We start from the raw sequence: 72,089 nt of genomic DNA, 5'->3' as shown, positions 1-72,089 counted from the left end.
TCCTTCTCTTGTTATTGTGCTACTTTTTTATTAATGGGGCATTACAAGGGTCTGGCATGGGTGTGTGTGACACGTCCCGTGGACCGACTGACCGATGTTTGTGGGCAGAGTATGTGTGTATGTGTGTGTGTGTGTGTGTGGATGTTTGTGGGCAGAGTGTGTGTTGTGTGTGTGTGTGTGTGTGTGTGTGTCCTCTGCATACAGACCCCATCTGTTTGGTGGCCGGACACAGTCTGGGAAAGTGTGTGCAGGCGAAGAATTCACACACAGCACAAAGGTCCAATTATGAGCCCCCACTCAGAGAAGGAGAAGGCGGGTGGACGGGGGGATAATAGGGGCTTGTCCATCTCGGAAGGGGGTATGATGGTTTCCTTGCCTCTCACCTCGCCCCGCTCTCTCCTCCCTGACCCACCACAAACAAAAATGTGTCAACAAGAACTGAGCACGGAGGAAATTCCTTTGCAGAAAAACAGGCCTGCTATTTGAGCATTTTATGCTGTGAATCAACAGTTGTAAAAACAAGGCTGTATAAGAAATTATAACATAAAGCTGATATTCAAAATACACAAAACACAAATACATATATACCTTCTACAAATAGTTTTAATCTCTCATGTACGTGCAGTGAAAGTACCACTTCCACTCTATAGTCCTTCTGTCTCCAGTCTCGTCTGATGTGAGTTTAATCTTTGTTGTGCTTCTGGCGTCTAAACTACTTCACCTTCAGTCCGACTTTAGTGTAATACAACTGATTAGATTAGCCAGTATAGGAAGAAAGTGATAGTAGCTCTGCTAGCGTCACCTTTCAAGCCCCAACGGTGGTTCAACTGGTGCCAGCTCAACTTTGAGTCCTTATCTTTAACTTCAGCCACACACTTTTTGGAAATTGCTGTTTGATTCAGGATCGTGACGTGCCTTTTTTTATCTCAACAAAATGTCAGGCGACTCCACGCTTTGCTTTGACATCACAGACGTGTGGTCGTTATGAGTCTAGACACTCTTTGATCTTACGCGTCCTGTTTGAAGCGGTCAGGACAATGTGTGAATTCCCTCAACGTGCTATCAGTGAAGAGCTGTGTGCATGGGTACAAACCTTAACACTTGTGGCTTGGTTCTTGGCTTGGACAAAGTAAACAGCCAGACGAACATGACCAAGTTAAGAATTACGATGGCTGAGCTGCATAATTCACAATGTCAAAGACACTGTTAAAGTGTGCCTACCTACAGTTTACTGAGTCAGAGAATTAAATAATTCATACTGGGCCTATCAACCGTTTGCCAAACACCCTAAATAACTTTTTGCAGTCAACAGGTACATTATCTGAGAGGGGATTAGTCCACAAAAGCACATTAAACACTAAATTAATAAATATTTTGAATATAGGATAGGGTAGATCATATTGTGATGCGCAAATTTGCGTTTCCTTGGATGGCAAAGACATGACCCGCCTTACTCTGTCTCTGATTGGCTAGTACTTGCTGCCTTCGTTGGTTGGATTGGTTAGGTTTAGGCATTAGGAGGGAGATGTTTAAGGGTTAGGGTAAGAATACCAGGGTAAGCCAATCAGAGCCAGAACACTGAACACTGGAACACGGTTTGTGTATGTTTGCATGGTCCAGGTTGGACCACTTTGTTTTTGTTTGCGTGTGTGGACCCTGTCTACAGAGGCCGCTTTTTTTTTACAGTGTGTTTAGGGGACTGGCAGCTTGCGGATAGTGAGGAGATGTTTGCTGCATGTGACAAAAAATGTTGTAGCCTAAAAAACGCGTGACATCGCTTAGAGTACCTTTAATCAAATAAGTGGGATTTCTCTAATAAACTTATCAGTGGTTAACTGGTGTGTGTGTGTAATTCTGCACTAGTTTAAATTCTATTTATTAAACTATGAAATTATTTATTTAACTGGTATATCTTATATTAATGAATAAATTTCAACAGGGTTACATATATTACAAACCGTTCTCACTCCGAACTCGTAAAATACGGACGTTTGGACAGTGGTGGTCAGCGTCTGAAGCGACGAAAAAGGCGTCCTTCAGTGTGTTTGTATAACATCCCGAAGAGAGCAGGCAGCTACACTGGATTTAGCGAGTATTATGTTAGGCCGAAATTCCGCATAGGGAGGTTGGTTTTTACCGTCCCTTTCTTCCCGCGTGTCACTGAAACGTAAGCCCACCCATGACCTTTTTCTTAAAGGTCCAATGTGTAGGAATTTCTCCCATCTAGCGTTGAGATCATATATCGCAATCAACTCTCTCTTGCCACGCAGTTCTAAGTACGTATTGCAGCTACGGTAGCCTTCACGCTTCAAAAAGCGAAGGTGTACAAAAGGCCGTCTATCAGCCGTGGTTGTTGGAGGGCATGTTGGAGAGGGGTGCGGACTTGCTTTCAAAGCAGCTCCAATGTTCACTCTTTTTTTCTTATGATGCCAGTCGCTTGCTCTTTTCAATATCCGTTTTCTTATTCAGGGCGAAGAAGAAGAAGATTCCTGTTCCTGAAATTTGGATTTTGAATACATGTGGTCCTCCATGTTGCCTTCTTCAAACTTCTTCTTCTTCCCAGAGCCGGGAAGCGACTACACCCATTAGCAGCAGCTGTGAGTCGAAAACACAAAAGGCGGAGCAGTATGTCCTGTATGTCCCTTACCGGCTAGCGTATTTCAAGATGGCGCATGAATATGGAGCGTCTACCCCAGTTCATGCGAATGCAAATGTAAAATTTCAAGCCAATAGGAATACTTGGAATTGATGGTGTTAGTAAATATTCATGAAAAAGGACAAGTTTGTGAACGGGCAACACAGATTTTGATAATGAACAACTACAAACGTTACACACTGGACCTTTAACATAACTGCGTCAAAAGGGACGCCAATAGTCCCGACCAAGTGCGTTTAGTTAAATTTATGACGCTAAAGGAGACTTTTAGCGTCAATAGCATCGACAAAGGCACCTGACCAAGCGTCCGTATTTTACGAGATGGGAGAGAGAACCTGTTGCATATTATCACTATAATACAATTGATACTACAAGAGAAGTCTCTTAGTAAATATTAAACTACAACCAGCAGCTGGTTAGCTTAGCATAGACTGTATACAAGGGGAAACAGCTAGCCTGTCAAGGTCCAAAGGTAAAAAAAGTGCGGAGACACGAGGGAGGTACTGCACCTGCCCAAGAATTAGTCCTGTGCATAAAAAAAGTGATATCACATTTTAATTACTGACCTTTAGAGCTGTTGGTACGTGGACTTTGTTGTCTTAGGACAGAGCCAGGCTAGCTGTTTCCATCTGTTTCCAGTCTTTATGCTAAGCTAAGCTAACTGGCTGCTGAATCCAGCTTTATTTTAACTGAATAGAGGTATAAATCTTCTCATCTAACTCTCAGCAAGAAAGTGAATAATAATAATAATAATAACATTTCAAACTATAAATTTAAAGGTGATTACTGTTTTCAGTATTTCAGTTTTATATTAAATTATGGGTACTGAGGCGAGTAACACATACACTATTTGTGTAGACTTACATTATAGCTAAGTACTGGATGTATTCACTGATTTTCTAATTTGTAATATTTAATATCTCCTTATAACAAATTCAATAAAGGCCTATATATTCAGTAGGCCTATATATCAATCTCCTGTGTTTAGAACGGTCAGCAGAACAGCGAGTGCATTCAGGTTCATTGTGTTCCTGGAGGAACTGCATTCAATATCTTATTGCAGTGCGTGCCATTCTTTGTTGAGACTGTGAACGTAGAAATATGCATTCATGCATTATATGCCATGCGTGACACAAAGGAGCATATGTCAATGCAAGGGTGTATGTATACATGCGCACGCACATTTGTGAGGAATGGAATGAACAAATATACCGTTGTGTGCATGCAGTATAAATGTGTGTGTGTGTGTGTGTGTGTGTTTGTGTGAGAGCATCTGACACTCAAGCATCAGCAGCTGGTGAACTGCTCTCACACACCAGGTGTGACTTGTAGCTCTAGGCGCTGTGTCAGCACATAGCGCTGCAATATGACACTCTATAGCACAAACACACACACACACACACACACATACAGATATTTACCGTACTGTATGTACACAGACAGTATATGTGCACACTGATATACACATTGATAAATACAGAAGACACAGATGTGCAATCAGAATGCAGCAGGTTTAAGTTTGAAAAGCATAAATCACAGCATTCATTTTGATCTGATAGGCTGACAGCCTGGGGAGCTTTGGAGAGAGAGAGAGAGAGAGAGAGAGAGAGAGAGAGAGAGAGAGAGAGAGAGCTAGCTTCATGTCATGTAGTCCCTGCAGTGTTCATGACTGATGTGATCGGGACACACAAGTGGTAAAGGCAGGCAATAAAAGGCATTTGGTTGCCATCTGTCTCTGTGGCCTCAGTGTCAAACAGTTGGCTGTCAGGCTTATGCCATAGACACACAACCAGGATAACCATTAGTCCATAAACAGGCGCCCTTCTATAGACAAATGGTTAGGGATTTCTATGGTCATGTCTGTGGTGAGATAATGGCCATAAAGCAATGACATACAGCCGTTCACATGAAATACAGGCTAAGTGGAACTGGAATCAAGAGAAAATGCCTTTAAGGAGGGTTTGTTTATGTGTCAAATAATAACTTGGTGACTTATTGAGGATCAGCTAGGATAATGTGATGTGGCTCGCTCTTTAAGCATGAGGGCAAGTCATGTGGAGACTTTTCCCTCATCAGAAATGACCCAAATATTCTGACTGTATTCCTTTTAGGGCTGTTTGTCAGGATGTTACTTGTTTATTATAATTTTTCCTAAAGGAACGTTCAATTTTGCCGTTATATTAGTAGGAGTGTTGGAATCTTTTTATTCTTCCTCTTTCTTTTCTTCTTCTCTCTAGAAGGAACTGGACAGCCAACAGCATTCACACTTAGATAGGTTTGAAATTCCACTAACTAAGCAGGCTATAATGAATTGGCCAGATAGTGGTGCAATGATTTTAGTTTTCTTATCTTCAATAAAAGTCAAAATTGGCAGACTTGGCAAAACTATATATTGGATGACCATACTGAAGAAATGTCTTACAGTGTCATGACCCTACATGGTGCCACACTCCAATAAATTAAATAAATCTGTAAAATAACAGAAAAGGTTCTGGCAGCTATTTTCCCGGACATTGTCCCGTAATTAAAACAGAAATGTTGTGTGTAGCTACAGTAAAAATACAGAACATCTGTTATTTAAAACTCTCATACAAAGTCGCACCGTTGAAAACGAAATCTGTACTTTAAAGCATTTTTTAACACTTTTTTCTTTTTTGATGCATTTGTAGCGCTTTTCAACGTTTTTTTTTCAACTCTTTGAAAAGCTTTTTGTTGATGCTTTTGACTCTCACTAATCCAAGTGCTGGTTAATAATTTACAATAATGGTATTGTGAACAGCTACTTAAACTACGTTAATATCAACGTTAGTTGTCGGAGTACACGCAGATACATGTCCCATGATGCAATTCGAAATGTAAATAAACAGAAATACAACTGTGAATCACGTTCTAGGGACAATTTCTGTTAAAATATACAGATATACAGCTGTTATGTCTAATCTGTGTCCTTTACCTTTGTTTGACCGCCCATCATGTACGTCTGGACAAGGCATCAACTTCTCCCAACTACTGGTTAACAGTAAGTACTTTATTGAAGCTTGATAATCTGCAGAATTAATCTTTTTCTTATAAGGAAAACAGAGTGGGCGATAGGAGCAGCGCTGACAGACACGCTGAGGACACAGACACCGCCGGCTCCCACATCTATCCCTCTCGACAGCAGACTTCCCAATCGTCTCCGGCTTCACATAAGCCAGTCGTTGGGATTTAGAGGTTATTACTTTGTGCTCCCTTCTTTGTCTGAGGGGTCATCTTTCTGAGTTGAGGTGAGATCGGGGTGAGCACAAGAGAAACGCAATGTAACTGGGTAATGCAGTAGTGATGTTGAACACACAATCCTGAACGCTCATCAACTGGGATGGAAATAATCTTTGATGACAAACGTGGGAGGGTGGAGGTACCTAATATTTGTCAGTGAGAGGGAAAAACGATGAGAGGAGAAATGGTAAAGTAGCTTGTGAGGAGATCAGCCCCCCCTTGAAGCGCCCCTTATTGTGAGGCCTGTAGTGTTTGAGAACTGAAGGTCATGGGTGACACCTGTTTCCCGTCTCATCTCCCAACATCAAGTTGAGTCGCTGGAAGGGCTGGGGGGTCTCAACCCCCACCAGAGCGTAGCACAAAACCTCCTGTGTTCGTTTCCTGCCTCGAGCAAGAAAAAAAAAATCACTGAAAAGGGGATGAAACAGCCAAGTTTGTATATCAGGGTGGGAAATTAATTTCCGAGGTGAAAGGAAAGGCATGCATGCCTTTGAAGAAGAAGAAAAAAGAGTCGCTCTGCTTTAAAGCCTTGTTTGAACAACAGACTCAAACTGCAGGCCAGGCTCAAACTTGAATACTTGGGCCAAACAATTATGCCACTTTTGTTATACTTACAAGACAGATCTGTTGTTTGAGTAACTGCAGCGTACTGTATTCATGACTTTGGTTACAGCAGGTCCGCATGGACCTACATGCAAATATTGGAGAGAGTTTGCCCCCTTGTGGAGGAAGATAGCACCTCTATGTCTGACAAGTGAACCAAGCCAGAATGTCTGCCAAATCCGACAGAATAATAATCACTTGTGCAACGTAAAATCTATTTAATGACATGAATTTCCTCAGATAATCTCAAAACAGTCACAACAAGCAATGTTTGCCAAAGGCTGTCTGGTTTTATTGGACCTCTCAGTTTGGAAGAGTTGTACCTGTTTGCGCTGTGCTGCTGGATGACAGTGAGCCATCTGTTTTCTGTTGTCATGGTCAGGGCCAGGCCCTTGTCTTTTAACATATGGTGTTGTAAAAAAAAAAAAAAAAAAAAAAAAAAATAGAACACGCTCAGACATATCCACAGATTCATACAGTACATACAGATAGAGTCCAACAGACTGGTAGTGGGGAAAAGCTCTGCAAAAGCGGAAAATAATCTGCTCCCAGTCTCTTTAATAGCCCCCTGTTTCCCAGTTGACTTCTCTGCAGCTGAGGCGTGAAACTGCTCCATGTTAGGCCCGGCCTGGCCTAAGCCTCCTTACATGCCACTGTGCTTGCAGCTGTATCCCGACTCAAGGTACAACCCCAGCTGGTTCTCCTCTCTTAACCCTCCTCCCCTTCTTCCTCTTCCACTTTTTCTATTCTCTCCATTTCTTCTATGCCCCACCCTCCATCCACATGCCAAACCACTTATAATTCAGTTTAATAGCCTCTCTCACACGCCCTCGCTATCACAAAACGATTATATGGTTTTCCGAATGCATCCATATGTATGCCACGCTTACTGAGAAAACCGTGTGACCACACTTCCAAAGTACTGCTTATTTCTAATGAAAGCAAGACTTACTTTAACACTTATTCTTTTTACTGAAATTCTGAATTATAAGTAACTAAAACTGAAGAAATTTTGAGACCTGAAAACATCTTACAGATATAATTGCAGATACAGTGTGTGGACAGGCACAGCTGTTAATCAATATGTGTAAGAATATCCAACAATGCTTTGAAACAAAAGAGTACTTTCTGCTCATATTTCATTAAATCCAGTTATTGGGGGGAACAGACAGCAGATGGCATCAGTGAGCCAGACCTCTCTGACCTGAGCTCTGGCCAGTTGATGCTTAGGTTGTTCAGTGGAAGGCATTAGGTGCTGAATGAATAATGAATACTAACCTCTGTCTCCCCTCTGGTGGATTTACACCTAATCACTAACCATAATAATATGATAATTAGCACAAGCCAAGTGAGTCAGAGCAGTGTCAGCAAAAAAATACTATTTTTGGGGCTGACACTGCACTCTTACCTCTAAGATGTACTGTATGGTATCCCATGGCGCACTTGACTCTACAGAGGCAAACTGTGTCATCAAGGGAATGGAGTCACACACAGTAAGTATTCTAACTCCCACATTAACAAAAATCAACTACCCAACCAGATTTTTCTAATCTTGTGACAATTAATGTCAGTTTCTTTACTTCTCCACCCACTGCATCCAGGTGTTGTCATGGGAACATGCCATAGATGGGAGCTGACAGCTGTTTGGGTCTAGTGAAATGATTCAGCCAATCTGGCAAACCCGACTCCTGGACAGATGGAGAGGTTGGCAAGGTAGTGAACACATTTAGCAACGCCACACATCACTCTGGATTTGCTAGCAGCCAAACTCATTCCATCATTTTTTTCCCTAACGAAAAAGCAGGACTGGCAGTATTTTTGTCTCTATATCTAGAGAATAGGAAAGTGGCGAAATGATGAATGAATGAATGAGGATGGGATTCAGCTGAAGGCCGATGAGGGAACACAGATGGGAAGACTTACTCTCTTTGCTTCCTTCTGGTTCAAAAACTAGCCATCATAGATGCCGTTTAATGTAGATACATGAAATCTATTTGTTTTTGGTATAATATTAGGCCTATCATGTTCACTCGCTTAGTTTTGCATGTTAGCATGCTAATATTTGCTCATTTGCGCTAAACACAAAGTACAGCTAAGGCGGATGGGAATGTCATTGGTTTTGTAGGTATTTGGTCATAAACCAAAGTACTCAACAAATTCAACTTTTGACCTGATGATGGCCCTGGATGGTCGGGGGCTCACCAAAGTTATTACAATTTATCCTGAGGAGGGAGATTATTGTCTGCGCCAAATTTCATGGCAAGCCATCCAATGGTACCAAAACAAAAAAAAAAAAAAAAAATTGATTGTAGCCAATAGCAGATATTGAGAATAACTTTACAGAAGGCACTGAATTAAGTGAACTTTCTCTCAATTTTCGAATGCATATGTTGTGTATCTTTCAGTAAGAAAAGGCTACGCAGGAAGTTCTTACACCGTGGTGTTGGTGGATTACTTCAAGGCACAGGCCGGACTCTCTAAATTTGGCTCATCAGAGGAACTTATCGATTTGGCTGCAAAAGACCTCGTTTGTTTCCTACTTGGTGAAGTCTCAGATGACAGAGTGCTTGCATTTTACCCCCTGCGAGTGGCAGCCAACCTCAGACAGAGAGACTGAGTATTAATCAGGCCTCGCTTTCCCCTCTGCCACCCCTCCTCTCACCCTCACATCTCAGGATGCTCCCACAGAATGGGCATCTGTGGCCAACGCTGGAAATGAGCCTTGAAAGTGTAATTAATGAGTGCAATGGTGAGATAATTAGAGAGAACAAAATTATTGATCAGGCCAGCAAACTCCTGAGTCTTAAAAACGTCTGACCTGAAAAGTCCTACCTTATACTGGTGTCAGGAAATATGGTGAGTGAGGTAATGCGATACAGTGGACCATATTTAGTCTTTTTAATCACTCCTGGGAGATTATTGGGAATCATAAAGAATGTCTCGAAGTGAGAAAGGTTCTTGAACTCTGACCTTTGATTCATCGGGAGTGGATATTTGTCTTTGGTGGAATGATTGATGATTTTGACTTGGGGGATTATGACAGCAAGACAATGCCAAAGCTTATCTAGGAAGTATTTGTCAGTGTATACTCAGTAATAAGTCAAAATACTTGCTGGGTGTAACTAATGACTAATGATACATTATCCTTACGTTATATGTTTTGACCTGTGAATATAAGAACATGATGTCTGCATAACTTCTTTAATAGTGTAACCTCTGAGGGCTTCAGTTTACAGTACCAGGTTAAGTATAGTTGGTATTTAACCAAGGAGTGTATGTGTATGTATGTATATACAATCTATCCTATTGACTTTGGCGATCCCCTGACATTTTTTCTTCATGATTGTGAGTGAAATGCCTCAACAACAACTGGATTGATTGCCATGAAATTTGGTCATTCATGCCCCGCCTCATGGGAATTGCTTTGTTGACCCTTTAACATTTTATCAAGTGCTGTGCAGACGTCAACATTTTAATTAAATATGTTAGTTTGTGACCAAATACCTGCAAAACTAATGATTTTCCAATCAGCAGATGGTGTTGAGTAATTAGTAAATGTTGCTAAACATGCTAAACTAAGAACATGTTGAACATTACCTGCTAAACATCAGCATGTTAGCTTTATCATTGTAACCATGTCAGCATGCTGCTGGTAGTATTTAGCTCAAAGAACTACTGTGCCTAAATACAGCCTCACAGAGCCGACGCTGTGTTTCGTATTCAACAGCTGTTACATCCCGTCACTAAAGGCCGACATGCTTGTTGACAAATTTGACAGCCGCCATTTTCTTTTACTCGCTTTGGGCATGAAATGGAAAGTTTGGTGAATATAATATATCCAACACTAGTTGTATTACATCTATTTTGTAATGAAATGTGCTAATGTTGGCTTATTGTTTCAAATGTTGGCAAAATAAGGAAAACTAATAGCATTACTACCAATATTACATTTTTGGACCATAACTTTTTTGAAGATAGTTTTAGGCAGTTTGGTTCTAGCACATTCCGTTTTAGTGCGTTTTTGTCAAATTATTTTATCGCACTCTATCTTTTCATTAACCTTAATCACTTAAAACTACTATATGTAGGGTAGCCTACTAGCTCACGTTTGTGTTGACGTAGTCTCGCTTTGCCAGACCCTCCTCCAAAGCGCGAAAGGAGAGTCTTATAATAATATCTTATAGAATAACAGGGACCCCCCCGTGATTACGTTGTTTTTCCGACTGGCAGCGTTCACATGGTCGGGATGTGTGTTCTTCTTCTTCTGTTATATTGCCGTTTGGCATAAGAACTTGTTGCATGACTGCCACCAACGGTTGGGCGTAGCCGAGAGCATCAGGTGTGTGAAAACATGGAGGCCACAATAACAATAGATTTGCTGCCGTTTGCTTATGCGAGCATCCAAACAGCACATGGACAGGTGTGTGTTTGGGTTATCTGCAGGACAACCAGTGGGAAAAGACACAGATAAGGTGTTGTTTTTTCTATACCTGGGCCTATTTATGAATCATTTTAAACATGTTATGTCTGTGCATGTTTCTTGGCAGAGGCGTTTGTCCACAATAAACAGTTTATTGTCTTTGAAATATGTTCAGTGAGCCAAAGTCGCCTACATCAAACATCAGTTGTCAACAACGCGTCACCAACTGGGAAACTCGGTTAGCAAAATCCAGCCCGAGTTTCCCACCTCTGATTCCCACAGGAAGTTACGTGAATGGTGACGTTTTCACTCGGAAATTTTTTTTCCGATGTCCATGAACGCACGGTTAACCTTAAAGCTATAGTGCATAGTTTCTGTCGCCCCCTTAAGGAATTCTAAGTAATGACAACAACACTGTCGGCGCGTCCACATGATAAAAGCCTTTGGTGATCGTGCACGTACCCCCACCCCCACACCTCCTCCACATAGTTGCTACTAGCCACAGAGGACCCCTAGGATTAAAAAAACATTATGCTCTTCAAAGCCAGACTGTCATGGTGGCTCGTTCAGAATACGATCTCATATTGTACTGAAATAGTTCACTGAAACATGTTTCTGAAAACATTTTAAGCGAGAAATGGCAAGGCCGTGCAGTTGCTGAATCTGTCTTCATTTCAGCTCAACAAAGATTTTGAGAGACTCTAGTCACGCTCATTCCACTCGCCATTGTGAGTCCCGACTGCCACACCGAACAGACTCGAGTCACTGACCTCGCCAGACTGTCCAACGGCCGATTATCGGCCCTGTGTGTCCCGGCCTTTAAATAGCTTTGTATCAACTTATTTGGCAATGGCTTGAATGTAACGGATGTTTGCTAATATCAAAAAGTTAGGCACTAAAGCTTTAAATTGCACCTCTACTTCTAAATTATTTAATTCATTTGATGTATCTCAGTATATCATTTAAAAAAAAAAGATAATCCAGGTGTAACGCTGGGCTGAACCTTAACCTGATAAGTTACCATACTGTCGACCATGCACTGAAAATATAAATGTTGTTAATTGGCAGACTATATTACTATATTCATGTATAAGTATGCATACTAAGGGGTTTGGCTCATAGCCTGTACTTTTAGAAACTTCAAGTGCAGGTTAAGCTGTTTCGATCTCATGGCAGGTTTACTTTAAAAGACCTTCTTGAGATTTTTATTTGATCATGCAAAGTGAGCTGTAATATCTTAGTGGTTTATGATCACACAAACATGAATAAATGACTACCAGCATTTTACAGGGATGTCTGGCAGAACCTGCACTAGAACAGTGATAATAATACACACTTCAAGAATGTACATCCAATTTGTCAACTACCATAAATTAACCAAACAAACCACTGTCTTATACAAAACACTTATGTGTAATGTATCATGATTGCACTTTGAAAGTGGAACCAAACATGTAAGTGAAATATTGATTACAGGACAGGATGATGATATTGCCTGAAATGAGATCAAATGATTGTCTGGCATAGTGCTACAGACCTGTTAAACTGTGTGTGTGTGTGTGTGTGTGTGTATATGTGTGTGTGTGTGTGCGTGCGTGTGTGTGTGTGTGTGTCGTTGTTGCGTGTGTGTGTAAGAGAGCAAGCGAGAGAAGTAGAAAGTATATGTGTAAACGTGTGTGTTCACCTCTCTCCTCTCCTCTCCCGTGACTTTTCCTCCCTCACTTGTCCTATGTAGGTAATGAGGTTGCAAGCGGATGGCCAGATGAAAGATGGACAGTAGGAGTGACAGGTTTATTTTTGGTCTTCTGAAACAGCACCAAGTATGAAAAATGACATGCCAGCTTGAATAATTAAGCAGCTTCAGAGCTCCACTGATCCACCTGTCCACAGATCAATAAACAACATTCAGATGGAGCATGCCATATGTTTGAAAGTGGCCCACACCACCACAAACCTGAGAGGATGTCTATTTTATTTCTGACAAGGAGCAGCTTAGCAGTTATGAAATGCGTTCTGGAAATTTGGGCATCAAATGAGCTGATTTTCCTTTCAGCAAGAGGCCTGGTATAGTATCATATTGTTTGACTAGCAGAGGTTATGGATGTCTTGCTCTAAACACAATATCATATCTAATAATAATTCCATAATACCCTTCCTTCCCTGTTCTCTCATGGGCTAATACCTAATGAATACTCTTACTATCATTGCTCTGTACTCAGGGCTTAATTTTCTATTCCATTTCTGTGTATTGAACATCAAATGCTGTGCAGGGCCCCTGTGTGGGATTAGAGGGCTTGTTCCTTCCTAATAGGCCCTTGACCTTCGCAGCTCCCTGACAGGGCTCTGGCATTAGCCCTTTGCGGTTGCGTCCGCTGCCTGGGCTCCTATGATGCAAATTTCATGTCACAACATCAAACGGCGTGCTGATCAAAGGTCAGCCCTCCTTTGTGTAGGTGTTTGATATCAAATTTTCTATTTCATCTCTAGCTGTCAAGGGCTGTTAGAGCTGAAGAGCAAAGGATGGAGGGAGGGAAAGGAAAGCAGGAGAGGCTCTCTGATTAAAATATCTACACTGCAGATTTAAAGCATTGCAGAAATGATAGTGAGTTGCACACAGCGGCGTGATCAAATGCTACATCTGAAATAGCCATAGTCATAGTGTTTCTGTTTCCTCATGCATTCCTCATAAGCACTTGAAAATTGCGGAGCCAACGGAAGAAGGAAGTTGGAATCTATGCCTCATTCCGATTAATTAGGGGCATGATTTGCTGAGGCGTCTCAGAAATAAACCAATCTGAATGCGGAATTAGGATTCAGGGGAGAACAGTCAGGCTGCACAGGAGCTGGATCTGCGACATTATGCATGAAATTATGTTTAAGAAAGAAGCCATCTCTCTCAATCACAATGACACACTCCTGTGGCATTCGCTGAGCGTGTCTCTGTGTGTGGATGGATACACTTTATGTGTTTGCATGTGTGCTAATAATAATAATAATAATAAAAATAAAGGTCATGCATCATACACTCTGATGTCACAGCTGCCATCCTAGCAACAGAGCAAAGCCACATCAACCACATGTTTAATCACCTGCACCACCTTCACTTGTAATCTCTCACACAGACAGACGGGCCACTCAATAAACTGCACTCTTCACTAAATTAGCCGGGAGAAATTAAATCACATCCACACGAGGCACCGGTGGGACTTTTGAGACCGGCAGCAAAGCAGGATTATCATTTGACAATGTGGCAGCATCACCCCATCCCATGCAAATACACTACCTGAGCGCAAGCCTGAGGAATAAATCTCAGGATGGCGGCAGAGAATTCCCATCCAGGGCCAAGCTGGCTGCATTATATGCATAAGGAATGCCACTAAGTAGACTATCAGCATGTCAGTCAGGGCAGAGGAGGGATCATGTTTGGCTTTGCTTAGGATCTACTTTTTATAACAAAACCCTAATTTTGTTGTATCAATCCGTTTAAACCTGCTTGGTATTCACTCCGATTTACTCATTTACTCCTGTTGACTATATTTGAGTTTTTTTGTTATTATAGCATACAGACCAACAAGACACCACAGGTATGGTTTGGTCAGATTGTTTTTGCATTTGATTTTTTGCCAAAATCTTGATGTGTTTCGTTACTATCTTTATGTGTAGACTTGTAAAATCTGATTTCAGGAACTCAATGTTAGTTTTATGTCGGGTATGTGCAATTCTGTTTCTCAGTGATAGATGGCAATGTTGCTCTTCCATAGAATACCAGCTACTCTTTGAGGTTTGGATATTTTTAAATAGCTGCTTCTTGCCAACATTACACTCCGTAATTGCTCAATTTAAGTCTGCCAGAACACACCTTTGGCAAATATACTGTTATAGAGAAACACCAATGAAGGAAACACTTGAAGTTATGAAGGTAGGGAACGTGTATTATGAAGGCTTCCAAAAGGGATCCAATAACCCTCAGTTGGTACTGTAACTCCAAATATATATGTACTGTATATATATATATATATATATATATATATATATATATATATATATACAAATATTAAACATATATATATATATATATATATATATATATATATATATATATATATATATATATAAGATTTGTTTTGGGCATTTCAGACTTTAAAGGAAAGGACAGCTAGATGTGAAAGGGGAGAGAGAGGGGAAGACATGCAGGAAATCGCCCAGGTTGGACCTGAACCCCGGACCTTCTGCGTCGAGGCACACACCTCCACATATGTGCGCCTGCTATACCAACCGAGCCAACCCGGCAACTGTAACTCCAAATATATTTTAATTTTATACTTGATCAGCCACATATAAAACATTATGATATTAAAAAAAAAAAAAAAAACTATTAATTTGCTATACGTGCATAATCCATCCAACGCTGCGATTCTCTTTAGGGCTCTTTCAACATGTTTTCCCCCTTGTATGTTTGGATTACAATTTGAAACTTTTTTGTCTTTACGAAGTTCATTTTTTGTGACTTTCCTCTCCCATATTTCTTCATACAACCACTTTTATCCACAATCTGTTATTGTCAAATTATGTTTAGTGAAATAGGAAATATGTATGCTACATTATATGCATCTATCACCGCACTTGCTGTTCACTAATACAATTTTATCTCTGTAATCCATAATGTTCCATGGAAATATGAATTAAAGACTGACAAAAATGGGGGATGCCTCCTTAAAAAGGTTGCCACATAGAAGAAGAATCAGTGGATGCAGAGATAGATTAGTTGCATGTGGGGTAATTACTCTCCCCCTGATACAAATGATGGCACGGGGGTTATCTCCCAGCTCATGAATAGGCTTTGTTTATAATGGAGAGGCTCTCCATAGCCGCAAGGAGCTACATTAATTGTCTGACAAGCCTAACCCTCACCATGTTCATGGAAAGGCATGAGGAGCAGAAAAGGGGGATTAATCCCTTTCTTTACTTTTTTCTTTCTTTCTGGCCTCCCCACCTGTGGAGAGACAGGGAGAGAGGGAGAGAGAAGGAGGTGGAACAGAATTTAAATGAAGTTGGAAACGTTGGGGAAGTGAGAAACGATAGGCAGAGAAAAATGGGAGATACGGACTGACAGAAACATAATAAGCGGCAAAATGATACAAAAAACGACCACAGAATAGGACAGGTGAAGGAAGAGACAAGCAAAGACGGAGAGAAGTGGAGAAAAAACAGAGACATTGCTTCCAGGGGCAGTTCAAATCCTCCCTGAGAAACTACAGTATGCCTCTCAAGGAGCTAAAAAAAACCCTGACATGTTTCCAGTAAGTGAGATATAATGGAAAACATCTCACTCTTGCTGCTGTGATTGTAGTGTAACAAAACCTTCATGCTTCCCTTCATCATCCCCAAAATTCTCCATAATAGGACAAATGAGGCAATTGTGTAGTTTGCTATCAGCACCAACCGACTGAGGGCAAGCCAGGCCAGAGGTAATAAACTCTGACATTTCCAGTCTTATTGTGGCAAACGGTTTCTGACTGCACTCAACCCCACCACCACTGTGCTCTATCCCGACACCTCAGGTCAGTAACTTTGACTCGCTAACCACCCTCATTAGTATTCTAGAAAGCTCCGTGGCAGACATCCAGTTTCTGCGTGGAGGGAAAACAAAGGATGGTGGTGTAGTTGTACTGTAGAATTCAGCTTCTTCCAAATTGCTGTGATATGACTGCGGCGGAGCTGAGGATGGAGGCAGAGGGCTGAGAAGAATTGGGAATTGTGTCTGTAATACAAGTTGTAGTCTCCAAAGGAAACTCCTGTAGAAAGATATATCAGAATCTAGCAACCTTGTGTGTTTAAATTGAAGGGCCATGGTTTGCCTCGGAGGGTGTTGACGCCACTGGTGGAATGCAACTAAGCATATTTACTCAAGGTCTGTACTGAAGTACAATTTTCAAGTGCTTGTACTTGACTTGAGTATTTTCATTTTATCAGATACCAACATTGTACTTTTAGTTTATTTAAAGGTCCAGTGTGTAACGTGTTGTTCATGATCAAAATCTGTGTTGCCCGTTCACAAACTTGTGAATATTTACCACCACCATCAATTCCAAGTATTCCTTTTGGCTTGAAATTTTACATTTGCATTCGCATGAACTGGGGTAGACGCTCCATAGTCATGCACCATCTTGAAATATGTAAACCGGTAAGGGACATACAGGACATACTGCTCCGCGTTTTCGCTGTCACATGATAAACTCACAGGCTCTTCTAATGCTGCTAATGGGTATCATAGCTTCCCGCTGATGGGTATGGTAGCTTCGCGGCCCCGGCAAGTTTGAAGAAGGAAACATGGAGGACCACACGTATTCAAAATCCAAATTTCAGGAACAGGAGTCTTCTTCTTCACCCAGAAAAAGAAAAAGGATATTGAAAAGAGCAAGAGACTGGCTTTTTGAAGCATGAAGGCTACCGTAGCTGTAATATGTACTTTGAACTGCGTGGTGCGAGAGAGTTGATTGCGATATACGATCTCAATGCTAGATGGGAGAAATTCCTACACATTGGACCTTTCAGAGCTTTATTTACAAGTTACCTTGAAGATGTTATATACACAATACTGATGTTCTTTGAATGCAGGATTTTTACATGTCATGCAGTACAGTTTACACTGTGGTATTGCTAATGTAACTTAAGGGGGAGGCTGGTGATATTCTATATTATCAACAAATCCCTTGAAAAGACCAAAACTAACAATGAACTAATCCTGCTAACAAGTACTGTCTGTGTAGCCAAATCCTGATAAATCTTATTCCCCCAAATGTTACTCCTGTTTGAGTAAAGTTTGCTCATAACTACAGTGCCCAACTGTTTTTAAAGATTCACATCTTCAATGTAATGACTAGATCAATTAAATCAAAGACAACAGACAGAAAAAGAAGTACTTTTTTTTAGGCACAAAAATCTGCTTCCAATTACTTGACAGTGTGGAGTTGAGCATTTATAGACATTTTATGTTCATATCCAACATAGCGGCGTAACATTTATTTTGGTGGCGCAGATTAAAAACACAGCTTTCCACAACTCTAATGCTTCGCTTTCATAATGTACATCACATGCAGCCGGGAGGAGAAATTAATGAATGTGCAGATGTAAAGAACTGTTTCCAGAAAATATACAGTGTATGGGATATGACTGTGATTCATCTTTAGCATAAATCCTACATGTGCTCCTTTTAAATATGTCCTAAAAACATCACCAAGCTTATTTATCACATAAATAGCTTTCGGATAAATCTTTTGGTTAAATAACCTTGCCCCTGCAGTTTAAGCAGCAATGTTATGCCTTGCCCACTAATTCAGTGACTTGGCCTGTGGTCATGGAGATTAAAAGAGATAAGCACTTGTGAATATTCCACTGCTTCTGAAATGGAGGTATGCCATTTATCACCCAGTGAGACCAGTGCATAATACATGGGCTTGTCCAGTCCACGCACAGTAAAGCAAGGGCACTTGTAGTAAAAAAGTATCGCCCTTGTCTAACCAGTTAGGCCACCCCCGAGGCTGATTCCGACAGGTCTATTTGGAACAGACTTGTTTGACCTCTCCCTATGTCTTCCCTTGGAGCTATACGTGCAACCGATCAATCACTTGATAATACACACACCTCCCTGTTCATTTCTATGCACACACACACACACACACACACACACACACACACACACACACACACACACACACACACACACACACACACACACACACACACTCCTACTTTTTTCTGTCTTTACTTGCATCACATTAGGTCTTTACTGTATCTGTTTCCCATCAAATGTGCACTCTGTGGCCTTGAAACATGAAACAGTTATGTCTGGTGTGCATGTAAGCCAATATCAATAAAGCCCCACATCACTCTGCTCCTGGCATGCATGGTCTTTCTCAGTGGCGCGGCATTGATCACACTAGAATGATTCTGATTGCCATGCACTCCTCAGTGAGGAGATGGGATTCATGAATCCAAATGTTTCAGCAGGTGTCGGCAGGTAACATCGCACCCAACTGAGGTCTTTTTCCGCATGAGCTGAATTGACATATAAGCACAGGTCTGAGGCAGAGAATTCGCTGATCTTCAAATGGGAAGGGGGGATATGGAGGACTGAAAGCCCCCAACCATGGGGGACACACAACAGCATGCCGACCATGAGGGATCTGGTTTCACATTGTGTGGAAAACCTTCCCATAGACTGGTGCGGCAGCTATGGGTGAGATGATTAAGTGCTAAAGTTGCATTTTCTCCTCCGAGCAGGCAGCCCTGAGGCCAGAGAGGCTGCATGATTGCCTCTGTGTGCTACATTACATTGACATGATGGAGAATACTCTCCTGGGGCCTGAAATAATGTAAAAGGAAAGTGGGAGAGAGGAGAAAAAAAAGCCCATTCCAGCCGTTTCTGCCGGGACCTCAGAATTCTCTGCGTGCAATCGGATTTGCTGATAGATCTCCCCGCGCCGCCGCCTCTATATTGATGACAGGCAGAGCATTCACACACGGGTGCATGACAGCACACACCAGGGGAGTCCTCTAATCCGATTCTGCTATTAGAGACCCAAACTTCCCTGCTGGGTGTCTTGAGCCCCCCGGCCACTCTGGCTTACCCTGACACAGAGAGAGCTCAGCCATGCTGTGGATGCACAGGTCTGTGGAGAAGACCACAGGAGAACGATTTAGAAGGAGAAAAAAGAGGCTTGTCAAATTGGACAAAATGTGTGGAGTGCATGTTTTTTTCTCCCTTAACTAATTAGCGGCAGGCTAAAAAAAGCCAAATTTTATAAAACCAAATCCATCAGCCGGACAAGTGGAACAAATGAGTCGACCTCACAGTGGGAGGCAGCACAGCTTTATTTGTTTGCTTTTACAACTTGAAGGGCAGACTATGCACGGTCACCCAGCAGCAGCTTACTGAAATTGTCCCCAAAGTTAGAGCCAATGTGAACCTTGGCTTTCTACTAGTCACTGTGGGGTTTTGGCAGACAGATCAAAACGCACAAGCTCTGATCCAGTGTTATCAGTGTGCTTACATTTTTGGCACAGTTTCAACACAAGAAAAGAGAACGTCTCTGCTAACCTGAGAGTTTGCCTTCCATCTGATAGCTGTGAAAGCATGAATAGTTATTATCACCACATAATAGGACCACCCACTTTGATTGCAAAAGACGGGATAATACTCAGGGAGCTCCCAACAGACTGATATTTGTACAATCTTATCTTTCCTCAAATAGACTCAATCTTGAGGAATCCTTGGCAGTGTCTAGGTTGGAGTATTGAATTGTCTCATACCTTTCAACTCCTTGATGCAAATTAAGTTTGATGAAAACTAGAAGGAATTAAGCCAAACCATTTAAGGGAATAGTTTGACATTTTGGGAAATAGCTTTATTTGCTTTCTTGCTCTTGTATCTGTCTGCAATATATGAAGCAACAGCCAGCAGTTAGTTAGCTTATACAAGGTAATGACTAAAACAGGGGGAAACAGCTAGCCTGGGATCTGTCCAAAGGTAAAAGTCCACTTACCAGCACCTCAAATTTAATATTTTGTTTGTTTATTCTGTACAGAAACCAAAGTGAAAAACCACATTTGCCGTTTCATAGGGCGTTATGTGCAGGAGTCCAGAAAGTTACTATTCACAGACACGTAAGAGTGCGGCAAGCCTATTGAGGTTTTTCGTACCTTTTGACAGAGCCAGCTGTTTCCCCCTGTTTCCAGTCTTTATGCTAAGCTACGATAACCGCCTGCTGGCTTTAGCGTCATATTTAGTATACAGACACGGGAGTGGTATCAATTTTCTCATCCAACTCTCTGCAAGAAAACAAATTTAAGTATATTTCCAAAAATGTCAAACTATTCCTTTAAAGCTAAGTATTTAATGATATCATAACTTCATGATTTATTTACAATCAACAATAACCTCAACCCCTCAACAGAAACAGAAAAAAACTTCCAAATGGGGAGTTATGATATGCAACTACAATTAGCAAACAACTTTGTCAGCAGTTTGAGTTGCTAGGGTGGGATTGTGTGGAAATTAGGGGCTTTTGGGGAGACTCAGACCATCTGCTCAGGTAGGCTTAGTGAGAAAGAAAGTCAGAGGAAAATAACAAGAACTTCTAAACATGGAGAAGGACCTCCAGGTCTGTATTTACAGCAGCGTCCCATTGTGCTCCTATTTGTCTCCTCCTGAGTGGCAGGGTGGGGGAGCCTGTGGCTCTTCACAACATCTGCAGGCATTCTTCTACAGGCCCCCAGAAGCATATAATAACCCATTACCTCCATCTCTGACAAAAACACACATTTAAACTACAATTACACCCCCTGCTTCCTCTTACTCATGCATCTCATCTTATCTCCTCTTCTTCTTCTGTTCTGCAATTTAAACGTTGCCAACCTGAGAATCCACCATTTAACCCCCCCGGACTGTCTTCCTCTCATCTTTCCAAGACATTAGAAGAGACGGGCTGAAAACAAAAGAGAGGCCTCATAGATAAGATGAGAACACTTAGCACAAATGTAAACCCTTTCTTTTTATACAGAACACAAACACTCTTAATCACTTTGACTTATTACAAAAATATCAACAGTGATGGATATAGACATTTATTTAACTTAAAACATGATAATGACAATTCTACTTGAAATAAAAACACCAAACAGCAGCTGTGTTTCCAGATCTGAGGTTAAGCAGCAAAAGATGATCCCATCTACTGTATTCCTACATATTCTCTGGAGACACCTTTTCTTATTCCATTGGTTACAGCCATTCTTGCATTTTTTCGGGCTGAACCAGTATCATATTGTGGATGCACACTATAATAATACATCTTTCGTTGAGATTGCTGTGACCAGAAAATGCTGTGCAAGATGGGGATGAAGTAGAAAGTGCAGCGATCAGGTGATCAGTTTCAATGTAACAAAAGGACATCTGTGGAGGGGTAAACAGAAACCAGAGCTAGCATCAAATAACAGCAAATCCAGGAAGCCTTTTTCTCTCATTCAACAGTAGGTAGGCCCAATTTCACAGCCAGCACTGTGGTTGAATGGGAAGAAATTGGAAAAAAAGTAAAATCGATTGCTCAGATTGCAGTTGTACTTTTCGTTGTCTCCCTTTCTGTCATTTTACAGTGTTAGAGTGCATTTCCAGCCTGCACAACATTGATAATGGCACTGCAGTAAAGGTGTTACCTTAAGGTTTTAAACAATCTACTTCTGCATGCAGCAAACACTGCTAGTGTTGGCTCTGACTACATGCTTATTGACCTTTTGTCGAATTTATGTACTAGTACAGTGCCTGTTCAAAATGTGTCTGTTTGGAACGGGCCGATTGCTTGGCTTGTGGTATTGCTGCTTGTAGCTTTTTCCTGAACTATTGTACCCCAAAATTACAGAAGGATCCTAAACTACTTATGCAACCCCACTGTATAGCCTACTGACTTACTGTGTAGTTCTACTTCAGACATTGTACTACTACATTTACCTGACAGTAATCACAAACATTTGCCTCATGGATTCATGGCGGCGCACTATGCGCCACCCAATCCAGCAGTTATGAGAGCCAATCAGCAAAAATCTGCGTTAATCAACCACCAGAACCGGACCAAGTAGGCTACAGATATGGACTCACATTGGACTCACAAAGACGGAGAGAGAGAGAGAGAGAGAGAGAGACACACACACACACACACACACACACACACACACACACACACACACACACACACACACACACACACACACACACACACATATATACAGATATATCCCAATTTATTAGAGAGATTGAAACATCTTCATAGAAAACATTAATAACACTTAATAACAACTTTAAAACATCAAAGTAAAGAATCCTGATAGACAGTGCTCATGATAAAGGTTACTTTGGGGCTGCTGGCAGTATTCTGCTGTGCCAGTACTAGTTAAGTCAGTAGTTAAACAGTGACACATTTTCTATTATTTGCTTTGTACTCGAGTGACTGTATTTGAAATGAATTTGAAAAAAACAAAGTCTGAACTGCTGACTTTTTGCCTTGAGGCTGTTTGAGAGTGTTCAAGTTCATATTGGGTAGCAGTGTGCAGTATGACATGTAAAGCTCCCTTTTTAGTCATAGTCCACTAAATTAAAATAGTACAACAAGACAGTATAGGACCACCTTTCCAAGAGTTTAGCCAACGTGGATATAAACACCCTCAAATCAAAACCAAGTCAGCATTTCAACCTCATTTCATGCAACTTGTTTCATTTCAAATCCAGTATGTGCTTAGAGCCAACACTGACGCTAAAATGATTTTAAATAATATATATTATAATATATTTATTGAATAAATGAAAAAGTCAGGAAAAACACTTTTCCATCCACTGTCCCTGCTGCTCAAAAATGCACATGCCTCTCCAAGGTAAAGGTAAGGATGCCAGGCTCAATAAACCCACCTAAAACAATTTATTGAACATTGAAAACATGAAATAGAGTAATGAGCCTCTCAAGTAAACATAATCCTGTGTGATCTAAAATGCATGGCCTGCAATATGATGAGACGTGCAATATGAGATGTTGTATAATTCTTGAACAAAAATATGAAAACCCGCTTGGGATATAACAAGTTTGCCAACACTTAAATTTCTGGTTTTATTGCCTTTGGGTATGCAACGAAAAGCTATATAATCAGACATTTACCATTGTTGCATTTCCTGTTTTTTATGATTAACATTTTTTATATTATTTTTAACACAAAACACACAACTCACGAAATGGACACATCACTTCCCCATCTGACACCCCACCCCCCAAGATAAAATAATAGCCATAAAATGCAATACAATGAAATAAAAACAAAATAAACAACAAACTCTAAGCCAAATACACATTTTATGTATATATGATAACACCGTAAGCACTTTGCATACGTCTATCCCCAGTACATTGCATCCAAGGAGCCCTCCAAAGAGCTCAGGTACTTTCCCCATTTTTTTGTGTGAACATTTAATCCTGACATTTTTTCAAATGCTTCTACTCTCGCCATCTCACAAGCCCATTCTTGAATTGAAGGTACCCCTTTGTTTCCCCATACTCTCAGAAAAATCTGTCTGGCCATCAATAAACTTTTTGGACCCAACTTCTATCCCGCTTAAAATTGACCTTTCTTGTTGATCAAATAGTCTTGGGCTGAATGATCTGGGTCCCTACAATCTGACATAGGTTATCATGTATCCCTGTCCAAAATTCCTGGACCTTGTTACAGGACCATAGGATATGAAGTAATTGGCCGTCCTCTGTCTTACATTTCCAACACTTTGGTGTGTCTCTTAATCTTAGTCTAAATGATTTGGAGGTAGTCCAATAGAAGCGATGCATAATCTTAAACTGAATGAGGCGGACCCTCATATTGCGTGGCATAGTCAGTGTTATATTCAGATCCCTTTCCACTGTCTTCTTGAGGGCTGACCAGGCTCCATCCACGAAGTTCTGAATAAGCATAGAATAATACCTTGAAGCCTCATGCCCTTTCCCAAAGTTCATCAACACATTATCTAAACATTCTGATGCCTTAGGGGCTGATGAACTGGATCCAAAAATCCCCAATAACAGATGGTGAAGTTGCAAATTTCTAAAACAAATTGGGACCTGGGGATTCCAAATTGTTGTACCACATCCTCAAAGGATTTCAATATCCAAACGAGATACAGATCCCCCAATGTAACAATTCCGTTTTCCAGCCAGTCCCACCATAAAATGGGAGATCTACCAATACATTTCCCATGTTACCATTTTACACCCCTGTCCCAATAACTGTGCAAGATGCAGTCTCGAAACTTTACAGGAGATTAAAATGAAAGCAGAGTTTAAAGATGGGTGAGTCTGAGCAATGGTGCCGGAAATAGGGGTGTAGGAAGTAGGGAAGGGGCCATGGCGCCCCGACTTAACGTCCCTGGCCCGATTTGGCATTGCAGCTGGTGTGATCTCATTGCAAGATGGTCTCTAGTTTAATCTACTTTTCAGCAGAAGATAATATATCTTAAGTGTGATTCTGGTTCCACATGCCAGCACAGCTGCTGCCATGTGAATATTAACACAAGATGGTGAGAAGTGGAAAACAGATTTATGTCCATCATGCCAGATTAATCAGGAGCCTCTCAACTCACAAGGGGTCCAGCTTGGACTCACAACATACAGGCCAAAACAGAAAGCATGGGGTTTATGATTACAACACATAAAAACAACAGTTTTAGAAATCAATTTGAAACATAGTAGCAGCTTATAACATTATGCACAAACGTGTGTGGTATATGATTAAATCTTTGGCCTTTATGGCCACAGCTGCACTGATACATTTACCGTACATAGAAGCAGCACATAACTATAACTCAACAGGTGAACTAGCTAGGCACAAGACGTTTACCATTGTGGATTTAAAATCTAATCAACATACCCCAAACTACCTTAATTGAGTAAAACAGATGTGTTCAATGCAAAAAGAGGCTGTACAATCCCATTTACATCTGAGCTTTAAAAACTCAAACAAAATCAGGAACATTCATAACTTGTGTCCTACAAAATGTGTTACTACAAAACAGCATTAGTGTCTTTTGGAGGAAATGTGTGATGCCTAGATCTGGGCATGTTAGTAGAGCCACAATTTACAATGTCTTGATTATGTTAGGTTAGAGTATAATTTAAAAAATATTTGAATCTTAAACCTACTTTTATAGGACAGGGGCGATTCTAGGATCAGAGCTCTAGGGGTGCCTGAAACCCTATCAATGTAATTTTTTTAAACATTATTCTACTGTGGTTGGGGGTGGCAGTAGCTCAGTCAGTAGGGAGTTGGGTTGGGAACTGGAGGGTTGCTGGTTCAAGTCCCTATATGGAGCAAAGTACGGTGGTGGACTGGTAGCTGGAGAGGTGCCAATTCACCTCCTGGGCACTGCCAAAGTGCACCAAACCCCCAACTGTTTGGGGTGCCTTTCCATAGGAAGCCCCCTCACTCTGAATATCTCTCAATTAGTGCATGTATAGGTACAGATGCATGTGTGTGTAATGTTTGTAATAACAACAGAGTGAAAACATTGTAATTTTAAATTAATAAAGTATAAATGATTATTATTATTATTAACTGTGCCTTTTAACATCTATTTGGACTATCATGATAGAGGAAACAATGAATTATGTAACTAGAACGACACCAAGAATTCTGAGAAAACTTACTTTAATGCTCAGCCAAAGGGCCTTTACTACAAAGGTGAGTTTGTATTACAAATTAAATCGGATATTTATCTATGGAGAAGCAGACATTTCCAAGTTTAAAAAGGGTTAAAATCGCCCCTGTCATAGGAATTGAGTCCTCTGTGTACTTTCTATTTTAATACACAAGAAACTGGTGTTTTAAGCTTGACTTAGGCCTACTATACTGCACTGGATATTGCTTATTGCAGTCCAAGGGCCAATTAAAAGACTGTACTGTACAACCATCGATTGTAACAGTCTATTGGCAAACCGGATGCTCTGTCCATTAATATTTAGTCTATGTGTACAACAAAGCACCCATTCATTACAATTAATATAGAAAGTTTGATGTGATTTTATTTAACCTTCGCGCCTATATGACTAAGTATATAAGGACAATACAGTCTATGCAAAGAAAATTGATTCTTCCTCAGTTAGTAACGTCTACCACCAGTTTGCTCCAACATATTTATAATACTAGACAGCTCAGGTCACTGCACTCAGAGTGCTTCCTCTCTGCTATGGACTACTCTGTATCCACCTGTTCCACTCCAGATGGGCTTCTTTGACTTGTTTGGATCAATTATATCGAGTGAAGCCTGTAATGTGAAGTCTGTAATTCTGTTGCTGTGAATAATTTGCCCATACGGCTACCAACTTTTTTTTCCCTATTTCAGATAAAAGTAATATGATTGGCTGAGAGATCCGCGATTCTCTTGTGATTGGTTGTTCCGTGTTTCCGGGGCCCCGCTGAACCCTCACTGACGTTTCTCGAGTCTGCCCCGAGATAGACTGGAGAGAATGGCTGCCAGTGGAGGTTAGCAAAATCTTCCTTGTTTTCTGTAGTAATCGGACTTAAATAACGCCTTTTAAAGTTATATTTTGTGTGTTTGTATGTTCGTGGAGTATAGTCTTTTAGACTAATAGAAATAGTCGTGACATGTTGCATCCTCGTTAAAAGAGGTCAGGCTCCTAACGACTCCTCAAAAGTGTTGGTTATCGTTAGCCTCGCTATGAGGCTAATGTTAGCTGTCTGGCTAACTTTCGGCCGGTTAGCCTGCTATCGACAGCTGATTGTGTAAACACTTGTTCATTACTAGAAACAACCAATGTGGTTGGTTATAATTGCGCTTACCAGTAGACACGCACTAGACATTTCGTTAAATACTATTATGTTTCTCTAAAATTGAAACTTTAGTGCTGAAAGCATTTAAGTTTGTATCGCCATTTATATCTCGCAATGTTGTGTCAAAGAAAGCTTGCTAACATTAGCTCGGTGCCTAGCTGTCTGCTAAAAGTTAAGCTTGCTTGTCAACTAACTTAGCTAACGTGATAATCAAACATTCCGACGAACTATTATAAACTATTAGATAACGTTAGTTTGTATTCTTCCAGTTCAATTAGCCACCCACACAGTTCCTACAGTCGCCGGGAAAGGGTTTGGGATGTTAGCAAGCTAGCTACCACCTTGCGAGATAGTAGTTTTCTATTCACTCATAGCGAGCCTTTGTCCTGTCAAGGAGTTAGCGTCATACAACACGAGGTATTTGTTTTTCTTTTAGTTTGTGTTCCTTAACAGCTGAAAACACAAGCCTGTAGTTAAACAGTACAGAAGGCATGACGTTGGGCTGCCACTTGTAACGTTATAACTTGCCATACCAAGCCTGACAAGGAACAAGTTTACTTTTTAAACTGAATCCACGAGTATATAGGCTCACATTTTTTTCGTATGTTCAGTCGGTCAGTGAGAACATGAACAACTTTAGCCCAAAGTAAGAAACAATCAGATGAATGAAAAAACGAGTAATGCAGATGAAACGTTGTTGTAGTTGCAACATTGATCAATAGAACTGTACCAAATATACTCTTTGCTCATATACGATCTATTTGAGTCCAGAATACATAATGTACCTTTCTCAGTAGAAAACTGTCTCACTGACCTTTGCCTTTTGAATTTACAGTAATCCTTTTTGACAAACATGTTGGTGTATCACTATTGTGTCAGTATTTTTAATAGTCACCTTTGCGACATATCGGACTCTGCCATTTGTTTCATCTTGTGTTCTGTTAAAATGCATGGCACAGTACAGGTTTATTTTTAAATTTTCATTAGGCTACACACCTATATAAAGTGAATTATATCAGTCTGTCAACAGGAATAAATGTTTATGACCCTCTATCAAATCACTTTTTTTTAAAGGAGTACAGTAACTAGCTCTGAGGTACTGTTGTTTAAAACTAAAAGAGCAGAGATCTTTTTTGTAGTTTTTATTAATTATTTGAAGGTAAACTGTGTACCAACCTAAAAGTGTAACACTTATGTTGTTGCATTTCTATGTTCTTGAAATTAATAATAAAATATTGGTCAGTATTTTGTCATATCATCAAGAATAGCATTATCACAGATTTAATATTGTGATATCATTATCATCAGGGGCCATATCGCCCACCCCTAATGTCTACACCGTTTCCAAAGGCGCTATCGTGACTTTTTTCTCTCTCTTTGTACTGTGTTGTTCAGAGGTAGGGAAACTGTTACAAGTACAAAATGGGACACCTCCAAGCACCAACTACAACGGGGTAGATGCTGTTCATGCCTGTAACATCCTTCAGCAGCTCAAAGCCTTGTATGATGAAGCACAGCTCACAGACATTGTCGTAGAAGTGGACCATGGCAAGAAGTTCGCATGTCACCGGAATGTCCTTGCAGCAATTAGCCCATATTTTAGGTGGGTAATGTTTGATGTTTACAAATATTTGTATTTTCACAATTAAGTAGCCAAAAACATAAAGTCAGCTTGGTAACGGGTTAATTGATAAATGTTACAATATTCAGATCAAACTTCCTTGTCAATTTTAGCATGTTTGAATCGTAATGCAGTTGTTGTGTGAGAATTGATTAATATAGTTATGGCATTTGTGTTTTCTCTGCCATCACCACCAGGTCCATGTTCACCAGTGGCCTTACAGAGAGCAGCCAGCGTGAGGTCAGAATTGTTGGGGTGGAATCTGAATCCATGCACCTCGTCCTAGACTATGCCTACACATCCAGGGTCATGCTTTCTGAGTCCAATGTCCAGGCCCTGTTCACTGCAGCCAGCATTTTCCAGATTCCTGCCTTGCAGGACCAGTGTGCCCAGTTCATGATCAGCAGACTGGACCCCCAGAACTGTATTGGGGTCTACATGTTTGCTGATGCCTATGGACATCAGGAGCTGAGGGAACGATCACAGGACTACATCCGCAAGAAGGTCAGTTTAACATGAGAACAGGATTGGTTTCTTAATGGACAAATTTGGCGCAAAATGAACCTAGGGGTTAATAACGTGTTTGAGTTCGGCCGTTTTCTGGGATATGTTTTCATGCTAATCGAATGTGACCAGTTTTATCGCAAACCGCTAACTAGCTTATAACGCTAGTCGTCGGGGCACGGCTTAAGTAAAAAGAAAACGTTATTTCTATACCACTAACAAGGCTCAAAATAGCACCACACTTCCACGGTAGCACAATGAGGGTCCCTACACGTAAACCGAGGCATTGAGAACTTTGTAATTGTACAGACAGTTTATTAAAAAGATAGATTATAAAGACAGAACCGTTCATGTATACAGGCCGGCGCCATCTTGGGAAAACCGTCACGACCAGTCAAACGACGAACGCCATGCAACGTGAGCTGAACTGTCACTTGAAATCTCCCATGGTCCGTGGTTTCCCAATGGGTCGATAGGACTTACGTTTGTGAAATGTAATTGAATGATGAATTATATCTGTTTATTAAATTATATGCACAACGTTCGACTGGTCTGACTGTTTTCCCAAGATGGCGCCCGCCTGTATACGTGATATAAACTTGTTAGTGGTATAGACCCTTTGCACGTGACGTCACACTCTACTCCCGCGAATTATGAACGCCATGACGGACGGCGGAAGAGCTATTCTGTAGACGGACGGCAAGTCAAACGAGTGTGTTCGCTGTTTTTGTTCTCACATACACAATCTGCAGAGTAATCCTCACCAACACAAGCATGTATATGTATTGCCTTTCTGTTTTAAATGACTGATAAATAATAATAAAACTTCCTCACCTAGCTAGCTGCCGTGCTAACCAGCTGTTCCTGCTAACAGGTCCCACATAACTATCGTCGGTTATTCAGTGACCTACATATCCCAAAAAGTAAGCCGTTCCCTTGATCATTTAACTTAACACACATACAAAAAAATATTGCTTAAATTAAAGATGACATGGCACGGAAACTAGCTTCAAAAAGGCCAAACAACTGAATTAAATGCGGGTCTGCGGAGCTCCTACCCCGGTTAGCCGACCAGCTAGCTGCAGCCAGAGCCATATCACTCTGCTAGCTTTGGACTGCTCGCTAGCTGCTGCCCATCGCGTCGAAATATCCACCGGTCAGCAGCGAATATAATCACAGATAAGACGATGGCTAGATGTTACATTATGTGTGGTTAATACTGACCATAGACACTCCGTGATTTACTGCATGGATTAACGTGTGATGAATTATTTCCCAGAGCTGGGATGCGTTCAGGCATCCATTAGAAAGATGCATTGGCTCAGCCAGTGAACAACGGTACGTGCCTGTAGCTAGCTTGCCCTGCTAGCTGATAGCCGTTAACTTCTAGCTGCCGTCCTGTGAGTGTATGTATGTAGACTTCTGTGATAATCATCCCAATAACAATCCACGGTGGTGTGGCTATGTCCTCCAGAGGACAGGTCATGTCACGTCTTGAAGAACGAGACAGACAGAGGGGCAACAGGCAGATGAACTTGCTGCTCCAAGCGCAAGCTAAAGCTAGCCTTCAGTAACTGGAAGACATAGCCACACCACCGCCACTGTTATTGGGATGATTATCACAGAAGCCTGGCTGAATACACATCCGGACGGCACGCTAACGGCGGGGGGCGGCTAGCTACCGGCAGGATCGAGACAGGGACCAGGGTAGGTGAATTTAAACAATGTCTGAAGAAGCCATGAACAAGAAGAAGATACGGTAGTAGTAGTATTATTATTATTACAGTTTATTTAGTGTTATTTATTTGAAACTAATGAAACTTTCCGCTCGTCTACTACACTGTTTAGCTTGTGATTCTGCCGTCCGTCATGGCGTCGTCACGTGGTCGTGGTCACGGGTTTGCAAAGGGTCTATAGAAATAGCAATTTCTTTTTATTTTATCCGTGCCCCGATGACTAGCGTTATAAGTTAATTAGCGGTTTGCGATAAAACTGGTCACATTCGATTAGCATGAAAACATATCCCAGAGAACGGTCGAACTTGGACACGTTATTAACCTCTAGGTTAATTTTGAGCCAGATTTGTCCTTTAACAGTTATTTGCATTGTGATTTAATGATTTTGCTTGCTGCTACCATATTCCACTTTTCATTAAAAAAAACAACCCTGTTTTATTCTGGCCTTGTAACAGTGCTTCCTTTGTGTTTGGTTGCTAAAATCTGAAACCTTTTATGTTTTTGTGGTAGTTCTTGTGTGTGTCATGGGAGCAAGAGTTCCTCCAGATGACCAAGGAGCAGTTGGTCAGCATTTTGAACAATGATGACCTCAACGTGGAGAAAGAAGAGCATGTATATGAGAGCATTGTCCGCTGGCTGGAGCATGATCTTTCTGGCCGTGAGGCCCACCTAGCTGAGGTTTTTTCCGAATGCATCCGTCTGCCCCTGCTGGATGAGGCCTTCCTCAGTCGGATACCCGCCCCTTTTGCTTGTGCCCTATCCCTGTCGAAGGACCCTGCTGAGGCCAAAGCTCGCCTCACTGGCACCAACGGTTGCCCACAGCGCCTGGGTATGACTGCTTCTGAGATGGTCATCTGCTTTGACGCCGCTCACAAACACTCAGGGAAGAAGCAGACGGTGCCTTGCCTCGACACTGCCACAGGAAGAGTGTTCAAGCTCTGTAAACCACCCAATGATCTCCGGGAGGTCGGTATCTTGGTGTCCTCAGAGAATGACATCTACATTACCGGAGGTTACAGACCGAGCAACAGTGAAGTTTCCATAGACCATCGGGCAGAGAGTGACTTCTGGCAGTACGAACACGCAGGCAACCGATGGCTTCCACGCGCACCTCTGCTGAGAGCGAGGATAGGCTGCAGGCTTGTGCACTGCTGTGGGAAGCTTTATGCACTGGGGGGCAGAGTATATGAAGGTGATGGGCGAAATGCATTAAAGTCAGTAGAGTGCTATGATGCCAGGGACAACTGTTGGACAGCAGTCAGTCCTATGCCAGCGGCCATGGAGTTTCACACTGCTGTGGAGTACAAAGATCGCATCTATGTCCTCCAAGGTGAGTTCAGGTTCGGGTTACTTTATTTGTACCCGTAGGTAGATTTGTTCTGCAGCAAGAGTATGACATCCATCATAACACACAACTACGAAAACACCAAAGACAAGTACTTAAAATGTAATGTAGTAATACTGCTTATATGAAACTATGCAATGTCTTCAGTGAGCTGAAGTTGATGTGATGTCATATTTCTCATTCATTCAAAATATTCTGAAAATATGTACAATATTTGACATTTATATGACAAAGTATGTTAAAGCAGTTGACCACAGCTCTAAATAACATTTATTTTTGTTTTCTGCAGGTGAATATTTCTTTTGCTTTGATCCCCGTAAGGACTATTGGAGTCATCTTGCACCGATGACTGTCCCTCGGAGTCAGGGTCTGGCGGCCTTGTATAAGAACTGCATCTACTACATTGCCGGCATCTGCAGGAACCACCAGCGCACCTTCACTGTGGAGGTCTACGACATTAAGAAGAGCACATGGAGCCGCAAGAGAGATCTGCCCTTTGACCAAGCCACAAGCCCGTATATAAAGGCCATGCTGCTGCAAGGCAAGCTACACCTGTTTGTACGAGCCACACAGGTGATGGTGGAGGAGCATGTGTTTCGCACCAGCCGCAAGAACTCCCTTTACCAGTACAACGATGAAGCAGACGTTTGGACCAAAGTTTATGAGACACCTGACCGCCTCTGGGATTTGGGTCGCCATTTTGAATGTGTCGTGGCCAAACTTTACCCACAATGTCTACAGAAAGTGCTTTGAGGTAGCTGGTTTTTTGTAAACCAATCTATAGGGCAGAGGGAGTAGTGTGTGTCCTGCCTGCCTTGTGCCTGGTGTTACCTTGGGTTTGCACCGCAAGGACCATTTTGGGTTAAGTCTTAAGGCGTTCAAACTTTGGTTCAACATGATCAAAATGGGGGTGCTTTTAAAGCTTGCAGTATTTTTTTTCCAGACAGCACCAACTACCCACACGGATGCTTGTTTAAAAAACAGTACAACGAATCATAAGTGCAATTATCCTATTTTTTGCTTGTTGTTGAGCCATGTTCTATTTTTGTTTTAGATACATATAAGTAAGGATTTTTACAAATCATAAGCATGCGAATGAGGGTATTGACAGGATAAAAGTGCCCTCTGGAGATATGGATGCTATGTGTCAGCATAAAGTGAAAATCTATATATATATGACTATATAAACTATGTATTCATACGGGTAAGATGAGTACTATAGCTCATTAGTAGGTTGCTGGCTCTGAGGCTTTTGTGTTTGTGTGTGTTTTTACTATTATTTTTTCTATTCTGTTTTCAAGTCTTTCATCTTATTTTATAGACAGGTTTTGAAGTGTGCTTATGATTTACATTACCTTTTAGTGTTTTTGAAGCTTGAAGCTCATATGATATATTAAGGCCCCCTCTTCCTTCACATGCGTCGGTGTGTCAAACAATACACAAGTGTGGCTTCCGAGCTATTTTTAAGTTTTGCTTGAGATTCCAGTTGCATGGGGGGCTTATACCTCCCACTCTTTGAGTTGGCATCCATTTTGTGTCACATGTGAAGACAACTTAAGTGAAATGTTAGAATACTCACTCTCCACATTGGAGAAACATGGACGGAGTCAAATTTGTGTCAACACTAAGTGGAACGTTCAGACCAACTAACAGGCTTACCTCAGAAACTTCAGATATGTTTGATTAGGAGAAAAGGGACATTTCAGGCCATAGTGTTGATTAAGCAACTGTGTGAAAAGCTCAGTTAAGCATCGAGCTCTGTTGAGGTTGTTTTTCGACATTGGATTAATAATCATTTGAAAAAAAGGTTGAAAGAACCTTCCTCTTAAATGCCAAAAAAGCATTTGAGGTCTTGTTATAGTTGATCTGGACATTGAAAAGAATTGTGTGGTAGCAATAAGTCATGGAACTGTGATTAGGCTATATTATGTTATATTACCTTAGTAAAAGTGCATTCATTGTTTTGCGTGCTTGTCTCTGCTTGTGAAAATCATGGTAGTTCCAATGATTGTGTGGCTGTTGCATGGGTGCAGGCTTGAAGTGATGCGTAATTTAGTGCAGATCATTCGGGATGCCAATGTGCCTGTGGCTTGAAAAGTGGCCTCAGAATCAAAAACTGTTCCTCCTGATGAAGATTATCTGAAAAGTCTTACTCAGCGTTGCACTGAATCACTCTCCACTTCAGCAGTCCTTAACTGCAAACTTTACGAAGCACCCTCGTGAACAAGTGAGGGTGCCTCGGGTTGTGTGCTAATTCATCTAACCATGAGCCATAATTTCGTCTCTACACGCCATCACACAGAGGACACAAGTTGTTGGTGCTGCTTTTTGTTTTGTTGACAATCTTGTATAGAAGAATTAATACAACCACTGAGTGGCGTTCCTTGTGAAACGCATTTTCAGTGCCGTCAATTTCCTCATGCAGGTTCCTGTGTCATCTTTGCACTACACATTTCTCTTGTATTTCATCTTAAAGAAGAGTACCCCTCTAATACAAAAAAAAGGTGTTTGTAACCACATAGCAATCATCTAAGAGATTTACATGGACATTAACACCAGAAGAGTCACATTCAGTAAGGACTTGAGGATATGATGTAACTTCTCCAAGAGAAGATCCACTGTTGACTGACTTGGAGCTCATTTTGAATTGACCCTGCTTGAACAATGCTCTCAAAACAGCCCTCACAGAGTGTGAGAGATGGTTTGAGCTTCATCCACATGCCTACAGATGGCCATTTGAGAACCAGGAACAGAGAACTCTCAGGATTTCTACTGATACACAGTACTGTATTTACATTATTTTTTTTGTTATGTGTAATATACTGTACTATAGGTTTGCTGTACTTGCACAGTTTTTTAAACTTCCTTTCAGTTTCTTTTATAACTTGAAAAAAAATAGATGTGATTTTTCTTTTTGTTGTCTCCAGTGGCTGTTTTTTTTTCTTTCTTTATGTACTTACCTATTTAGTTCTGGTAGAGTAATCCCGCTCTGTTGAGAGAAAAAAATGATTACCCGCACGAGTGATATTTTGTCTCCCAGTAGTACAGTAGTATTTCTTTGTAACATCTCACCGAAACTAAGCATTACAGATCAAGTAACTACATCTTTAAATCACGTTTTAAACACCAGTCATGTAATACAACAAGCTAAAAAAAACAACTGCTTTCTTTGTTAAAGAGTCAGTGGCCCTGGGCTGCAATACATTTACATGCATCACTTATGGGTGCTATTCTATTGTGTTCATGCTTTTCTTTCGCTGGTTTGTCTGTTTTGGGTTTCGGGTTATAGTGGTGGTTGAGCTCAACTGTGAAATTCACATTGCACATAATTTGAAAATAAAACTATTAAAAGTGAAATGTGTTAATGTATTCTCCACTGTTAACAGTATAACATAATTTTTGTCACACACCCCAGTCAGTTGTCGTAGTTACAGACATGTATTGGGTGAAAGAAACACTGTGAACTGACAACAATGTAGGATTTTGTAACCCAGTGTTCCAGACCTTTTTTCCTTCAGGGACTCCTGTCATTGTGACACATGTTATGGTTTTGTTTTTTTAACAGTACAGAACAAGTGATAAACTTTACAGTTAAACCAAATAGTGAATGCAGTCAGTGACTGCAAGGAAGCCAGAAGAAATGAGCGATTTGGATGAATTGAGCAGATTATTTCTGGTGAATGTTGCATCAGATGTTCTCCATAATGTGTAATTTAGCATTTAAGTTCTTGTCCCTGACGTTTAGTCATTGCTCTATTAGCTCTCTGGTTGTTTCAACTGCGTACTTTTCTAATGCAGGATGGGGCTGTTTAGCATAGACGGGAAGGCTTGTGTTCTTCAACGTTCCCTTATCCTGTGGGTTTCTTTAAAGTTTGTATCTTAATCCAAACTTCAAAAATAACAATTGCATTTATTTTTCTTCACAGAGAATGAATGACATGCTGAGATATAGGCCAACTGTTTAAAAAAAAAAGAAGAAGAAGAAAGTTGTCTCTCTCTCTCTCCCCCCTCCCCCCCCCAAGGCTCTTGGAGATCCTGAAACACGTCAAAAAGGCGAGGGGAAACCCCCCCCCCCCTTAGCCATCAGTGTGCACGTGACCTGATGTCAAATAAAGCAGCAGGCTGACAATTTGGTCAGTAATTTTACTGTGGAGACAAACGGGCTGCAAAGGCGCTCAGTGAAAGGTAACGTGTACCCGGGCTTTCTACAATATGTTTAGGAGCTTGTCTGTTTGTTTCTGTAATGCTTTGAAAGTTAACAGCTTTACGCAGCAGTGACGCTGTGTCACTGATTCCGATCGTTGTCCACGTGTGAAGTAAAGTTGCGTCTCCTTCCGTCCGACTCCGCGCGGAAAGGCAGCCACGAGCCTTTCTTTCACTGAAAACGTTTGCCGTTTGACCTGATCACGGTCTATAATGAAAGATGTAGACTTGTGCACTGGTTTGGAAAGAACTTTAAAGAACTTTTTAGTTAGTTTGATCCAGTCACAATTAAGTGGTAACGTTAAGCGCCTCTCGCTGGAATTATTTGTTGTAAGTTAAGTCTACAGATGCTATCTGCCTGGTTCATTACTTTTAACAAATACAACCGCAACTTCAGTTGTTTATACTGCATTTATAAGACATGTTACACTTTTCTCAATGTTGTAAGCCTCATGAATAAGACACACTGTCACATGCAGCTAAGGTCTGTATTCGCCGCTAGGCTGAGCTCCATACTAACGTTACTAAACTTATTTAAAGGCGCTGTGAGTCATTTTTATTTATTTTATTTTTTATTTTTTTTAGCATATAAATTACAGGTTTATTCACATTAAGTGGATAACTGAGGCGCTTGATGAAATGATGAAACCTCAGCATTTTGTGTTTCTCATTATGAAATCACACTCCCATTAATAATTCAATGTGAGATGTGGACTTCTGTGTAGTATGCATATATTATTCCTTTATTGATGGTGTCTGTTGTTTGTATAGCCTATGTGTTTATGTTACATTCTATTGCTGCACAATGAATTGCTCCTCAGGGATAATAGAGTCCTTGACTTGAAATAAATTTTTAGGTCAGTTACACTCGTCTTTTCAAACATGACTTATGTAAACCAATATTTCACATCCTCACTTTGATTTACTTGTCATATTGTATTAGTCCATGTAATACCTGCAAGTTTGGAAGTTATATCTTCATTCTTTTATCTCATTTGATGACAAAGTTCACAGTTTAAATGTGAATGCCTACGCTACATCATTAAGCTTTTTGTTGTTGTAAATGTGTCCATAAATACCATATATTTAGTTGTTTTTGATAATACAAGGTTATGTATGGTTTTTCACTCTTTGAACAGGAACATGTCCCCTGCTCGAGCAGCTGAGTTGGACTACAAACCCCTGGATGGTGGTTGGGGCTGGATGGTGGTGTTTGGAGCCCACATTTCCATTGGATTTGCATACTCTACGCCCAAAGTCCTTTCCATTTTCTTCGAAGCGATCCAAGAGGATTTAGGAGCCGGCTACAGTGAAATGGCATGGATTTCCTCTATCATGCTAGCTGCCATGTATGCAGGCGGTGAGTTGATTCAATCAGTATTTGTTTCATTATCTGCCCATATGGAACACTAATCACAGCTATCAGTAGCTTTCCTTGTGACAAAATTAGCGCCAAATCGCTCACACATCATTTGCTTAATACTATTTGAAAAAGGTGGGTAACTCCCTGTGAAGTTTGTAGTGATGGAGTACACATTCCTGCCAATGGTTTCACACTGACCCCTTTTCCACCTGGTATTCAAATTTGCCCTGAGTGATCCAATCACAAGTGGATATCTGTAAGTATGTGTGTTCACACCTGGCAGTAGACTGTGTCTTCAAATGCGTCCTGAGTGACCACTTGTGATTGGATCTCACTTCACCGCTCTTGATTGATCGGGGTTTTTATTTATTTTAACAGAATTTCCAACAAATATACAATGATATTCCAATTTTCAGCCATACATACAACCATTTGCTGTTCAGTACAATTCATAGTAAATGAGGTCCTTTTGTGCTGAGGACATTTTGAATTCAGAACACATGTTGTGTGGCTGATAGTTATGTTTAGAAATCAGAGACTAAATCTGTTCAGATTTCCGATCATCTACAGTGTGTTGTTAATTAAAATCAGCAACAGATCGCATGCAGAGCATTTTGAGAGCTACACTGTCATAATTAAAACAACTGGAGACTGTGTACAAGCTGATATATGGGTCTGATAACATTTTATTAAATCGGAATCGGACCACAGTGTTTCTGTGACTTCCTGTTCAGCCTGAAGGCGGCTGGAAACTGTCCGACTTGACAGTGGATTTTTGTCACCGCCCCTGGCTGCTCCCGCCTGCTCTCGTCCACTTTACAGGCGAGGCGCAGTTCATCTCGAACGAGCCTACTAACTTCAAATCCAGAGTTGCAGCACAGCTGTCTGGAATTGAGTGAGGTCATGTACCTTCAACCCATCGCAGGTTCTGTAGCCAACACCTCTAAATCAATAGTCTACTCTTTACATGACTAGAGAATGCATTTACTGTGTTCCCTTAGTTTACCTCCAAGAACCAGCACTGGTATTGGTCTGCTGATCAAAAACGCCTTAAAATCCCTTTAGAACATTGCACTTGAACACACCACAAACGCTAAAGCTAATGGCCAGCTGAATGCAGACATGCACGCCTGCGTGAGTGGGTATATGTCGTCAGTGTTGTGTATTTTTAGTTATCAATCGGCATCATGGCCTAAACTAGAGAAATAAAAAACTCCAGTTAAATGTCTTTTAGTTATTTGGCATCGGTCTTCTCTACAAAGAAAACAACTGTTGTGCTCATTTGGAAGAGACAGCTAATTGATAAATTGACTTCACATGAGTTACTGCACCCACTGAAATAGTGTTAAGCTGCCTAATATGAGGAATGGTGTTGGCATGTTTTGCTCACCTGACTTAAATTCAAATATCCAGATTGTACAGTATATAAGTAATTTGATGTACAATGATCTAAGACCCTAAAAAGAGAGATTTGCCAAGATGAGAACATGGTTTGATGCCAGAAGATGCTTTCCCTTTCTTATAATAACATCACAATTGGCTGCTCAACTACACTCTGGCTTGGCATAGCACTATACTGTACACCCAGGCCTGAAATAGCACTGTCAGACTAGACAAGAGTTGTCCGCATCCAGGCACTACTTCTGGCAAAGTGGTTCTCAACATTTTTGGCTTTTGGCCTTTCTAAGCCAAGCAATGCCGGTCTACGAGTTGTGAGTAGTTAAACCAAACAGTGATGTTCCTTTCTCAGAATGTTTTAATAGTTTATTTATAAAGAGGTGAAACTCTTAACTGTTTTACAATAAGTTACAAGTTGAGAAAGTTTGGGGAAAATAAACTTCTTTAAATTTTCTTTTCATAGGAAACATCTGGTAGATTACCTTTTTTCATGTTTGGCACTACATAACCTCAGCTTTATTATACCCCTTTCACACCAACGGTTCAATCAGGGTTATAGCCAGGTCGATTGTCTGTTTGAATGGGGTAACCCTCATTGATCTACTCGGCTTCGCAACCCAGGTCGCCAGGTGGGTTTGATCAGGGTAGATTAGGGTCGATTTTAATGTGAATTTGCACAAAATACTCTGAGAAGTGTTTTATGGTTATTTTATCTGTGCTTCAGAACGTAATCACTGCGAAACTATCATAAAGTAAGCTTTATTTATCTCCCCCTTCTGTACGATTCAAGTAGCTACAAAACATTAGTTCTGCTGGTAGGGGAGAGCAGGGTAAGGTGTCACATGGCTAAGGCCCCGTTTACACGAAGGGAAGAGGCAGATATTTTCCTGCGGTTTGGCCTCTCATTTACACGAAAACCCCGTTTTTATCACAGAAAACGGTTATTTCTAAAAACTCTGGCCAAAGTGGAGATTTTGGAAAACTTCGTTTGCACGTTTGCATGTAAACTGAGACAAACGGAGGTTTAGGCAGCCGAGAGAGAGGAAGAGGACGTGATTGGTTGCTGTTGTTGCTATTGTCGGGATTCTGATTGGCTAACGTGGGCTTGAGCTTCTCGTTACACTGCCACCTACAGGTCTGGCATGCTCTTGACGGCATTGACTGCATATATACACAGGTACATATAAACGAACACTTTTCTGAAAACTGAGAGGTTGAAATGTCCGTTTATGAAAATAGCCGGCCACGTGTAAACGTAGCATAAGTTGTCACAATGTTCATAACTCCACCACTAAAGGCTCTAAATCTGGAGGCTGGAGTCAAAATCTGGAACTACGAAGAACAATGCAGCTAAAAGAAGAAACATTATACAAGAGTCCTCCACAGACGATGAAGAGTGCTTCTGCCTCGTCTCTGTGGAGCCGTTTTCAAACAGTCGTACAAAAGTGACCTGGGTAAAATGTCTAAAATGCAACAAATGGGCCCATGATGAGGCCAGGCAATTTATGTGTGCCAGAATTGTGACTCTGAAGAGGAGTCTGATTAGTCAAATGCAGGGCATCTGTTTAGTTCAGAGGTTAAACATGTTAAGTTAAGCAAGTTATCTGCAGCATTCCATTCAGTTATCATGAATCTATGTGCAAGCCAAAGAACGTTAGAGTTTAAAGTTCAAAGTAAAGTGATCTTGGCACTTAATGTGTTTTTGATTGAAAAGTGTATTGTTTTTCCAGATTCTCTAGGCATGATTGTTTATATTTTCAGTTCTGGTTTGAATTTAAAAATTAAAATCAATATTCACGAATAAGAAGAAGTAGTAGTAGTTGTGTTCTTATTTTTAGATAATCTAGTGTGACAACTTACCCGCCGATGGGGCAAATTGTCACAAGTACCACATTCAACAGTCACAACTCCGTAATGAGATATGAAAATATTATGAATACAAAATATGTTCCCAGTACTTCCTTCTTTAATTTGGTATGACATATATACCATTGTGATGTATGGTGCTCAGTAAATGTTAGACAGTGTAAAAGTGTGACAACATACCCCGCTCTCCCCTACACAGCTGGACTGCAGTATGTGATGTTAGCTGTTAAGCCCCGCCCATTTGTAGAAGTTAAGGTAATTGTTATGCATTGCTCCCGGGTTGACCAGGGATATACCCATGTAGACTGGCTTGGTTTGAATTTCCAAAAGGAGGGTTAAACCCTGATCAGACAACCCTAGCCCAACTCTGGTAGGTGGTGTGAAAGAGGTATTAGTACCTAACTGTGTCTTCTGGCTTTTGTGTTTCCTCCAGCTTACATTGGCTGGATCTCTCCACACTATATCTGGCCTCTCATGGTTCTCGTCTGAACCCATTTCTTTGTTTCAAATATACTGTCGGTTCAGTGGTTAAAATGTTTGCAACATTATTCCATTTCACACAGGATACACATGCCACATTATTGCTTTCACAACAGGCAAAACAATCTGAGAAACCTAAATAGACTTTTCCACAGTGGAGTACTTTGGAAAACTCATTAGATTGAACAACATTTGACGAAATAAAAGTCTCGTGGAGGCTTTATGTGAATTTATCAGTAGCTCCTTTCAAGGTTACAGGACACCAGGGTGTGTGACTCACCTGCATTCAACTCAGAGAGGCCTAACTGGTGAAATATTCTCCTCCACTGTGGCTCAGGCACAGGGCTTTATCATATTGTCCTTGGCAAGGCTTAAGCAATGTCACCCAGTGGAGGAGAGAGACGGGGGGAATATATCAGAGGAAGGTTCAGCACACTTGGGTCTGACACCAGGGCCCCATGGGAGAGACATGACAGCCTTTTCAGAGAACCTCTGACTCGATGAGTCCGAATGATGAAGTTATAATGGAAGTAGAAATGGTGGTAGTGCGGGAGATGCCCTATTGTGACACGGCTACATTGAGAGAGATGATCTATCTTTGACCCCCGCAGGCACCTGGTTAACTGTATAAACAGCAGGATGTATATATATATATTTTTTTTATTGCATGTACTGTAGTTGAAGTGGTACAGCGGCTTTACAATTCTTTACAGCTCAGCATGAAATAAAGATTAAAAAATGAAAACTCTTCACTGTGCCTCAGTTGAGATTAAATGTACAGACATGTATAAATGTGTGTATGCTTTTAAGCATCAATATGCTTTTTTAGTGTACAGTTAATGACGTGCAGCAAAGGGCCGCAGGTCGGAGTTGAACCTGCGGCCGCTGCGACAAGGACTGAGCCTTTGTACATGCGCACGGTCTGCAGGTGAGCTATTCAGGCACCCCATACGGGGACATTTTGAAAGGGAAATTCCAGATCTCAGTTGTGATATCAGTGCATGGACATTAGCCCAGTCAGTCTGTAATCCGTACCCATTTTAATTATAGTTTTACGTTTTTTTTGTTTTTTTTTGAGGCCAAGGTGCCAAACACATTCTGGTTTCACCCTTGTAATTGTGAGGATTTGGACTATGTTCTAGTAAACGGAATATCTTTGTGTTTTTGAATGTTATGCAAAACCAGCAATTCTTTTTTTGTGATCAAATGTTTTTATTCAACACACATACACAACCAACAGTATGTTACAAGTAACGGAACATACATGTAACACCCCCTCATTCCACACATAATAAAAAAAAAAAAAAATAATAAAAAAAATGTATATATATATATTACCCATATACACACACACACACATACATATATGCACATATATATACATACATACATATACACACATACATATACACACATACACACATATATAAACTAAATAAAAACTAAAATTACATTAATGAGTAAAAATTAATAAAAGCTGTACACTTAAAACAATATCAACCTACCCTCCCCAGAACCCCGTGGGCTGGCAACTGTAATCGCAGTCGGTCTTTTAACGTCTCTCTGCTAATAAAAGCCACATATCTACATTCACCTGTCCAGCACCATTGATACGAACGGTTGAAAGTTCCATATAAACTATGTCTAGAAAGGTCCGAAGCCCAAAACCAGCAATTCTAAGACATCATGTTGTGCTTTAGGAAATTGTAACTGTGAAAATGTTGTGATTTTTCACAATCTTTGACATTTTATAGACCCAACAATTGTTTGAGAAAGTAATGGATGGATGGATAGATAGATAGATAGATAGATAGATAGATAGATAGATAGATAGATAGATAATGAAAACCATCATTATTTGCTGCCCTGTATCTTGGAATTAGTGTTTGTTTGTGGAAGAACACCAGTTAATTATACTGAAGCTAAAATGTTGCCTCAGAACTGTTGACATTCGTCTCTGGGACGGTATCCGCGCCAATACCAGTCCTGCTGCTGAATGACACTTCTTCACTCCAGATTTCTAAATGTCAGAAAAGGATAGTCCTTGCTGGGCTCACGGCTGCAAAGAAAATGGTGGCGGTGCGCTGGAAGCCCCCACACACTTTGACCATTAAGCAATGGCTTCTGACCTTTCTAGACATCGTTTATATGGAACTTTCAACCGCTCGCATCAATGGTGCTAGACAGGTGAATGTAGATATGTGGCTTTTAATGGCAGAGACATTAAAAGGCCAACTGCGATTACAGCTGCCAGCCCACGGGGTCCTGGGGAGGGTGGGTTGATATCGTTTTAAGTGTACAGTTCTTATTTCATTTTAATTCATTAATGTAATTTTTATTTTTTATCTCATTTATGTATTCATTTTTATTTGTGGGGAGGGGGGGGGGTGTTACATGTATGTTCTTTTACCTGTAACATACTGCTGGTTGTGTCTGTGTGTTGAATAAAAACATTTGATCACAAAAAATTATACTGAAGCCTGATGACATCAGAATGAGCATATAGGCAGTGTGACATGGTCACTGACTCCAGTGTGCAGTAATACACTTCAGTAGCTTCAAGATATACATAATCCTGAGGGGGAAAAAGCAATTGTTTTTAATGTGGTCTTAACTGTTTTTGTTAGCTTGGCTCCTGCTTTTGTTTGACAAACTGCTACGGCTTAACTTGATGCTAAATCCTTAAAAGTCCATGCATGGATATAATATCAGTACTTAACCTTTTGATTGTGTTGGAAATTTTAAAACGAGATCTATGCTTTTATAAGTAGTTATGTATATCTACATTTACAAATTCACACATTATATAAAGAATGCGGTCATAGAAATTCATAACAGATTCAATATACAAATGTATGCACTTTTGAAGGAGTTCATACATGCATTTGTTTACACAGATTCAGTTTAAGACCACATACTTTCCTAGTATAACTGTCTTTTTCTCATGCTCTGAGAAATTAATCATCGGCCTTGATAAACATGCTCTTGAAGACAGTATGGGCCCTATTTTGCACCCGGCGCAGCGCAAAGCCCGACGCAAGTGTCTTTGCTAGTTTAAGACCGACGCAGTTGTCAATTTCCCGTCCAGCGCCCACGTCGTTTTAATAGCAAATGCACCTGTGCCCATCTGTACGCCCATGGGCGTGCTGGTCTTACAGGGAGGTGTGTTCAGGTGCATTCTTGGCATATTTCTATCTTAAGGCAACGGAAAGTGATCAACAAACCATTGACCAACAAAAACCTGGTCTAAACTCAATAACTCAGCATTTCATTGTTATTTTAACAGCAAATTAGTAAAATGCGCCTAGGCTCGTGAACAGCGTGCGCACAATATGCTTGTTACACACACAAGGAAGCGCAGCAGCACACAAACATGCAAAAGATTAAAAATAAAAATATTACAATGTGAAATGGTATTATGAAATGATCTGCTCGCGCGCTTTCACTTCACGCACTAGCAGATAATTTCCTTCTCCTGAAAATCTCTCCCTCCTGTTTATCAAATCCTCCCATCATAATAGCAATGCGCCAAGGTACAAACCCGCCTGGCTGTTAAATGGAATGGGGGATGACACTGATTGGTCTATTGCATATTATGCCCAAAACACTTATGATTAATGAAGACACTAAGTACAACCCTTTTGAACCATGCGCCTGGCGCGCGGACCCTTTTTTCCGCCGTTAAACTAGCAAAAGTGGATTCGTACACGCCCTAAATGCACCTGCGCCAGGCGCTTCACGCCGTGTGCTTAGATCATTAAAATAGGGCCCTGGGTGTTTGCAAAACATGTAATCCTCTTGCGGCTCACTGGGTTGTTTTCAGTTATCACCATCCACACTGAAGTACTTCCCACCACTGCATTAAAAAGCTAGTTTGATTGATGCTCTTCCCATTTTTTATATATATATATATATATATATATATATATATATATATAAAATTGAGTAATATAAATATATAGTGAAACAATTGGTCTTTATCCCAAGAAGAAAGAAGTTTTCATTATGATGCGCTGCAGAAGGACTGGAGGTGCAATGTCACTCTTTCAGGCAAGGTTATGAATGAAGGGAAGGGTGACAGCATATAAAAGGCTGTTTAATTGCTGATTGATCACTGAGTGTAGCATTTTACATTATGTGGGGAGAGTATAATGAGTTGCCAAGTTGCGTCGCAGTGGACGCAAAAGTTTGAAGTGCCCTTGGTTTAGACCTAGAGTGAGAACTGCTGTGTGAACCCCCTGATCACTAGCAGTAGGTAAGTTAATTACGAACTACTAACGGTTTATATTGAGCTGTAACATTCAATAATTCTGAACTGCTCTTCTCTCTCTGTCTTTCTTTTTGTCTTCCTCCTTCTCTTTGCAGGACCAGTGAGCACTGTGTTGGTCAATCGCTTTGGAAGCCGGCCAATAGTCATACTGGGTGGACTTATGTGTGGGGTCTCTATGGTAGCCGCTTCTTTTGGGAGCTCCCTCCTTCACCTCTACTTTTGCATTGGCGTCATTGGAGGTACAGTACTTGGATATGTTTTTTAAAATATATTGTGACACTGCTGCCCTAAAAAGCTTTAGCCAGGTTGATAGATTTTACTACGTGCATAACAGCCTTGGCAATCCATAGACATTAAGTTGATCACAGCTCATAACTAAGATAAGGTAGATTAGATAGACTTTATTGATCCCAAATTGGGAAATGTCAGTGCTACAGCAGCAAAATATAAGACAAACAACACACTTACAGATTATGCAAGAAATAATGAATAGGATAGAATACAAGAACAACAATTCAAAAATAAAATACAAAGGAAAGAATGGACAAACGTATAAAAGGCACCCATGTATTTGCTATTGAATAAGCCAACTAATTCTATGATATGGATCCCAGACATATTTACCCCTTTGCTTACCATTCCAATCAGTTCAAAGACCCTCTCTGGTAGGGAAAGTCTGTATCTTTTCATATCCTTTCAGAATGTCTGGGTTGCCAGATCTGCTTCCCTTGACTGGGCTACCGTGCTGATTGTTGGGGCCCAGGGCATCTGGCCCAGCTCCTGGGGTGCAGTTAGAGCACCAAGGGGACCAGGACCAGGGCGGTAATTAAGACAGAACCGTCGCTGATCCCAAAGAGCATGGTCTTCCGTGGCCCTCTGTACTCTCCCGTAGGCTCCGATCATGCTTGTCACAAGGGGTCTCCCTGCCACCCTGCGAGGCTCATTACCCTGCCAAGGACTGCTGTGAAGGATTAATAGGCCTAGCAAGTGGCTGGGCCATGTGTGGTGCCCGGGGGCATGTGTGTGCCCCGCTCTGCTCCCCTGTGCCCTGGCGCACCTAGCAGACATATGCCTACACACATGCATACACAAATACACACACATAGGCAGAAAGATGAAAAACACCCCAGACCCCAGACTGAGTTGCTTTTACTAAGTACTTTTCTTTGTTTATACAGCTCCTAGCCCAGATTTTAGATTTAACTGATTGTCTTTCTTTGTTGTCCCTCTTCATCATTTTAGGAGGGACTGTCTTTTAAGTAGGCAGGAACAATCCAGGTCAGCTTGTCATTATACAAGGTTGTAAGTGTGGCACTTCTGCGTTGGCTTAATTTTCAGCACCAGAGGTCACCGCTTGGGAGTTAGCAGTGATAAGGATTTTGAGAAAACAAAAAAGACAGTTGACACTTGAATAGAGGGTGCTCTGGGGGCTCTGGTATGCTGATGGACTTCATACCATGTATTGATAATCACCCCTAACAGTAAACAGACAGAGATTAGTTTGAAAAACAGTGGAGTATTTCCTTAACAAGTAAATTAAACCAAATGTCAGAATAATTTAGAAGTTAAGATACTTTAAATTTACCTAAAGCTAAATTAGTTTTTAAAGGTCCCATGGCATGACAATTTCACTATGAGGTTTTTTAACATTAATATGAGTTCCCCCAGCCTGCCTATGGTACCCCAGTGGCTAGAAATGGTGATAGGTGTAAACCGAGCCCTGGGTATCCTGCTCTGCCTTTGAGAAAATGAAAGCTGAGATGGGCCGATCTGGAATCTTGCTCCTTATGAGGTCATAAGGAGCAGGGTTACCTCCCCTTTCTCTGCTTTGCCCGCCCAGAGAATTTGGCCCACCCATGAGAGAGAGAGAGACATCATGGCTTTCAAATGAGCAACGTGGCAGTTGGTCAAGGCCACACCCCCACCCTCCACCTTGCCCACCGCCCCTCTCTCCTCCTCAGTAGCTACAGACACAGAAATGGCACATACTAAGGAAAGCTCATTGTGGGACTGGCTCTAGTGGCTGTAATTCTGCACCAAGGCTGAATTTTGGGAAAGAGACTTCAGATACAGTATTAGGGGATCACTTAGGTCTATATAAAAGCATCCAAAGAGCACCATGTCATGGAACCTTTAATAACCTACTATTTAATTTTGACTTATTAACATTTCACTATTTCTTGATGCATCTAATTTGTTTTTGACATCCCTCCATGTCTTTATAATTAAGAACTCATCTGCCAAATACACAAAAAGATGCCACTTTTTGATGCTTGATGTTTGAATGACCTAAGATGTCCACAGATGTTGAAATTATTTTGACCCTCACAAATCTGATAAGATGTCACACACAGTACCTTCTCCAGTGCTCGGAGTAACTCATCATGCAGTCCCTCCAGGGCTGCAGAGAGCCGACAGGATTGAAACAGCAGCGACTTTAGAGTGAGAAATTGTGTTGTGTTACATCAACCTGTTCTCACTCCCGCTTGGTCACTGGCTCTCAGTGACACATACTGATGCAAAGTCGGGCACGTGGAACTGCTGGGATTGGTAGAAGTCGTGGGAAACTCCGGTTATTGGTCAAATTTGCGGGTGGCACCGAATTCACGATGATTGGTTGAATTTGCGTGAATTGTTGCAATCGCGACGTCGCGAATTCCTGGAGGGACTGGTTATGTAACCCTTACAATAGCAATTTAACGACTAATCATTTACATTATTTTACTATTGCAAACAAATTCTACATTCCTGTTTTTTAAATGTATATTATAAGTATAAAGGTACTTTAAAATCAAGATGGCTTTTTATCGTAGAAAACTATTGCTGAAATACACTCTATTTCTATAAATCTTACATATATTATAAGATATTATAAATCCCCTGTTTAGTCCCACTTATTATTCACAAAAAACCTTTTTCCTTGAGCTTCATTATGGAACCAGCGAAGACGATTAAATTGACATTGGAAAGGAACATAGCATCCTAACCATCTACCTGTAGCTCTTCATCTTCATGGGAAAATAAGGTGCTATTAAATGGAATTCTTGCGTAAAAAGGCAAGCGAGTGAATGTATTACCGAGGCACTCTCATTTATTTCTACTTAAATGGAGAAATTATTTCTGAAATAATTCCAGCATTCTGTAATGAGATTTTAGCCAGCAAAAGTGAAATGAGATGGAACCTTAATGAGCACCAAATCAGTCTTGATTTAATTTAGCGAGTACCCTTTAGAGTTTATGTCCAGGAAAGATTTCTTACTGAGGATTTTTAAAATGTGACTTGTGATTTATTTTTTTATCTGTCTACACACAGGTTGTGGACTCTCCTTAAACCTCAATGCGTCTCTCACCATCATCAGCAAGTATTTCCTGGCCAGACGTCCTTTAGCTAACGGACTGGCCATGGCCGGGAGTCCAGTGTTCGTGTGTGTCCTGGCCCCCGTCAACGAATATTTACTACAAAAGTTTGGCTGGAGAGGAAGTCTCCTTATCCTCGGGGGTCTGATGCTCAATTGTTGTGTTGCTGGGGCCCTGATGAGGCCTGTCATTCTGCCTTGTAAGCCTTCCACTTGTGCACCACAGAAGAACATGGAGGAACAGCCAGATAAGTGCAACACAAGGCTAAAAGGAAGCTGTATGAACAATGCTAAGAAGTTCTTGGATTGGACCTTCTTCAAGGATAGAGGTTTCATCATTTACCTCATTGGGAATGTGTTGTTCATCTTTGGTGCCTATGCACCCTTTGTGTTCCTGTCAGCCTATGCTATTAGCCAAGGTGTTGATGAGTACTCTGCAGCCTATCTGCTCTCTATTACGGGCTTTGTGGACATGTTTGTTAGGCCTAGCACTGGCCTGATAGCCAACAACAAGTGGGTGAGGCCCAGAATACAGTACTTCTTCAGCTTTGCCATGATTTTCAACGGCACGTGCCACCTACTGTGCCCACTGAGCAAGAGCTACGCTTTCCTGGTGACCTACGCAGTATTTTTTGGCATGAGTTTCGGCATGGTTTTCGCCCTGATATTCGAATGTCTGATGGACCTGATGGGAAATCAACGCTTCCCCAGTGCTGTTGGACTGGTCACCATCATCGAGTGCTTCCCCATACTACTGGGACCACCTGCTGGAGGTAACTTACCATACACTATCCATTTACAGACATGACAGAAGCAGCCTGACTTACTGGAAAAAAAAAACAAGCACGTATTTACTTTCAGCTTACTTTAGATTACCGTACACTGATCCATTCTGCAACTGAGGGGCCAAGAGGGAGTAAACAATGTACATCTATATAAAAACACACACTTGCGGAAAATTCCATTGTTAACAAAAGAAAAAAATAGCCGGTTTGGCGCAAGCTCCTTTGTAAATAATGCAGCACACTCAATTACAAAGAAATGATTTCTCCCTTGTGTGTTTATCTGTGTTTTAGTCATGGGCTGTGCATTGTGTAGCAGTAGAGCTCAATTACTTGCTAGGGTGTAATTACTGTAAAACAGAGTAGGATTATCACTGGCGAGTAGGACAGTTTTGGGATGCACATTAAAGTAGCAATTGGTCATGGTTATTTACTGCTGGAAAGTAGCTGTACTCATTGCTCAGGCTTGTATGAAGTCTACTGGATTTGGCCTCTATAGAAATTATGGAACATTTGGAACTCAAAGTTAAGAAGCTCAGGTTTGTGTGCGCCCTTTACATTTACTGATTGATATTGAAAATATGTTGGAAACGCAAACAAAGAGGCAGAGCTGTAACCCTGTGCTCCTTTTTTAAGGGGGCCTATTATGCTCAATCTCAGGTTTGTATTTTAGTTTTCTTGTAGAACATGTTAACATGCTCTTATGGCACAGTTTCTGAATACAGACTGTGTATTTCTCCAAGGATTGAGCATTTTCATACTTTCACAGTATTTTTATAGCACTTCAACCTGCTTCAAAATCATAAAAGACATGATAATCTTACTTTTTACAATATGGCACCTTTTTAAAAGAAACTTATTATAATAGTATTTTATGTTTTGCCTAGATATTGAAAGTCGTGTGCTCCAGAGGTCCCCTTACTTTGATGACCTTACCTGACAGACTTTTTTGGTTAAATCTTTTGTCTTTAATTGATCATATAAATAATTAAGACAATATTAATTCATATAATTAAGACCAATATTAATTCATAAATTAAGTGACTACCATTTAATACATGTTGTTAGTGGGGGTTTATATAATGGGTCAGACTGACTTTAGTTATTTGTATTGCTCAGCATCATCCTTTAAGCTGAATTACTGAACTCCTTTTTCTTACCAGCCCTACAAAGACAAGAAAAAGCCCTTTTTCATGTGATGACTTGTATCTCGAGCATTCTTCTGTCTCGGACTTTAGATTGGAGTGCGAACAGCTACCTTCATGGTCTAATTACCTTGTAATCAGAAGGCTATTGTTTACCCTCTCTGCATTCTTGCCATTTTCAAGATTAGTGCACTTTTGAAAAACCCCACTGTAAAACACTCTCTTGATTCAGTAAAAACGGAAGCATCGAACCAAATGACAGTAACTTCCTTTTTAAAAAGGAGCCATCGGAGAAAATTATTTTAAGTGACAATTTGTTACCAATAGAAAGAGAAAAGCACTTTTAATTGAGGTATTGCTGTTGTCATCAGGGCCTGTAAAAGCTCCCAAAGTAGGTAGAAAATCAGTTCTTGCATGTATATTTATTAATGCTTTCTTCTGAGGTAACTACTTTGTTGTGAAATAATTTTCAAGTGAACATTTTCACACTGCTGGACACATGTTGTGTAACAAACTGCACAAAAAGTAAAGTACCACACCCGCAGTGTCATTGCATTTTTTAAGTTAGGAGCCAATATGTATGTCTTTGCAGTGATCATTTTAAAGCTTAAATTATTTTTTTATTCATTTTTTCACATCGAAGTTGAATGTAATCATCGAACAATCTGCATCTGGGTTTTTTTTAAAGGAAGGTTTGGAACAATAAGTTGAGTGTGTTACTCGTTGATCCAGACGGGTCAAGTTTAGGGCTGAAATGATTAGTTGATTAGTCAAGCAATAGATAATCAGCAACTATTTTAATAGATTCCAGACATTTTTCACAGTTTGACATTTTATAGACATTTTTAAACAAAAAAAACCCATTAGTCTTTAATGAAAATAATGGTTAGTTGCAGCCCTCAAGTTATTTATATAGCCCAAACCAGTAACATTTACTGAAATACTGTACTTATGTACAATTTTGACATTTTGAGGTACTATAAAATATACATCAGATTAAGCTACCTTGTCATATGTAAAATAATTAAAATGCTCCACCTTTATCAGCTACAACATACAATGATGAACACATTATGCGTCACTAGTTAGAATTCAGCAATATAATAATTAATCATTTTGAAATGGGCCATTCTGCATAATGAGTACTTTTACTGTTGGTACTTTAAATACATTTTGATACTAATACTTTTTGTACTTTTACTTGATTACGATTTTTAATGCAGGACCTTTTACTTGTCACAAAGTATTTTTACAGCGTAGCGTTGTCTAAATACTTCTTCCACCACTGGCCCAAACTTACAAATTTGTCTCAGAACTTATGTAGAACATATTGTTAAGCACACTGTATGTTGAGAGATTATTTTTGGAAATCACCACACATAAAAACCTCAAAATTACTAATTGCAATAAAAATGTAATTAAGGTTGATTGTCCACCCGTCTGAGCTAGATAAAATAAACCCAAAAAAAACTACTTAGCCAATGTGAGCTTAAGCCCATTTTGTTAGCCATTAAATTAAACACATGCACAGTGTCCCCCTAGAACGTATACAAGCAGTATGTGGGATGAGTGTGTTTCTCAACCATAATTAGGGGTGCACCGATATGAATTTGGCAGATACTGATAACCGATTTTAACGTTGGCGTTTGCCGATAACCGATATTTACCAATGTCAATATGAACAGTATGGAAGAAGTTTCTCTGATGTTCATATTTTGTACATACTGAAAAATGTGTAAACACTGAATTTGCAAAAGAAATGTCTCTTTATTTGCAAAACATTTTGAAAAGCCCATAAATCATAAATTTACTGTTGAAGTTACAGGGCCACCATGATAAACACAAGTAACTAACCGTATTAGTTTGAGGCTACCTTTACAACTTATTAGCAAGTTTATAACTTAATGAAAGTCGAGTTTAACTCACTCACATCTGTGAAAAGTTAGGATCATAAATCAATATATCCTGTTTAGCTTTTATGACTAACCTGGGTTGGCAAGGGAGAGATCAAAAAACTTGAAGGAGCAGCTTGTCACTAAAATGAGAATAGCTGGACCACCTTAAATCAGTGAGCCTGTCCTGAAGATGTCCAGACCGTGGACAATACTTTGTCCTCAGCATGTAAATCCTGTGCTGCGTTGCATCACTGCGTCACAAACTCTGCATGGCCAAACAAAAAAACACAAACACACACACACACACACACACACACACACACAAACACAAACACACACACACACACACACACACACACACACACACACACACACACACACACACACACACACACACACACACACACACACACAACGGCAGCTAGACAGAAATAATCCTCTGTTGTTCACATCGGACCAGTTTTGCTCATCGGACCAATGCTGATATATTACAGAATAAACAGATCAAAATGTATAAAGTTCTTATTTAGGCTAGTGCTCAGCTTGTGCACCAATCTACAGTATGTCCACTTTCAAGTTAATGTAGAGAGGCCTGTTTAGCACCCTACTTAAATATCCTGAATCTGCAGTACTGATCTGCCTATGATATCAACTGTAGCTATTGGGACACTGACAAAGTTTTCCTTTGCCTCCAACCGGAGTTTTAATGAGGTGAAATGATATAGGCCCCCCCAGTTTGTCTGTTCTGAGGCGCTCATTTAATAGGGTAAATAAGTGCCTCCTTGCACGTCTAACATTCTCCTCCAGAGGGCACAATCGTTATGTCTCCCCTAACCAGTCTGCTTGTTACTGCACCCCCAAACCACCGGGTCAATCCAATTAGGAGGAAGTGAGGTAAGTGGGTGTAATTAGCCTCTTGCTTTGGGTGTTTAATGACGCTCAGTTCAAACTCTCATTGAAGTCCTGTACCTGGGCCGTAATTAAGCTGTGAATACATTAAAAAAGAAAGAGGTGACTATGCCAGATGGACTTAATTACCACTCAGCCAATCAAATGCTGTCTTAATGAATGTGATGGTCATTGTCGTACACACACCAGATGAGTGCTATCAATCAGGTGATACACACTGCTTTGAGATCCAAATACAAAGTGACCCCTCCCAGTATGGTACATGCACACACACAATTGTTATCATCATTGTTTGTCGTAAAGATGGTAATTGGCACACTTAAGGAGACCTGCCAAGGTAGACCTTTTTTAATTTAATAGATTTTGATAAGATACTGTAACTTGCTTTGCAATAAAGGTTCCTTCGAAGCTGATAAGTAATGGAGTCATACAAGGTTGGAGGAAAATAAACCTGAACCAGGTTGTCAGAAACGCACTCTGAAAACCTGGAGGCTAAAATCTGATCTAAACTACATTTGTCACTTTCTGCAGACTTGAGCTCGATATTTATGGCTCTGAGAATGGGCCTCTCTTCTGATTCGTTTTGGTAGCAGCCGTCCAAATTGCCTTCCCAGAGACGCACGGAGAGCCAGGAAAGGTGTAATGGCCCGCTGTCATTTCCGACATGGCTCTTCTCAAATTGTCGGTGCTCACTCTCACTCCCTCGCGCACACAGAAGCCAAATCTGAGTTTGGTCTTGCTCTTCACCTTCAAAGTTGTAAAGTGGTCGAATGAAGACAGTATTCAGTGACCTATTGAGTTTTGCTTGTCGTGGTGCACAACATTTCCCAAGTGTGTTTTTGTTTAGACATAGTGTGGCATAAAATAGGTACAACTGACGCTTGCTTGGTTTGAAATATAATTTCTTTGCACCCTTCTGCCCTTCTCCACACAGGGTTACTGGTGGACATCTTTGGTGAATACAAATACCTTTTCTTAATGAGCGGCTCGGTGATCGTGATTGCTGGGCTCTTTCTCTTCCTCATGAACATCTACAACTATTACATGCTGGAGAGGGAGAAGCCAGCAGAGGACAGCGAGCAGAACCAAAAAACCATAGAGAACCATGACCACAGCACCTCAGACGCAGAGATGAAAGCAGTGATGGAACAGACTGAGCCTCAGGCTAAAGAGAAGAACGGTGCTCAGAGAGATCCACGTCTGGAGAATGCAGAAACCCCTAATTAAATGGGAATTAAATTTAACTCTCCATTTATATGTTTTTTAATCACTGCAGAAGAAAAGGGTTCAACAAGATGATGCGATTTAAAGGAGCGCCAGTTGAACCTGAAAGAACGACGTAGAAAATGTGCTGGAAATATGGCATTCCTGTTTGTATCAAGTCATTTGACAACGGCTACCGTCTCCTTATCGCTCGGTTTCGTCTGCCACAATTTTTAGTCTCTTCAGTGGAAGTCTGCGTGACATATACAGTAAGTCACATGCTTAATGTACACCATTATTTATTCAGAGTCTGTTTCCAATTCACTTTGCCGTATTTTGCTTTTATCGTTGCACCATCTTTCCACCTAAAAGTTTTCATTTACATTTTTTTCCACTCAGGTTTTTTATGCACAAATGGAAAATGCACATAAAACAGTTGGACCCGCACTTCCACACACTTATTCAGTCGTTTCAACATTCATATTTGTTTAACCATTTAAGTAATTTAACAAGCAACAAGAGCTGTACTTGGGCACTGCTAGCTAAATGCTAACATCAGCATGCTAACATTCTCACAATGACGATGCTAACATGCTGATGTTTAGCAGGTTTACCATCTTCCCCATCTTCAGTGTAGTGTGTTAGAATGTTAACATTAGCTAATTATCACAGAGCACTGCTGATGCCAATGGGTACGTAATTAGCTTTGCAAGTAATTTTAACATTTTTATCATTTTTACTCTGGTGATGTCTTTTAGATGAAGAGTCAGGGACTCACCAACGTGGTTACAATTTTGTAACCTGCATGGTGGTGCTATCTAGGATAAGTCCGAAATCTCCAGATTCATCGTCTAGGCAACAAGGCTGTCTCTACCAACCTTTGTTCCAATCCTAAGTAGATGTTAAGATATTTAACAGGATAAGTGAACATTTTGAACTGTTAGTTTCACTAGACCAAAAGTCAGAGGATCACCAAAGTCAGTAGGCTTCATCCTGTGAGGACCATAAATGTTTGTACAAAATTCCCAAGTCACAGGGAATGCTGAAATGCGCACAGCCACAATATATACATATGAGAGTGAATGTTTGCAGTATGTTTTACATGATCACAGACCAACACCTTCTGTTTTGTGATTCCTAGCTGTTCATTGCACAGTGATCTAATCGGTCTATAAATGTTTTAATTGTTCTTGCGGAGATGTGCATAACCTCGTCATGAGATGTGTTGCACTCGTGTTGTACATCACAAAACTGGCAATTGGTTTATAAACTACAATGTGTGTTCCACAGTGATGTAATAGTTTCGTGTTGACATTTCCCAGTGACATTTGTTCAATGGGCGAAAATGGATTTGCATGCACTGTTAATTGATTTGATGCTCTGTATTTGTGCATGTGAGTGAATGTGTTTGTTGGAGTGAGTGACAAAAAGAAGGTGCGATATTATATTGTTATATTTAATGGCAGCTTTTTGGATTCTGTGTTCCAGAGAATTTAATGAAAGCTTTAGTTTACTAATTAGATTAGAACTGTATTTTATCTTCTGACATCTTACATATGCACAATGTACCATAGATAATATGGTTAACACTATATTGTTGACCTGAATAAAATCCCATTTATCTCATTCTGTGTTTTATTTAATATACTGTATATTCTAAAATTTGCCCTGTGTTGCGTAGGATAACTTTGTTCTTTAAATGAGGTGAATACATAGTCCGGTCTCATTTCCTTCATCACTTAGTGTACAGTTTTTGCATTCCACATCCAAGCAGGGAGGTAAATGACACTCAGGCACAAGAGAAATGCCGTCAAATCGAGATCTACCACACAGCTTCTCAATGTCGGTGGCCATTGCCAATTTTTCACAACAATTACAGGACTGGGGAATAAGTTTGGAAATGTCAGCAGCTTAAGGGCGTGGGCACCTAATGAAGCAAGGCCCAGATGTTCCAGGCTAGTGCTCTGAGCTGCATGCAGCCCCACACACATCAGCAAATCAGCGGGCCAATAAATTAGACATGCACGCGCAAACAAACCTACACTGGTGCTATCTCCTGTCCCTTCTCTGAGTATTAGGCAAGGTCTTTGGACATGACAAGGTGGAAAAGTACCCCAGAGACGAGTCGATGGGCGCTGTGACCTGAAATCTGTTTATCATTATTATATTTCCTCTCACCTCCTGTTCCCCTCTGGCCTGCTGACCCTCCTACAGCCCGCCCTCCATGTGTGTTTTCTCTGAACTTCATGACTGTTGTACTCTATGCTCAATGGTTAAAAAGACTTCTGGGTCTCCAGAGGGTGTAGGTGGTCAGGTGACAAGGCTATGCTGGTTACAAAAAATACTGTAGAGCAATACAAAAAAAAGAAAATAGCAAGAATTATGAATAATTTCCTATTTTGTAGTAATTTCATAGTTACTGCAATGTTATGTGGTTTGTCACATCTCTCCTGAGATTAATATGAGCCTCCTCAGTAGGTAAATTCTCCATCCCTTTGGTGTTCAGAGCCCTTCCATAATGGGTTTCAGTGTTTCGCTAAAGACCCCTCAGTAGGATGGGTGTCGACATAGCTGGAAAATTTAATTTAATTGAAAATAGCTTGGAACAAAGTGGCATTCATGGCTGCAAATGAAAAAAGTAAGTTCCTAAAGAGAAAATAAGCTGTGATTGAGTTTCTTACTCGGCTCTTAATGAGGACTACAATTAGAATGTATCGCCATGTATCAGTGTTGTAGTACTTGAGATCGTTCTTGGTCTTGAGACCGGTCTCGGATGAAGAGGACTCAGGATTTTATTTCAAGACCGCAACTGCAGGGATATCACTAAATTGCCTGTGTATCGTCGGATTTATGTGTTAAGATCATTACTGTGAGTGGATGTCAAACTTCCTGCTTCAAATGCAACCAATAACTCATTCAGTCATTTCTAGTTTGAAATGTGTTACTGTTAACCCCCATTCCCCGCGCCCCTTAACACACACTAGGTGACAGGAGAAGAAGCTCTGGCTGTCTGGGAGATGTCAGCCAAATCGTCTGTAATAACATTTTATTTATTACATTTTATTTATTATATTTTTTAAAGAGTTTATTTGCTAAACATCTAAAAGAAAACGCACAGCAGTGTGTAAATTCTGCAATGTAACAATAACTGACACATTTGGGACCACCTAAAATTTGTATCTGCACTAAGTAAGGAAGCATAAAGAAAGGTAAGCTAAGTATAAGTGATAAAAATATTATTAATATATTATGATTATTTATCAATCTGCCTCTGTACCAAAACTCTCCAGAAATCTCTTCACATGAATATTAGCTATACATATTAGCTAGTTGTGTATATACTGTATGTTTCAGTTGTTTGGTCTGGTCTTGGTCTTGACTTGGTCTCGCACTGTCTTTGTCTTGGTCTCAACCCCTCAAAGTGTTGGTCTTGTCTCGGTCTTGATACACTATGGTCTTGGTAATGACTTGGTCTTGGTTTAAGTGGTCTTGACTACAACAATGCCATGTACCAACTGTCAGTTCTTGTTAAACTAATAGTAAACTTGGGAGTACGTGATTGTAATTGGGTATCACTCATTCATGAAAACATCCGACCAGTATGCGCCAAACATTTTGTGTTCATCAGCATCTACCTAGATAAATGGATCCAGTGTGGACAAGAGACTGGTGTCTGGATGTTGATTATCAGCCCTTCTCCTGACCTTTGGATCTGTGCGAATCAGATCTCAGTTGTTTACAATAGGTGGCTGACCTGATGAATCTGGAGTGGTCTTACACAAGCGTATCGGAGACAAACTGTAAGGAAAATGTGTTCCCAGAGGGCTCAAAGAGCACTGGCATCAATCAACAGAAGAAATTGAATGGGATGTTTAGGAGCAGCAGAGATTAGATAGGCTTGGCATTGAGCAAGCACAGGCTACCAATGTAATGCTTCCCTCGCCGGAGTGAGATCAAACTTATAGAACACAGTGAAGCAAGGACAAGTCCACACACACACACACACACACACACACACACACACACACACACACACACACACACACACACACACACACACACACACACACACACACACACACACACATTATGCACACAAACTGAGCATCCTACAGTGGCCTTTAGGTTTGAAGTACAGATGTGATGCTTTATTTGCTCAGGGAATACACTGAGGGATATTGCTAGACAACACAAGAGTGTTGCTATTTCCAGGTCAAATCTTAATTAGAACATGCACATGTCTAGCCAGACTCTCCTGAGCAGAGCTGTGGGCGAGGGTCTGGCAATGCAAGACTAGTTAGTAATAACATCTGAGCAAAAGTTCATCAAAAAGGGCTTAAATAGTATGTTTCATCAAGAGCCATCTGAAATGTCACTACATGTTCCTATAAAGAAGATGAGATTGGTTTTCCACAAGTTTTCCAAGTTTAATTTACAAGACTACAGACTAAAACTTTGCCTTAAACATAGAGAAAACTTTGAATGATCTAAATATCTTTATATGCAAGGATTTAGTTGATTCAGTCACTTTAACACATCATTCATTTATTCACAGTCAGCCCACTGATTGCCCACTGTACTACTACATCTGAACTGTGTACGGTTTCACCATGCCCTTGATTTTCTCCACAGCGATCTGTCAGCACTGGCTACACCACCTATCTATTCTGGGATAGTGGAAAAAAACTATCTTTAAACAAATCACAACCATCCTGGACGGTGCTAAGCCCCGCTAGCAGAGATAACGAGATGGGACTTCGTTTAACTTTGTATGGCGTACTATACTATGACCATGACATTTCTATGACATAATATAGTATGACTCCTTATGACTTTGTATGGCATACTATATTATGACTTTTTATGACATTATGACCTAAATTATGACCTTTTACAACAGTTTTTATAACATACTATACTATGACTTTTTAAATTTGTTTTATGACATACTATACTATGACTTCTTATGACTTTCTATGGCATACTCTACTATGACTTTTATGATATTTTTTATGACAAACTATACAATGACTTTTTACAAAATTTTTATGACATATTATACTATGTCTTTTTATGAGAATTGTTATGGCATACTATAGAATGACTTTGTGTGATAATTTCAGTTTTTAATTACTTTTTATGACATACTATAATATAACTTTTTGTGGCATTTTTTATGACATGCTATACTATCTCTGCTGTTGATTCTTATGTTCAGTTGTAGCCTTAACTCAATAGAGTAGCCACCCTTACAACTCAATCTGCAACCTGCCTTTCTCCAACTATCTAGTCTGTGTCACAGTAAGAAAAAAACAGTCACAAGACAGAGAGACAAACAGTGAAAAAACACAGAATATGGAGGAATTGGTGCAAAATAGAAAATACAAGGGCGGGAAAAGAGTTAGAGAAAGTAAAAGAAGGGGCGTTCACTACTTGGGGAGGTAAAGCAAACCCCTTTTCATCCATCATCCCTGTCTCTCTCCCGTCCACTGAGCAGGGGAGGTAATGAAAGTAATTTAACGTACATCTATAATTAATATGCTCTCTTTGGGCGGTATGGTTGGGCCAAACAGGTGATGGAGTGTGTTTATTATGTGTGTGAGGGAGCCGGCGTGACGGGGCACTGGGCCACTGACATGCTAATTTACTAGCCATCACTCCAGCAGCGCAGAGGTCAGATCGGTGCAGCTATATGGGGCACAGTCAGATTCAGCGCTCCCATAGGTACGGATGGAAAGTGGGTTTTTGTTCTTTCTCGTCTACTCTCTTTTTCTTTCCTCCTCTCTGAGTCTCCTGAAGAAAGAGGAGAAAGGAGGCGCAGCACGTAGCAGCGCCCCAGGCCAATGTTCTCCCTCTATGTGTCCTCCTCTTTCTCTATTTCTTTCTCCCCCTGACGTTCTTCCTCTTGCCTTCCAGTCTACAACTCCCTCCTCTCTCTTATTCCTCTCTCTGCTCTCTGGTTGGTAAGTAAACTCACTTTCTCTCTGTCTCTCTGGCTCCACCGCTTTCTATTTATTTCTCCTAATATTCTCTCCTCCTCTAAGAAAACTCAGTGATTGCATTTCAGGAATTCATTTTTTCCCTTTTTTAAAGGCAGACTGCTTGCACAAACACAGTTCAAACCCGACTGCCCTCAGTGCTGTCTCCTTTTGAAACTCCCTGCTCTTTGAATACCATCCGTTTGAAGAGAATGCCCTCTGCATTTCTATTGCACAGTCACTCAAGTGCACACACGCTTGCATTTTCACACATACACAAACAGGCATATTAGGCTTGCAATCACACATGCACACTGATTTGCACCAAACATACACACACACACACACACACACACACACACACACACACACACACACACACACACACACACACACACACATATAGAGAGCAAATGTCTCTTCATCTTTGAACTCATACGCCCCCATTTCATGTCTCTCTTTCTCTTTCTCAGGCTTCACTTATATGCATGGCCTTACTCCGGCTACAGGCCGTTCTTCTGTAAAGGTCTAATTCAGGTTAAACTGCTTATGTGCATCTTTTAAACCCTACAACTGAGATCTAATGGTGTTGCCTTAAATAAAGCAGTTAAAATTAGGTCTACACAAAATGCAAACAACACATAACTCTATCAGTATATATGTGCCCAGGAACTTGTTTTTCTGGAGACAATGTCACTATTACAATGGATTGTCCAAAGAACATACCATCACCAGGTGTTATAGGTACTATATCTTTTGTAGAAAGTAAGATAAGATAAGGTCAGCTATATCGATCAAACACACAGGGAAATTCAAGTGTCACAGCAGCAGAAGTACAAGAACAGATACATAGACAAGTAATGTTAAAAAACACTTAGAATCAAACTAGAATACATTAAGAACATACCTTAAGAAAATCTACTATTTACAAATCAAGCATGAAAAACTAAAATGAATGGTATTAAATACTATGTGCACCAACATAAATAGTAATTATAGTAAGTGTACTGAGATGGAAAATAGTCCCAAAAAAGGGGCGAAGGCAAGGAAGTTGCATAAAAACATCAAACAAAAATTGCACTTGTGTGGTAGGAAAAGTGTTTTGTGTTTTGTGTATGTATTCCCACTCTTCACAGTGAGGTCTGTGGATTATGTGGAGTTGAACACAGTGTCTGGAAAAACACACCACTCGCTTTGACATTTCTAAAATATAATATTATAATATATCAAAGCTGTGAGTACCACAATCAATATTCTATTACATACATTGTATTTGGGTGGTAGCAGAAATCTCAGATAAGAATCTTTAAAGTCTGGTGTGTCTTTTTAAGTTTTTTAATTGTTTTTTTTTAAGTATTGTCTGTGTAGCCAAAGTCTGATATACAGCCTCCATACCATAGGCTTTCATTGTTTTCAAAAAACTATAAAAAAAAAACAGTTGACTTGATCCCTCATACACCATTCTGTTGAAGGAAATACTATCGCATATTAATCCACAGTTGAAAATAGTCCCCAGAAAATGTACTGCTGTTTGAGTAATGTTTGCTAAAAACTACGATGCCCAGCTGTGGAAATACTAAAAAAATAAAAGTATATATTTTTGTGACCAGTTTGGATTCGTTATCAATAAGAAATATAATTAACAGCAGCTTTAGAATAGAATACCTTTTATTGTCATTGGACAGCAGCTGTCCAACGAAATGTTTCTGCAACTCACCCTCAGTGGTACACAAACAAAATGACAGTACCCTTATAAAAGGCACCTTTATAACTGTGTAATTTGAGTATACGGACCATTTAAAAAAATATTCTTCTCTCTTTCCCCTGTTGACTGTCCTTTCCCCCTTCTCCGTGCTGCATGTGTTTAAGGCTTTGTCAACAGATGTGGAAAGGGTCACTAGGTGTGTGGACTTTGCCAGCCAAGTGCCCACATGTCTGATTTTAATGGGCAGCATATGGAGGTGGTGACTGATGAGTGGGACTCGGCTGGTGACAGGTGCTGAGTCATCTGTCGCGCTGACCCTCGCCCCTCAACGGACCAAATCAGAGGACACCTTCATTCAGCAGGCCTGACCCACACACACACACACACACACACACACACACACACACACACACACACACACACACACACACGCACACACACGCACGCGCACACACACACCGCCGCACACACACGCACACTGAATGCAGTGTTAGATATATTTAATAAAAAAAAAAAAGATATATTTAATGAGATATATTTAATGTTGTCTTGATTTGAAAGGTAATTTACATTTAATTAATTCAATTTAATGTCACTTGTTTAATTTAACTTGTTCTGGTTGTTCAAGTAAATTGTAGCATAAAATAAAACATAATATTCCATAGAATTGTGGCCGAAAATGCTGATAAGCTAGTAACTTTGGAAAACAACTAACATTAGCACAACAATAACATCTAACACATACAGGCAAAGAAGAGGCGACACTCCATTTGGTCGCCAATTCAGTCGTCAATTCATCAGCTCTGCAGCCGCAGAGCAGAGTCGCCAACTGAATTGGGAAATCAATTTGCCAGTCTCCTGCCGACTCTGCTAACCTCCTAATATCCTGCCGTCTCTGCTAGCCTGGGCAAGTTAGCCAGTTGGCTCAAGTTTTCAAATGTAAACATCATAGTAAACACCAAGGAAAATGTGGCATTCCTGCTAGCCAGTGTGCAGGAGTCAGACGATGAGCTGGATGGCCTCCGTGCCTCTGTGCCTGTTTCCAGCAGGATGTTGTGAGCTGTGGTGCCCTTTCGCCGAGAGTTGGCTGGGTCCTGGTGTGCCAGTGCCATTCAACCGGGGCACCCTTTTTATGTGTGCAGATCTGACAGCCATATTCTGCTTCATGATGAATCATGCATGTTAAAGGAGCTGATGGGATTACATTTCACAGGAATTGTACCTTGTATGATTTCATGTGACAATAAAATTGATTGATGGATTCATTGATTGATATGGACCTTATCAACCTACAAAAAGTACATATTAGTACCTTATGGATCAACTATGACCCTTTGAAGGTACATCATCAGCAGAACATAAATGGACCTCAACCCTACCCTTTTTTTGACATTGTGGACAAATCATGAGCACAGTGGTCCAAAAATTGCCAGACTAAATGTTTTTTTTTTATAGAGCTGTGAAAACAAGTCTGCGTCTTGCATTATAGGCCTACCTTGATTCCGAGTGAGGAGATAATTTTGTGTAAAATGGAATTTTCCAAGGTAATGACCTTGCATCTCTTCAGTTCCTCCCCCCTTATCCCTCTTTCCTATGATTCAGAGATGGGAGATGCAGTTTGACGCATGGCCCAAAAGATGTTGTTGGATTCTATGGCTACTGGCGCCTGCAATAAGGTCGCATAGGAGGAGGTGTTTAATTAGTGGGCCACAGCCGTCCCTGCAGAGGAGCTTTTTATTACCTCAATATGTCACAGACTGCATCAGCTAGCAGCCACACAAACACACACATATGCACAGACTAGGCAGCCATGTACACAGGCAAACACACACACACACACACACACACACACACACACACACACACACACACACACACACACACACACACACACACACACACACACACTTCTCTCTCACTTCTCTCAGAGGATGGCAAGGCCGAAAAAAATACTGAATGTGAGTGTTTTGTGTGATAGAAAAAGTGGATGAGACAAAGCGAATGGCAGAATGAGAGAGTGAAAATGGGACAAAAGGGAAGAGGAGGAGGTCAAAAATAGAGTCTAAGGGTCAGCGAAATATCAGCTAACTAAAGATCAGCCGCAAAACTGGCAAGAGCAGGAAAAGGACAAACAGAAAGTAGGAGAGAGAAATGCGGCCACTGTAACGAGGCTCCACGCTGTGCTGTCACCCGGTAGAACATTCATTCCTTTCATTACTAGCTTGCTGAGGTTTTTTTAGGTTTTTAGCCAGCTGATTGCTGGGTCATTTTCGCTAGCAGAAATGAGTGGCATCTGTTCAGTCCTGACTGCATGTGTGCCACTAAGCCAGTTGGATGTATCACTTTATCGCAGGCTTGGGGTGCCAGGGCCATTAACTCATGCCAGCCCTGTGAATGGCTACGCAGCTATCGTGTGTGCCAGTACATCATTAGCCGAGGTGTGTGTGTGTGTGTGTGTGTGTGTGTGTGTGTGTGTGTGTGGATCTTGTACATCATAATTAAGCGTTCATATGAGTACTTGGATGAATAACCTGTCACTATGAATGTAAACTGTGGCCTCATCTCTACATGCCTTTACATCAATGTGTGTGTCACCACTTTTCCGGCAACTCTTGCACTTGCTCTTTGTTGTCCGTGGTCCCCCTGCATAGCCGGAGATATTAATTAGCACGTCTGGGCCTACGAGGACCCCCGGGGCAAGCCCTCTCTCCCCCCCAACACGCTCCAACTGCTATCAGCTTGAGGTGGCATCCTCAGTGCCGATCTGAAAATCAACTGAAGCTTTTAGAGGAGAATGGAGTCGTGCCAGGGCGTCCTGAAGGGAGAGAATGGTTTTATGGATATGGATGAGACTAAAACCCTGCTCTTCTCTCTGTATGTCTCATTTCTAAGTTCACTAAAAGGTGTGCACTGTAGCCACGTTATTAACAGGAGCGCACCGTTACCTCTCCACCCATCGACCTTTACCTGTCGCTGCGGTGGTGGGGTGTTAAACTGTGGACTTCATTGTGGGTGGCCCTCATTGGAGCGTGTGATTGATTACATTTTTATAAGAGCAATGTAGAACCTGAGCCAGTAATTGGCACAGTGCTTTGTGTTTTTTTTCTCGTATTATTTCTACTCCTCAGCGTGTTTGATCTATGTTCCCTCTCACTCACATGGCTGGATGATTTAAGAACGCAATTTTGAAGCCACTGGTGGGGAGTTAAAGCGTGTACAAACACTGACAAGAAAGGTGTGTTTGCCAGCAGAGGTCAGTATTGCTCCATTGATGAAGTTAAAGGCCAGTTACCTCTCTCTATCTGCCATCCCTGCTTCATTCTCCGTCTGTTTTCTCTCTGTCTCATTCTGTTTTTGTCACTTTTTCCATTCAACTTACTCTCTGGATCATGCTGGGAACCGTATGTGATAGTCCCAGCATAGCATACATATCGTATCTCCCCATTCCTCCCTCAAATAAAGCAGATACTTGCTCTAACTGAACAGTGAGCTGTAATTGCATTTGACTCCACTTAATCTAATGGCTTTACGGACAATGGAACATAAAAGACATGCTTTAAATGAGGAAATCCAATGAGGAATGTTGGAGAGAAATTAATAGAATTGTGTGTGAGAGATGCTAACAGGATATTGACACAGATTAAGACACACACATGAGAGAAAAGAGATTAAAACTCCACCATCAAAGGATCCCTCCCATCCTATATTGATTGGTGACTGTGTTGTTGTCAACGTTTAGATTTGATTACCGCTAACATGCAGGGCTGTGGCTGAAACACAAGGCTGGTAATGGCTGCGATGCCTCGTGCATATCAAATATAGCACAAATCCTACCGGAGTAATTAATATTGCACTGTGGTTATGAATTTCCTGGCATAAAACGGCCAATTGGATTTGCATGGCTTGCACGGCGGTAATTAAGATGAAGCATCAGGGAAAATGTTACATGAATGTTTCAGCTAATTCACCCTCTCTGTGTTTCTCTCTCTCCGAGGACTTCTCCTTTAGTCACAGTTTTCTTAAATATTTGCAGGGAAAACGAGGTGTTGACATTTTGCTTTTTCCTCGTCATGCAGCTCAGAGGAAACGCATTGGGGTAATTTCACAGCTGTGCCGGGTAATAGCAAGGAGTAACACAGGCCATGCCGAGTTATTTCTAGCATTACTTATTCTTCCTCAGAAAAAAGGCCTTATGGTAGGTTGTCACAAAATGCTTTCCACAGCTCTTGATTTTCACATGTTTCAGCTCCCTTTAGACATCTTGGAGTGCTGTGTGTTCCTCTAGGGGGATTTCTTTGGTCTTTATTTTTATTTTTTTAAACCTCCTCTGTCCCATTTTACACTGGATTGTATTTCCCGTGTGCTATTGGCCCAAACCTCCAGGGCTTTGATGGCGGTTTCTCAAAAATCATCCCATCAAAAAGCTGTCAGAGTAGTTTGAGATCAGTCGGCTGTCATCAGGTGGGGGCAGATATTGACCTTGTGGTAGGTAGGCTACACCGCACACTACTATTTCCAGCCGTCATGGGCTGATGTGGTGGTTATGGGTCATGTTTACAATTGATTTTGTTGCAATTTTTCTGCCAGAGTGTGACAGGGACTTAAACATGATTACAAGCCCTTTAACTCCCTTTAACTTGAACAGGCCTTTACTAAAGCCATATCTTAACAATTATTTTTTCAATGCTGTGAGGACCACAAAAGTAATTTTACCTCAATTACATTGGGATGGAGGCAGAAATACGTCCTGAAATCTTAAAACCTGGACACATAATTAACAGTATTATAGTGTGACTTTTCAGAGTGGTGTTGGAGAATAAGTTTTTGTATTTTTTACTGTGTTTACTACATATTTTGTTGTGAGTTATAAATCGCCTTTTGTCAAAAATGTAATGCAGAAATGTTTTAAATCCAAAACAATTTTCTTATTCGGTAGACAATAAAAGCAACCTTGACCCTTAAACCCTAAACTATCTGCATGGCTAGATACAACCAGACGTAAAACATGCTTGTACGTGTTTTTGTAATTTGGGTGAATAGACCCTTTATAAGCTTTATAAGCTTTATAAACTGACTTTTTTTTTTTAGCTGTGTTGGGCACCTCTGAAGAGATTAAGGTCCCCGGATGTATCATCCCCAGCATAATCCTTTTTAAAGCCATATTTAAAAATCACGCCAAAAATATTTTATGCTGGTGTGTTTGTCTGTGTGTGTGTATGTGTGTGAGAAAGAGCATGTGAGTGTGTGTGTGTGTGTGTGTGTGTGTGTGTGTGTGTGTGTGTGTGTGCCCGGCGGTGGGACGATGCGTCTTTGTCCTTCCTCCTCTCCCCCTGCAGATGAGATGACTGATTCTGGTGTATGGGGGCTCTTCCCTCACTCTGTGTCATTTCCAGGCCAGCGACCCCCAGGGACCCTCCACGGCAATCCCTACCCAGCAACCCCTGGAGCCCGCCGGGCCTGGGACACACATAACACATTGGCTCTGTCACCACCACAGCTTATTTTAGAGCGCGCCTTCTTGGCTGCCGGGAGGACTTTAACTTTATGTAAATCATATTAATAAATTTGCGGGAGTTAGGGGAAGGGGGGGAGTGAAGTCGCTCTGAGGATTTCAGCACACATGCCAGCACCAGAAGGTGAGGGGGCTATCCTCTCAATTTTGGAGCAAAAAGAAAAAAAGTCTGTCATTTAAAAGCTCACATACAATGAAAATGGTGCGTTAGAATGCACAACTCGAATTCTGCGATTCTTGAAACTGAGCAAGGCTAATTTACGGATCACATCCCCGTACCTGTATGTGTGTGCATGTGTTTGCATGTTCCTGTTTATCCTTTGATAGAATTGCATTCCGTCGGCTATGGGAAAACAAGACGACAGTGTTTCTGTTTGTTCAATTGAGACCCTGCTGCTGGTGTCTAATGGGTCTTTCCACTGAGCTCATCTTCTCTATTTAATCTAACACCTGCCTCCCTGTCACAGACATGGAGAGAACATGTGAGAACAGTTGCGGGTCAAATTATTGCAGTATTCCTGACATTTCTGTTCCTTTTCTCTCCCCTAAATAATGGTAGACATGTAACGAAATAGGAAAATATTTTTGACTTTCAGAATTTCGTTTTATCTTCAAAACAATTACACATTTAATGCACGTTATATATCAGAGTAAGAATCATACACGATGGAGAAAAAACATCAGTTTGACAGAGAAAAAGCCAGAGAGATGGGATGATGTTAGGTAAAATCCTGCATGTTGAGCACACCTCAGGATGGCACAGAGAGTCATTGATCGGTGAGGAGGAGATACTAATGCAATCGATGCAACACACTGATGAGGGTGTTTGCAGGAAGTGAAGCCCATCATTTTCCTCTCTCCCCTCATCTGACGCTAACATCAGGGAGGCAGAGATGAGAGACAGGGAAGGAAAATGTGAATAGAAGATGGCTGGATGAGTTACTCACCTCTGACAGACAGTTAGCCCTTTATGTACTCATATCTACTCAGCACGTTGTGTGTTCACTTACTCTGAGATTTTGTTTAGAGTACCATTATAAATTATAGGTGAGCTTCCCTGTCGATGCATCCTTTTATAGTTACCATTGTTAATGGTTAACTGCATTTGCCTCTAAAGGCAAAGGTTTGAATATTGTATATGGACTGCATTTATATAGCACCTTTCTACCTTACTGGACAAAGCACTTTACAATGTGCCTCTTATTTACCCATTCACACACACCGATGGTGGCAGAGCTGCCATGCAAGGCCCTGGCCTGTCCATCGAAAGCAACTTAAGGAACAGTGTCTTGCTCTAGGACACTTTGACGCTTGAATTTTATGGAAACATGGCTATTGTTTGTTTTAATCTTTTCACATTTGTCGACAATTATAAAATATTGCAGCTTTACAGTTTAAGATTTTCATACACAAGGAAAATGGATTTTCCATTTAATTTTCTTTTTCTTACAATTTCCCACTTAATCTGTCCCCGTCTCGCTTTATTATGTCAATGGATAATACTCATTGTATTGCTCCATAGATGCACACACACACACATACACACACACACACACACACACACACGCACACGCATGCACGCACACACACACACACACTCCTCCAGTGTGTGGCTCTTAATTACCGGCAGCCTTTGGCGGAATGGGAGTGACGGCAGGCAGAATGAGGAGGCAGTGGGGTCTGTGTGCACCCAGAGGGTCACTGTCACACCGCTCTTTCAGTTAACTGAAGACCACAGACGAATACTGATCATGTCTTACACAATGGAGGCTTAACACAAAAAAAAAAAAAAAAAGAGAGAGAGAGAGAGAGAGAGAGAGAGAGAGAGAGAGAAGATGCATCTGCCAAAGAAATTAATTAGCCTTTGTCTGTGGTATTCAAATGACAACTGTTGGATGTGTGTTTGTGGCTGTAAACTAAATGGATAATCCTATCCGTTCAGACACTCTAGATCAGATTTTGCTTACCTAACTCAATGGAGAAGGAGCGAACCTCTTTTCATTGCTTCTTGGCTTCTATATCTGAGCATGTTTGCGCATATGTGTGTCATTTGGATACAATTGTGTTGTGTCTATCTTATTGCCCTCGGAGAGAAGAAGTGCATTCATGCCATGGCAGTAGCAAGAGCCTCACAGCCCATGTGCTGATTACAAGGCCCAGCACACATACATATGTTTCCTGTCTGTCTGGCTCAACAAGATACAAGCTGGTTACATGCTTTACTAATCATTCCAACAGCACAGGCTCTCCAGGGATACAAGCCAAACACCATATTTCAGCACACACACACAACATAATGGTATAAACATCCTTAGAAATATGATATTATAGGAGAGGAGGACAAACAGTACAGCCTGCTGCTTGCTTCCACCCCCTGCTTTTGCAAAGAATGACGGAAGTAGTACTAAAGTCAGTCATTGTAAAATTCTATTGACTTGTAAGTAGTACTACGGCTATTTTCATCATTGATTAATCTGCTGATTGATTGCCCAACTAACTGATTAATCATTTGGTCTCTAAAATGTCAGAAAATAGTGCAAATGCCCTTTAAATTAGCCTTTATTTCAGGCCTGTGTGTAATGTGTGTAATTGTACCAATAGAGGAACAATTTAATTTCCCATTACGGGATGAATAAAGGCATGTCTTCTTCTAAAGTTTCCTAAAGACCAAGGTTACATCTTAAAATTGCATGTTTTCTTAACAGTAACAATCCATTACTTTACATTATATGTCTGGAGCAACTATGGGTCAAATGTCTTGCTCAGGGACACATTGGTTGATGTATCACAGTGGGAATTGAACCCAGATCTCCCACACCAATGGCATGTGTCATATTCACTGCGCCATCTTACTTTTTATTTTTAAACCTTGTACCATTTAGGCTGAGCAAAATGACAAAGTGTTATGATGGTAAAGCAGACATAGGTATTGTTAGATTTTCTGAGAGTTCTAGTTGATGAATTAAACTAATAATAGTCTTATATACTGTAATCCCTCTGGGCTGAGAGTATCACTCACCCAGTTAGGAACCATAGCTATATTTATATTGTTGGATAGTAGGACTTTGGCACTATAGGCCAAATTCTTTAACAGTTTGCTACTTGCATAACATTTGGAAATGCATACTGTATGTTACAAGTGCTGATGTGCAGAAAACAGGGCGAGGCTCCAGTACGTAGTATAAAACTTGTTCTGTGTGTAAAGCTCTCTGTCTCTGTGGCGTAAAACTGGGGGAGCAGGGTGTTCAATCATCTTCACCCTGTCAGCACAAAGACAAAAAGCCCCCCCCCCCAAACAAGAGGGGTGGTTTGGACACACACACACACACACACACACACACAAAAAAAAAAAAAAAAAAAAAAAAAAAAAAAAAAAAAAAAAAAAAAAAAAAAAAAAAAAAACACACACAAAAACACACACAAACAAACAAAAACAAAAACAAAAAAGCTAAGTTTTTTGCCCCTCTTTTCCCCACCCTACCACCCACCCCCCACACAAACACACACAAA

At 40.7% G+C, this 72,089-nt stretch overlaps 2 protein-coding genes across 3 annotated transcripts; both read left to right on the top strand.

The window, feature by feature from the left end:
- Positions 1–26,983: 26,983 nt before the first annotated feature.
- Positions 26,984–35,551, top strand: kbtbd8 (kelch repeat and BTB (POZ) domain containing 8). The gene is made up of 5 exons (XM_039798738.1): positions 26,984–26,999; positions 28,704–28,911; positions 29,127–29,433; positions 31,680–32,499; positions 32,804–35,551. Exons 1-5 carry the CDS (start codon positions 26,984–26,986, stop codon positions 33,265–33,267), a joined length of 1,815 nt encoding a protein of 604 aa, XP_039654672.1. The 3' UTR covers positions 33,268–35,551.
- Positions 35,552–36,598: 1,047 nt separating this feature from the next.
- LOC120558149 (monocarboxylate transporter 2-like) lies at positions 36,599–57,010 on the top strand. Of its 2 annotated transcripts, none has more exons than XM_039799069.1 (5): positions 36,599–36,699; positions 37,857–38,077; positions 46,190–46,333; positions 49,408–50,223; positions 55,116–57,010. In XM_039799069.1, the coding sequence occupies exons 2-5, from the start codon at positions 37,861–37,863 to the stop codon at positions 55,406–55,408; spliced, it is 1,470 nt and encodes a 489-aa protein (XP_039655003.1). In that variant the 5' UTR covers positions 36,599–36,699; positions 37,857–37,860; the 3' UTR covers positions 55,409–57,010. The 2 variants fall into 2 exon arrangements, with proteins under 2 accessions (XP_039655003.1, XP_039655004.1); XM_039799070.1 differs by lacking the exon at positions 36,599–36,699 and adding an exon at positions 36,756–37,047.
- Positions 57,011–72,089: the final 15,079 nt, after the last annotated feature.

The sequence above is a fragment of the Perca fluviatilis genome, chromosome 4 (assembly GCF_010015445.1).
Source record: "Perca fluviatilis chromosome 4, GENO_Pfluv_1.0, whole genome shotgun sequence".
NCBI classification, from domain to species: Eukaryota; Metazoa; Chordata; class Actinopteri; order Perciformes; family Percidae; genus Perca; species Perca fluviatilis.
This window is presented reverse-complemented; position numbering and strand designations above follow the sequence as displayed.

What these genes read in the sequence shown, in the direction of transcription:
- kbtbd8 (XM_039798738.1), top strand. An exon ending in AGGACTACATCCGCAAGAAG is followed by an intron (nt 29,434 to 31,679) that starts GTCAGTTTAACA and finishes TTTTTGTGGTAG; the next exon opens with TTCTTGTGTGTGTCATGGGA. An exon ending in TCGCATCTATGTCCTCCAAG is followed by an intron (nt 32,500 to 32,803) that starts GTGAGTTCAGGT and finishes TGTTTTCTGCAG; the next exon opens with GTGAATATTTCTTTTGCTTT.
- LOC120558149 (XM_039799069.1), top strand. Translation starts at nt 37,861, where the DNA reads ATGTCCCCTGCTCGAGCAGCTGAGTTGGACTACAAACCCCTGGATGGT. An exon ending in AGCTGCCATGTATGCAGGCG is followed by an intron (nt 38,078 to 46,189) that starts GTGAGTTGATTC and finishes TTCTCTTTGCAG; the next exon opens with GACCAGTGAGCACTGTGTTG. An exon ending in TTGCATTGGCGTCATTGGAG is followed by an intron (nt 46,334 to 49,407) that starts GTACAGTACTTG and finishes GTCTACACACAG; the next exon opens with GTTGTGGACTCTCCTTAAAC.